At 42.1% G+C, this 72089-nt stretch overlaps 1 long non-coding RNA gene across 3 annotated transcripts; it reads right to left on the bottom strand.

Annotated features, from left to right (window-relative positions):
* Nucleotides 1-22400: 22400 nt before the first annotated feature.
* On the bottom strand, nt 22401-42550 carry LOC125131548 (uncharacterized). 3 transcript variants are annotated; one of them, XR_007135965.1, is made up of 7 exons: nt 42480-42547; nt 42047-42174; nt 41675-41817; nt 37758-38148; nt 28708-28905; nt 24763-24957; nt 22401-24168 (listed from the first exon to the last, which is right to left on the bottom strand). It is a non-coding gene; the product is annotated as an uncharacterized LOC125131548 (long non-coding RNA). The 3 variants fall into 3 exon arrangements; XR_007135964.1 differs by having other exon boundaries at nt 42059-42550; XR_007135963.1 differs by having other exon boundaries at nt 42047-42550.
* Nucleotides 42551-72089: the final 29539 nt, after the last annotated feature.

Below are 72089 nucleotides of genomic sequence, written 5' to 3' on the forward strand. Positions count from 1 at the left end.
CAAATCTCATCACCTGGATGTGGGTCTCCCGCACGTTTCCCACAGGGATGGGAGTGACTCTTATTGGCTTATACTAACGAGGATCCACTCTGTGAATCCAGAAACAGCTTGGAGTGAAGCTTGTGGCTGAGAGGAGGTAGGGTGACCATGGAACCAAATAAGAGGTCAGGTAGGAAGGTCAAAATCCGAAACAGGGGTTGGGAACCAATCGTGTCTACTCTATTGCTTTTCTTCATCTTTCCTTGAAAAGTCATGGACTCCCAAGATTTGAATTCCCTCGATGGAAATTAATCTCATCATTGTCTTTGGCCAGCACTCCTCCTGATTTCTAGTTACACATTCACATTCAATGTTGTTCCTCTAATCCAACTATGTAGTTGAAATTCAGTTTCTCTTTCCTCTTCCTTGCTTCCCTCAAACTCGGTTCTCTTCACCTCCCAGTCTCTGTAGCGGCATCATTCTCCTTATCATGTAGGCTTCCTCTTCGCCTTGTCTCTGTTAAATTATTCATCGAGTCCTGTTGATTTTTCTTTGGGGAGATTCCTCTCCTTCCTCTTTTGTTCCATTCACCAAAGCTAGCTGCTTGACAGGTCTCTCTTCTTTTAGTCTCTTCATCCTGTAAACTGACACCAGTATGTCTTCAAACTAACGCTTCAATCATATCGTCCCTTCACGAAAAAAATCTGTATTCCTGTTCTCTAAGATTTAGCACCAACTCCTTAGCCTCAAGGTGGCCTTCCTCAATCTGATTCCAACCTACTGTTTCAGATATTTCTTCTGCTAATTATAAACCCTTCAGCAACCATAAAGTTCCTCTCATAGTCCCTCCAGACACATCTCCTCCTTAGAAAGAGGTGCGGTAGATTGGATTCCGCAGCTTGCCGCTGGCTACCTGCAAGTCTTTGAGCACATTACCTCGCTGTTTGGAGCCTCAGATTTTTAAACTATAAAATGAAGTTTAGGTGAGGCATGAACAAGAATATTCTTAGGCTGTTTATTACCTTGGCATGTTTAATAGGAATGATTATCTCTGTACTCATCCAGTATTTTGGTCAATGCATTAATTATCTGTTTTGCTGATGCATAACAAATTACCTCGAAAACTTAATGGCTGAAGATAATATTTATCTCATAGTTTCAGTAGGTCAAGAACCTGGATGTGGCTTAGCTGGTAATTTTGGCTTAAGAATTTGTTTTTTCGTCTTTTGTCTTTTTGGGGTCACACCGGTGGCATATGGAGGTTCCCAGGCTAGGGGTCGAATCGGAGCTGGAGCCGCCGGCCTATGCCAGAGCCACAGCAACTCAGGATCTGAGCCACGTCTGCAACCTACACCACAGCTCATGGCAACGCTCCCTAACCCACTGAGTGAAGCCAGGGATCAAACCCACATCCTCATGGATGCTAGTCGGTTTCGTTAACCACTGAGCCACGACGGGAACTCTAGGCTCAAAAATTTTAAATGAGATTTCTCTCAAGTTGTTGGCTGGGACTTGGATCTTATCCAAAATCTCAGCTGAGATGGGGGATCTAATTCCAAGCTCACTCATGTGGTGTTGGCAGTTCTGGGTCCCTCTGCACAGGGCTAGATCATAACATAGCAGTGACTTTCTGCAGGATGACTGATCCAAGAGCGAGCATGAGTACACCCAAGACACAAGCCACATTTTTTATGACCTAATTTCAGAAATGACATTCTTTTTAAAAAATTTTTTAAATTAAAATAAATTACAGTATCTTCTTATTGTTGATTTTTAATTGAGATGAACATCACAGAACCAAAAATTGAACCATTTTAAAGTGTACAATTCACTGGTGTTTTGTACATTCACAGTGTTTGCTACCCCCACCTCTATCTAGTCTTAAATCTTTTCATTACCCTCAAAGAAAACCACTAGGAGACATGCCCTCTTCTCCCTCTTCCCAGTTCCTAGCAGCCACTAATATGTTTTCGTCTTTGTGGATTTAGCTATTATGGATATTTTGGAGTTCCTGTTGTGATGCAGCAGAAACAAATCCGACTGTTATCCAGGAGGATACTACTTAACTTTCCTTTTTTAGTGTCCTTATATTGAGTGTCAGTAAATGCAAGGCATCTGCTAGGGGCTGGGAAATGGTTGAATAAGATATGGGCCCTCCTTGTAGAATTCACAACTGGTTGGGGAAGTGGACCTTTAAAAGTAACGACAGTGTTGGAGTTCCCGTCGTGGCTCAGCAGAAATGAATCCGATTAGTATCCATGAGGTCGCAGGTTCGATCCCTGGCCTCGCTCAGTGGGTTTAGGATCCAGTGTTGCCATGAGCTGTGGTATAGGCCACAGACACAGCTTAGACCTAGTGTGGCTGTGCCTGAGGTGTAGGCTCGCAGCTGTAGCTCCAATTCGACCCCTGGCTTGGAAACTTCCATATGCCATGGGTGAAACCCCAAAAGGCAGACACACACACACACACACACACACACACACACCAGAAAAAAACAAAAATGAAAACAAAACCCAGCTATTATGGATAGTTCACATAAAGGGGATCATACACTGTATGACTTTTTGTGTCTGGCCTCTTTTACTTAGCAGAATGTCTTCAAGATTCGTTCATGGCGTAGCAAGTATGAGTAAGAACCAGTCTACTCATTAGAAGTGAACCAGTAAGTCCAGCCAGTACTCAAAGGGAGGAGATGATAATGGGTGTGAATACCAGTGGGTGAGATCACTGGCGGCCGTCTTAGAGGGCATCTACCACAGTCAAGAACTCCTAGGTGACAGGAAGTTAACACAAATTAATGGGAAATTTATTGGAAGAATATGCAAGCATCATGTAAAAGTAAAAACAAGATGCAGAAACAAAGGGCCTCAGAAATTGCACATGGTACATAAACCACCTTTCTCTGACATGTTCTAGATGTTCTAGAATGATCTACAACATCATAGCCCCCTTGATTTTTCTACTGCTATTGGGATGGTCCTTCTTACATTTCTTTACTAATTTTTCTCTTTTTCCTGATTTTTAAGTGTTGAAGTGCCTCAGGGTAATGGCTTCAGAGCACTTCTCTGCTCTGTTTAAACCCACTCCCTAGGAAATACCATATAACCTCATGTTTTCAATCACATTTATGTGTTAAACCGTTCCTTTACGACTTAAGATAATGCCGGCTGCTATAACAAACAAATCCAGAAACCTGTGCTGATGAAGCCTGGTGGATGCTTATTTTTAACTGACAGAAAATCCAAGTGGGTTTTTTTTTTAATTAAAGTACAGTTGATTTAAAATGTTGTGCCAATTTCTTCTGTACAGCAAAGTGACCCAGTCATACGTATATATGCATTCCCTTTCTTATATTATCTTCCATCATAGTCTATCCCAAGAGATGGGATATAGTTCCCTGTGTTGTACAGTAAGACCTCATTGCTTATACATTCTAAATGTAATAGTTTGCATCTACTAACCCCAGACTCCCAGTCCATCCCATTCCCTCTCCTCTCCTCTTTGGCAACCACAGGTCAGTTCTGTATGTCTGTGAGTCTGTTTGTTTTGTAGGTAGCTTCATTTGTGCCATATTTTAGATTCCACATATAAGTGATATCATATGCTATTTGTCTTTCTCTTTCTGACTTTAGACTTTGTCTTTCTCTTTCTGACTTATTATTTGATGATAATCTCTTCCTCCACATGTTTCTGTGAATGGCAGTATTTCATTATTTTTAATGGCTGAGTACTGTTTCATTGTATATATGTGCCACATCTTCTTAATGCATTCATCTGTCAATGGAAATCTTAGTCCAGATCTGAACTCAGGAAGAAAAACAAATAGGTTTGGGGATGAGTGTCTATTCACACTTACACATTTCTATTTACCTGTTGCTGGAACCTTTCTTTCCCTTCTTCTTCTTCTTCTTTTTAATGGTTGCACCTGCAGCACATGGACGTTCCTGGGCCAGGGAATGAATCCAAGCCCCAGTTTTGACCTAAACCACAGCTGTAGCAATGCTGGATACTTTAACCCACTGCCTCAGTCTGGTGACCAAATCTGTGCCTCTGCAGTGACCTGAGCCGCTGAGGTCAGTTCTTAACCCACTGTGCCGTGACAGAAACTCCCATTTCTTTCTTCTGTTAACTCCTGACTTACTTATGTACTTGCCTAGTTGGCATCAGCCCAGGTAACATTCTACAAACTACGTGACCAGAAAGGAAAAGTCATTTCTTTTGGAATTACAGTTTCAAATAGCCTAGGAAAGACTCTTACCAGCCCTGGGGGGTCACCTGAGTGTTGTTTGGCCCCATAACTCTGGCCAGGAAACTGAGATGTGCTGGTTGATCTGGCCTTCCTCCCAGAGCATCTCTTGTTGATATAATCCACGGGAGTTGAGGTGAATATTGCTTAAGCATAGGCTTTAGCTCACCACGTCCATTGGGCTCGTTTCACATCATGCAGCAAGCACTTTCACTAATTACTTAATGAATAACTCATTAATTTAGTGTTTATTCAGGATCTGAAACGCACAAGGCCCTGTGTGAGGTGCATGGAGCGCTCTCATGTGCCGGGGATACAGTAGACGCTCAGAAACTACACCTAAATCACCGTCGTATTCTTGAGACTCAGAGCTACGTTTCCTCCGGGCAGGAAACCGTCCTGCTTGACCTCACCGTAGCACTAGGGCCTGGTCTAATCCGTGCCATCACCGGAATCTTTGAGGGGTTTCTGCTGGTGATTCTTAGATTCTCCTTCTGGGAAAAGCAACTGAACTAAGTTCTCTGTCAGTGTGGGAGTTACAGTCATTTAGTGCTTCCTGGCTCTTTATCAATGAAGATTGCTGAGGAGAGTCTTATTTCAAGCCTGTTTCCTCCAAAAGAGGGACAAATAAGCTGAACTTATTTATAATCGTTTGAAACCGTCTCTCCTGTATCTCAGCCTTGCCACCCTCCCCTTCAAAAAGTTGATTTGGGAGGTGGGTGGGTTCGGGTTCTGGATCTCGGGTTGCTTGCAAATTGACCCTCCCTCCCCCCGGAAGCATGTCAGCTGCAGGCGTCGAGTGGGTCGGGCGCAGCGCTCCCGTTCTCCTCTCCAGCGCTCTCTGAGGGTGTGTTTCTCAAATGTTCTCCAGACCAAGAGGATCAGCATCACCTCTGAGCTTGTGATCAATACAGATTTGGGGGTCATGCCTCAGACTTGCTGCATCTGAAATTCTGGGATTGAGGCTCAATAGATTTTGTTCATGTATGTATGAACGAAAGCCAAAACCAACTCCACCCTTTCTGAATAAAGGAAAATGAGGCCTTTTCATCCCAGAGCCTCTGGTGATGACTTAAATTTTCAAAAAATCACATCTGACTATGCACATACCTTCATATGGAGAAGAAGAAAGAAAAGGCTATCATCGTCTCAGATAATTGGAAGCTGCTGAAATCATGGAGTGTGACGGGAATTGTGTTACTGCCAGCAGTGGTGCTTTCAAACTGAGCAGGATCTGGATGAAGACTTTGTTTTCAGTATCATTTCAGTGCATTTGTTTCCAGTATCATTTGAGTGCATTTGTTTCCACAAAACTAATGATGCCAGCAGAGTTGCTAAGTGATAGGACTCTAGCACTTGTTCCATTTATGACTATGTTATAACCACGAATAGAAACCTAATGTGTTGGCATTTTGTTTTAAAGTTCCTTGAAAAAAAAAAAAAGTCAGGTACAAAGCTTTAAATTCTCCATTTAAATCATGGTTAATACGCCATGGTGTTTCCGTGATTGCCTTCAAACAATCGCCTCTCTCCGGCAGCCGCATGTCATTGGTGAGACTGATCCAGGAGATTGCTGAATTATAGTGTAGGTTGAATTCACACCTTCATCGCCTCTCTCAAGTAAAAGGAATCAGTAAAATTTATGGATTTATTTTACATTTTTGGTCCTAAGTTTTCCAAGTGTGATGTGTATTTCATATCGCCATCACAGCTCCCTTCAGACAAGCCACATTCCCGTGAGCAGCAGCCACGTGTGACTCATGACTGCCACGTTGGACAGCGCACGGTGGGCCATAAAGCCAAGCACGCCGCCTAACATTGCATCAGCGAGTTGATTTGATCACTGGTATACCCAGAGCTCAGAGTGAATGAGAAGAGGCTCAGGCTCCCAGGGTTCCTCCTCTTCCTTTTCCACCAGCTCTACCTTAACCCACACCTCAGGATTCATCAGGTGCTCTCCATGACAGGTTGCCTGGTGGAGAAGAAGATACTGAATGTACCCAGGATGGGTTAATGGCAGCTGGAAGGAGACTGCTATCGCTGCAGGAATAGCCCTGAAGGAAAAAGAGAAGCCCGTCAGGCAGAACTGCAAGTGACACAGCTGATTTCCTACCTTCCCTGAAAGGAAGCACATCTCGTGAGGAGTATTAACTGGTAAACATTCAATATACCAGTGTGTATTGCCTGCTCTATCGAGAGAGGACCTCAGGCTGGAGGTAGCCAACCTGTGGAAGAGTTAAAAAGAAATTCTGCATCATTCAGGTAGGTCTTCTCCACCTAAAGCCTGCAATTTAGGTCTTTTCAAGTCCAGAAATTTGAAGTGTTGTTGGGGTTGAGGTCAACTACTTCTATATCCCAGGCGAAAGAGGTTTAGGTAGTAGCATCCTGAGCAGGAGATGGCCAAATGCAGGTGGTGGGCCTCCAGCAAGGCGGGATTTAGGTTATTGTCTTCTCACTTGAGTCTTTTGTTCCAAAAGGATTCAAGGTTCCTGCTCCTCTTTTGAGGATTTGGGAATGACAGAGTACAGAGGCTAGTAGGGGAAATGATGTCTCCAAATTAAAAAAAATTATGTCTTTATAAAATATTTGACTGTGATTATCTGCACAGAAACTTACCATCAGCAAATACACAGGCAATCTACCAAGCTTTTAAGAGAACTGTGCAGTCAAGGAAACCATGAGCCTTTGTATTTATAGCTTGTGCCTATAAACCTTCTCAGCAAACGTCTAGGCCCCTGAACCCAGACCACCTGGAAGGGGGCTTCTGAAGCTAGATAACCCCAAGTGTTATAGGCTGCATGTTTGTGTCCTTTCAAAATCTGTATGTTGGACCCCTCACATCCAATGTGATGGTATTTGGAGGTAGGGCCTTTGGAAGGTGACTTGATTTAGATGAGGTCATGATGGTAGGGCCCCCATAAAGAGATTAGTGTCCTTATTCGAAGAGAAAGCACCCCTTCGTCCTCCAGCCCTCTCGTCCCCCACCCTGGGAGAACACACCTAGAAGGGCGTTAGCCAGGATGGGTCCTCACCAGAAACTGACCTTATTGGCACCTTGATCTTGGACTTCTCAGCCTCCAGAAATGTAAGAAATACATGATGTTGTTTAAACCACCCAGTCCATGGTGTTTTGTTATGGCAGCCCAAGCTAAGACAGCAGGGAGAGAAATACCCTACAGTGTCTGCCTCAAACGTCTGTGGTCACGAAAGATAATGGATACAGAACTTCCTCCTGGAGGAACAAGTGTTGGGCTCAGAGGGGACAGTGAGCAAGGGAAACACTCCCAGGGATTATAAACGTGGGCTGTCAGCTGGGCAGCACTAAACCCGCCCTTGCTCTGGTCTGTCCTGGGTGTGCTGTCTCTGCCCTGCTGCACTTGATTGTTGCCAGGGAACTGGAACAGCTGTGTGTTTCCTTTCCCTTCTTCCCCAGAGTTCATTATTACAATTTCCCTGTTCCCTTCACTACCATTTTCTGTTTGGTTTAATAGGAGAAATAATTTTTGGTCTTGTAACAGCCATATCGGAACCCAACCAAGAGGAAAGCACACAGAGGTTCTCGGCTTTGAGCGAGATGGAGTAAACAGATGAAACTCGTTTCATGCATGGGAATGAGTACATAGGTAGATTTGGGCAGCTTAAAGGTTGGAGTCCACTACTTGCTTCCCAATGGCCATTCCTCCTTTTTCCTGAGGAATGGAACCCTGGGCCATGGCCAAGCCGAATGGTATAGGATAGGAATAAACCCTGCAGAAATTAGTTATTCACATACCATTGAGTTCATACTTCATTTTTCTTCTCGGTGTAGTGATTGCTATGAAATGTTTCAAGGGAAAATCGTGGTATTTGTAGAATGGGCTGTTTAATTAATCAGCTGTCACCAAATTTAGTGAAACATCCAGTGAAGCTTCTAAATGTCCAGTAGCATCTGAGCAATTGTTTGTCACATCTGGAAATGCTATTTATAATGAGAATTCCTCAGTTGTGAGATATTTGGCCCCACTGCATTTCCCAGATGGAATCTGGGTATAAATTTGGTAACTCCAGTAATCAGGATTTCAAAATTCTGAAACACTGTCATCTGTTTCAGTGTTAAGATCAGGACTCTGTTAATAATAGTTTTGTTTGTTATTGGTTGTTTTTTTTTCTTCCCCCCAATTCTGTCTTGGGCCCTCAAATCGTACGTATTGATATATTCAGGGAACTTTGTAACATTCTTATCCCCATAATGTTCATGTAATATTGGCATAATTCAGTAGAAAATATATCTCTTTGTCACCCTCTATTCTCAAAAACAAAACGACATCAGACAGAGCACGTTGGCTTAAAGCGCGGTGTTCTCTCCTTTCTATTGCAAGAATCCCCTAGTAACCTCAGGTAAGCGGCTGCTATCATGACCCTGGAGTGTGAAGACAGCCACAGAGAGGGTTTGCTTTGCATTTTCTTAAACATTAGAATTTCAACATAGGGAGCAAAAAGCCAACTTCAGCATAAAAGTAGGATTTCTCTTTTGCTTTTTACATAGCTACCCATTTAAGAAAGATGTTTTTCCAAGGAATTCCTGCGCTGCATAGAGGGGTCAGTCTTACACACTTTCCCACGTGTGATCCTGAATAGGCTGCTGAATGATAAGATGATAAGACGAACAAAAGCAGCACCAGAAGGTTGCTTTTCTTTCTTTCTTTTTTTTTAAGGAACAAAAGGGACATTGTGCAGGGCTCCAGATGACAAAATAGCTTACTAAAAATTCAAGTTTGAAGGTAGCTGATGTTTCACTGCTGTTTAAAAGCTCTTTCCAAGCGTTAGATTAATGTATTGATAATTGAAAACTATCTGGACACGTTATATGTTCCAGATATTAATCTGAGGCTTTCAGGTGTCTCTATACCTTTAGACCTTCACACTTGCTAAGCTGCCTGAAATCCTTTCTGAAAGAAGGAAGGGTGTGAGTAAACCCATTGCTTGAATTAAATAAGTATAGTTCCATACTTGTTGAGACAGCTTTCAGTTGAGAGTATTTGTTCCTCTTATCTAAGGAACCTCATTAAAGATGCAACTGCCCAGAGCAGCTTTATGAGAGTGATATACCCTGAAACAGTCCAAGTTAAATGCTTTCTTAGGGCACTGTGAAAGAGCTTCCAGATAATTTTACAGGGTCATGAACCAAAGGCATGAACTTCATTTTTCTTTTGCCTTTTTCTTTGCAAAACGATGGAATTTGTTTTTTTCTGGAGAGGTGACGATTTGCTTACATTTGTTTTCATGTGAGCATAAATATCTCCCAACTGCAGAATTTCAGGCCCATCTCAAACAAGGGAAGGCCCTACTGTTAAAACTGATATTTGTCATCACATAAACTACCAAAGTAATTGACCCTTGTGAGTGGCAGTGGGTTTTCTGGGACGTGTACCATTTATTGACTGCCGAGTTTGTGTGCTTCAGTACCTGACTAAGCTAGGGATGTACAGCTCTCCCGAACACTTAATTAAGAATGGTGTTTTTCCAGGTAGTTTATTTAAAATGGGTTTCCAAGGCTTGTAATCCCTGGGCCCAGATCTCATATGCATATGAGACCTGTTGTATTTTAGGTGTAACCAAACTCTGGCTTGTCCTTTTCCCTACCCTGTTTTTTTAAAAAAAGCTTCCTTGTGCTGCTTCTTTTAGTCTGTTCCCTTGCTTTAAAATTTATGTGAACCATCGTCCCAGAATATAATTTTAAATTGCAAAGGAAAACTTGGATTTGATTTCCCCTGCATTTGCTCTGGGTAGTGATTGTATTAAATCAGGCTTTTATGGAAACGCTATCATTAAAAACTTGGTCTCTAGGGGCAGGTTTTGGAAACACGACACAGGCCTATCTGATGAGGGGTATGAGAACTCCCACTTGTTAGTCATGGTTTTGTTTTGGTTTGGTTTTGATTTATTATAACTCTCATTAATGGTCCTTCTTTAGAGCTATTTAAAGAAATTCTAAACTAAAATTGTAAAGGAACTAGATGAAAAACATTACCAAAAAAAACCGCTAACACAAAAAATAAATTTGTGTCCCTACCCCCTGCAGTGCACAATCCTTCAAGCCTTTCTTCTTATTTTTCTACCCTTTTCTTTGATTTTACTTGCCGCCCCCCTTTGCCCTCCCTCCTCATCCTCAGGGGGCCTGGCCATTTCTCTGGAATCTAGAATTTTATGTCTGCTGCTTCTCATTCTTTCTCCCATGATCCTCCAGGCCCTCAGTTCTGTTCTGTCCTCCCACTGATTTTTCTAAGTTTTGCATTGCCTGATCTTCCTCTGGGCTGCTCAGCCATCCTTCTCCTCATTCCCCTTTGGCCTGAATCTCAGAAGCTTCTTTTCCTTGCCTTCTTCTTCATTCTCCTCTTAGTCAGAAGCTACCTCTTAACCTTGGAGGGCTTTTTGTTTCTTGTGGGTTTTTTTTTTTTTTTTTTTTGCCCTCTTGAAATTAGTTCAAATTTAGGCAAGTCTTTTCCTGGAACTTTAAGAGCAGGAATTTCCTAGCAGAGCAAACAAGAGAGCATAAGATCCTGTGTTTCAGAAGAAATTGTTTAAGGATATAACTAAATATACCCTTCCCCACTATAAGCCGTGTAAACTAGATAAATAGATACACGTGGCAGATGGGAGATCAAAATATTAGCTATTGCTAAATATTGATGTACATTGATAAAGCTGGACTGGACACCCTGACTCGACCTGTGGTCAGAACCAAGCTTACACCTTCAGTTGTCCCTTCTGGTCTCTGGTGCAACATCCAGACAAACAAATGTTGAGAACCTTCCCCAGGTGTCTCTCAGCATGGAGGTGGCACGGATGTGTGCTGAGAACTTCTGTTTTTCAATCGTGGCTTTGTTCTTCCAATACGGTTCCCTCTGGAAACATTATGGAGAATGCAAGTGCATGGTGAATGCTGACACTCAGTCCCTGATTTTATCCATTAGATCAAATCATGTGTAAGAATCAGTTTAAATTAATCCACCCCATTTACCTAATACATCAGTGTGTTTTCATAGCATTCTGACCGGCTATCTGATAATTTTCTGAGCACCAAGTACACAAAAACGAATTGGACGTGCACAACTTTGGCCAACCAGGTACAGGTGCAGGAAAATTAATTACATGTAATTGTGTATGAGAAATTATTATCTAGGAGTCCTGTATGAAAATTTCTCATGGGCGAGGGCCATCTTTGTTTCATAAGTGCTTTTATAAATCCCTTTAGGCAAAATAGATAGGTAGTGTAAAACTTGAAGCCGATGGAATCTGGAGGGGCCTTTTTGAGAGACTATAACATTATTAATTCAAAATCAGATTCAAAAGTGACTATCTAGAATGAGAATAGAAACTACAGAAAAATTACTAAAGCCTTGGAGATATAGGCCCTTTGCTTCTGAGTTCTTTTGAGGTATTTTCCCAGAAATGTTCCATTTTGCCACCTGGTTTCTTGCTCCACCTAGAGCACTCTATAATTTCTGGTGACCCTCAGAACTCATGGGAAGTGTACAAGTGGGGCCTGAAACTTAATTGTCACTGGCCTCAGGGTAAATCTGTCCTGGGGCAAATTTCTAGAGCTTCCGTGTTGGTTGGATTGTGACTTCAAATGATGGAGGAGTAACTTTGCAGCAAGGGCAGGGTCATGGAAGAGCTTTGGGCCCTGGGGCTGCCTCTCATATCCCCACAGAGTTTTAGGGAAAACTGCAAAAGTCACGTTAGGCCCACTGTGTTTGTGTTTCTTATGCAAATGGGTGAAAAATTCCTTCTGGGTCTTGGTCAAGAAAATTTGAGAAGTGAAGTGACATGTAAGTTATCTGCACTGCCGTGTCTAATCAAACCCTGACAAAGTGTATTATAAGGATGTTTACATTTGTATCTGGTGCTAGATTAATTTATACTATGTTGTCCCTCAGACTGAAAACATCTAACATCACATATATTTGCTCCTGAAGCCTTCTTATGTATTTCTGACCTCAATTAATGGCACTTACATCCATGCCATCTCTCCAAACTAGAATTCAAAGTCACCAAGATTTGCCCACTGCACTAATGATATTTCATGCTTAATTCTTATGCCCCTCCTCCCTGTCTTGACCAGAGAATGCCTTTTTATAGAGCTCTACTGTCTGCTGAGGTGAGAAGTCATTCATTGCTAAGATGATAAAGGCTGCCTACCACAGACCAAACAAGGCATCTCCACCAACATGTCTGTATTCTAGCCCCTGGCCCCTGGGAATAGGCTACCTTGCATGGCAAAAGGCACTTTGCAGATGTGAGGAAGGGTACAGACGTTGAGATGGATACACTATCCTGATCTTCTGGGTGGCGCAGTGTAATCACAAGGGTCCGGAGACCTGAGGCTCAGATTAAAAAGAGAAGGAGATGCGACTCTGGAAACAGGAAGAGGGAGGAAGGTAGGGGTGAGGGAAAGGGAGATTTTGAAGATGCTGCACTACTGGCTTTGAGGATGGAGGAAGGGGCCACCAGGCAAGGAATGTAGGCAGCTTCCAAAACCTGAGAAAGGCAACAAAACAGATTCTCCCCTAGAGTCTCCAAAGCAGCACAGCCAGCTCCAGCAAACTTTAATTTTAGCCCAGTTTGGACTTCTGACTTCCAGAACTGTAGAATAATGGATTTGTATTGCTTTGAGCTACTATGTTTGTGTTTATTTGTTGTAGTAGTAATAAGACATTACTTCGTAATAATTCATTCTTTGCCACTGTGGTGGGAATAGTTTATTCATCACCTGGAGTATTGGGAAAAAGCTAACACTATAAAAAAAAAAAAAAATCACCGAAACCTTCACTCCTCTTTCCCATGAGGCTTTTCTCTTCGTGTAACCCAGAATCTCAGGAACAAATCTAGAATGGAATGCCAGTGCTGCTTAGAACCCCCGGGTGGCGGGAGGGTGGGTGGGGTCTGATCTGTCAGACCTGGGCATGTGGATTTCAGGATATCTCGGCAGCGAACCTGTGAGGCCTGGTACCCAGGTATCTACTGCTGTGATCATGGCCTTCTTGGGCTGGGGCCTTGGCGGTTCGGGTGAGGATGATGGCTCTCTCCCAGCCGTTTATCTCGCACTGTCTTATTTCTATTAGGAGATGCCTCCAGTCTTAGCCACTCCATGCCGGAGCCCCTCAGCCCTGACTTTGAGGTTTTAGCACTAGTCCAAACATCCTTTTCCTAAGAGAGAGCTCCTTTTTTGGTTCCTTTCACTGCCAAGCCATGTTGGTTATCATCCCAATCCTCTAATGATGTAAAAAATCCATTTAATCTTCAAGGAAAGTGGTTGGGGTCCCACCTTCTTTCCTTCTATAGGGAGGTAATTTGGTCCAGTGGAAAAATTCTCCTCCGCTTCCTTGTGACCAGCTGTCTACACTGGGAAGAGACAAAAGAGGCATTTCCACCTTCCCTAGAGAAACAGGTGCTCGTTCCCCTTACCTTACACAATTGCCTCGAAGTAGGAAGTCACCAGAAAACCTCTTTTCAATTTTATGGAAGAAACAGCCTGTCTACTGCTGATTGTCACTGAAAGAGCAAGGCATTGTACGGGTTTAAAAGGTGAGTAGCCTCCTCGTGAAGAGAGACACATCCCACACGACGTTCCAGCCACTGCTGTGACTCAAAGTCTGATCCTTGCCACAGTTCCAGGGAGCTGTCACTGTGCATGTGTCCTCAGGGGCTTTTGCCTTTAGAAATAGTGAGTTGGTGAAATTACCACCCCACAGATACTCCAGTTTCTTGATAGAAAAGAACCACCGAGAGGAGAGCTTGTAGTTGAAATGGTCTTTTGGCGAATCTGAAAACTGACTTTTAAACTGTTATTTTATTTACCGTTACCTTCTGCTTTTAAGGAGCTTCTCAGGCTATTTGAGGTGCCTTGATTCTATTAAACGTTCCCTGTTATTCTGGTTTATTTTTATTTTACAGATATTTTAAGTTTGGGACAAGAGGGAACAAATCTATTTTTATATTTTCACCAACATCTACCCTTTGTCATAAATTTCCATCCTAGGCTTTCATCTAGGCAAACGTAAACAAAGGTACAAATAAACAAAAGCCTTGACAACTTTTAAGAAATTTATTGAAAACATTCTGTCTCCCTGGCATCGGACCAGATACCAAAAAATGGAAAAATGAGTTAAATTTAGTCCCTTTTCTAGAGAAGCTCCCATTTTAATGGTGGAGAAAATCATGTCACCACCATAAAATACAGAACCATTCAATCGATTTTTTTTGTCTTTCTTTTTTTTTTATGGGCAACACAGAGGCACATGGAAGTTCCCAGGCTAGGTGTCTAATCGGAGCCACAGCTGCCGGCCTACACCACAGCCACAGCAATGCGGGATCCGAGCTGCATCTGCAACCTGCACCACAGCTCATGGCAAAACTGAATCCTTTAACCCACTGACTGAGGCCAGGGATGGAACCCATGTCTTCATGGATACTAGTTGAGTTCGTTACCATTGAGCCGCAATGGGAACTCCATTTAATTGATATTTGAGCTCCTACTTTGTGTAAGCCTCTGTAATTTCAAAAATAAGCACAACAGGAGTTCCCAGCATGGCCCAGCAGAAACAAATCTGACTAGGAGCCATGAGGTTGCAGGTTTGATCCCTGGCGTCGATCAGTGGGTTAAGGATCCGGCATTACCATGATCAGTGGTGTAGGTCGCAGATGCGGCTCAGATCTGGCATTGCTGCAGCAGCTATAGATAGCTCCGATTGAACCCCTAGCCTGGGAATCTCCATATGCCGCTAATGTGGCCCTAAAAAGCAAAAAAAAAAAAAAAAAAGAATTATAATAAAACAAGTGTGCATGTTCATAAGCAGTACTTCAGGTACTTGTTCATTCAATAAACAGTTATCAGGAGTTCCTGTTGTGTCTCAACTGGTTAAGAACCCAGCTAGTATCCATGAGGATGCGCGTTTGATCCCTGGCCTCCATGAGCGGCTTAAGGATCTGGTGTTGCCGAAATCTGTGGCAGAGGTTGCAGATGCAGCTCAGATCTGGCATTGCTGTGTCTGTCGTGTGGGCCCTAGTTGATGGCTCCAATTCAACCCCTAGCCTGGGAACTTCCATATGCTTCCGGTGCAGCCATAAAAAATAAACAGTTATCAAATGCTCTTTATGTTATCTCTCTCGTAGGCACTAAGAATAAAAAGATAGATAAGGTAGGGTTTCTGTGTGTACATTAGTCATTTGTATCGTGATGGAGGCAGATACATGATAGGATAAAAACCAAAGATGAGCAAATAATCTTCTGGTCATATGGTACAGTTCTTATTCTGAGATTTCTGGCCCAAATCAAGTCTAAAAATAATCAGGGGTGACGAATGGCTGTAGAACTCCAACCCGGTTACATGTCTGAACCTGGTCAGGCTTTGCTATTACAAGTGCCTGAGTTCCTCCCTCAATCGAGTGGATTTTGATCTGTGGAGGTGAGACCAAGAAGCTAGAGGTTTTTTTTTTTTTTTTTTGGTCTTTTTAGCTATTTCTTGGGCCGCTCCCGCGGCATATGGAGGTTCCCAGGCTAGGGGTTGAATCGGAGCTGTAGCCACCGGCCTACGCCAGAGCCACAGCAATGCGGGATCCGAGCCGCGTCTGCAACCTACACCACAGCTCACGGCAACGCCGGATCGTTAACCCACTGAGCAAGGGCAGGGACCAAACCCGAAACCTCATGGTTCCTAGTCGGATTCGTTAACCACTGCGCCACGACGGGAACTCCAGAAGCTAGAGTTTTGAAAAAGCACCCCCGTGATTCTGTGTATATTCTGCCATTCCCATCTGGGGACAACTGAGGCAGAGCGTGACCTGTGAGGTCACAGTAACTTCCCAAAATTTGTGCAGCAGGCTGTTAAGAGATGACATCTGCAAACAAGGATTGAGTTATGGGTTGAACTGTGTCCCCACCCCTGCTGGAGCCTCAGGATATGACCGTATTTGGAGGTAGTTCTCTGAGGTCATCAGGTTAAACCGAGGTTATGAGGTAGACCCCGATCCAGGATAACTGGTGTCCTTATCAGAAGGGGACGTTGGACGCGGACAGATGCACGGGGAGGGGACCACCTCCTGAGCACAGGGAGAGGTCTGCTTCCCCAACCCCAGCCCTCAGGCAGAAGCAACCTTGCCCCACCTTCATCCAGGCCCGGCCTCCAGAACAGAGGCAAAACATTTCTGTTCTTTAAACGACCCTTGTTGTACTTTCTCATGGGCGCCCTAGCAAACTCATATAAGCGGTTAAATAAAATTTGGGAATTCTGAGTTAGTTAAAATGGTTTTCCTGCTGCAGGACCCTCAGAAGCTCAGACACTCATCTCACAGGCTAATGCATCCCATTCCAAATTTGCCAAGAGTGCTTGTCATTTGTGGCAGAGTATTTCAGGTAAATACTCTTTTGGTAAATAAGAGCAGGGGTGAAAATTTTTGAATGCAGTCACTCAAATCCATCACACCTCCTGGAAAAAAAAAAAAACAGCTCCAAGGGGGCGATCAATACTGTAAGTTATCTGTCACAATCTATGAGTGCTTAGATTCCTGTTATTTTACGTCAGTGATGCCGGAAGCAGCCTTGGAAAGGGAAAATGAGCCAAGAAGTCCTATACCGTCTCCCTTCATGGGAGTAGTTCAGGAAACGTAGGAGAAAAATACACGAGAGTGATTCTCTCGGGTTGAACTCAGCCCTTCGCCTGTCTTGCAAGCCCTCCCTTTATTCCCACTGCTGTCCCCTCACACCTGCCCCACGGGTATCCATCCTTGTTGAAAGGGAACATTGGGAGAGAAATAGACCCTTGTTATTGTTGATGGATAAAACAATAGGACAGCAGCAATTTCACTTGCCCTCTTTGAGTGACTAAACACACAGAAAGAGGGAAATGTGACCTAGGCGAGCCCAGGCTTTTAAACTTTTGCAAAATTGCAGGACGTCCAACTTATTTCTCTGATGTGTTTTTTACATTATGTGAAGCTAGACTTTTTTGAAAGTTTTAGACTCAGTATTTGCTCTGTGATCATGGCAATGGTTTGTGATTCTACCGTGTGAAACACTGAGATCACGTCAACAAAACATTCATCAATCTTTGTTCTCTATTTGTTAGCCATTATTGATAAGGACCTACCCGTCACAGTCCAATTCTGCTCCCCTTTAATCACCCCCCACAGGCTGGGATCTAACGCATTCAGTGTTTGTCTCCAGTCTCAATACTTGGTCATAACCGGTGCTCATCAAGCAAAGCCAGTGCCCGCTTCAAACACAAATGCAGTTTTTTTGGCTCTGATTCCAAAGTTTCTGACTTATTCAGGTCCGGGTAAGTTATAAAATCTGTATTTTTAACAGGCATACCAGGTAAGGCTAATAATCAAATTCTTGATTTGACAATTAGAACTACTCATTTGGCATTTTCCATATACTGCTGCCTCATACTGTTCGGGAGCCTTCTTCATCTGGAATTATCCTCTCTCAACTGCATTAAGTTTTTAAACTTTAAAGACTATATTTTCGATGGCTGGAAAATTAGTTTAATGTTATTTTTCATCTCTGTAAGTTGTGCTTTTTATTCTCTGTTAAAGTGATTTTCCGTGGCCTCGGGAAGTTTTATTTTAGCAGACGAATATTCATCTTGGTGTGTGGATTGTTGTTCCTTGATCTGAGTCCCCTCGGGGTGCTCGTTCCCATCACTGCCGACCCCTGGTTCTAGCTGCCTGGGTTAGCAGTGAGGAACACTGAGTTCAGGAGGGGAGGGAAATACAGCGGTCTTGGTCCTTGTTGGCACATTGTCAAGAGGAAGTCACTTGCCCACAAAGCTGCAGGTTGGTTGACCAGCGTCGAGAGCAGAGGGGACCCAAGCCCACCTGTCCAACTCTGTCCAAACCCCTCCAAAGCCAAGGAGACTAGCAGGTACCCTGAAGATCATCCCTCAAGCTGCCACACTCCCGTTTAAGGGTTCACAGATCCCCCAAGGTTCTCTGCAGGAAGACGGGTGCTCTGACTCTTGCTTCTGGTTCACCATTGCTGGTGCGTGGAAATGAGCTGAGCACCAGCTCTCTCCAGCTGCATTCCCCCAGAGGAGAGGTCTTGCATATATCTGTCCCCCAGACCCCACCTCTCGCCAGTCCCTGAAGATGCTCTGCTGAAGATAGGTGGCTGGAAGTTGATTAGAATTAGAATAAGGGGGCGGGTGGATAGGAGAGAGGGTTGAGGGTGGAGTGGATGCTCTGGCCACCATTTACCTAGAATTATTGAACTTTCCATCTGTGTTACGTCTGATTTCTCCAGCTAAAGGGCTTTGGATATGTATTTTGAAAAGAGAGATAATAACCTCCACATAAAGTTGGCATTGAAATCACAGCGACCCCCATTGTCCACTCTCTGTGCCAGGCACCTGGCTGAGTGCTTTAGCTGTGTTAATGCCAAGTGAGGTAATACAGCTGATGCACTTAGCACGTTGCCAGGCACAGGTGGGTACCCCATATCTGCCCGCTGTCCTCCTCGGTTCTTGCTTTTAGCTGCCGACCTCAGTGAGGGCAGATGCTGCCTCGAACATTTTTACAGCCCCCCCTTCCCTTTGCACTTTACACCCTGCTCTGCTTAGAGGCATTCAGCTTATTTGTTGGTTGACTAACTGAATAGACCATGTGCTTCCAAGGGGCAATTGATTATTTTCCCTGCCCTTGGTCAACTAGATTAATTTTACGTGATTCTAAAAACCCAAGCTCTAAGTTCACTCCTTCTGCAACACTGCACGCATTCTCTCTCCTCTGATACAATCCCATCTACACATTTTAGAGATTGTATATCCCCAGCTCTACCTTGTACTCAGGTTATTTATGCATCTGATCTATATCCTTTACTAGAGTCCACACCTTTTTTTTTTTTTTTTCCTCCAAGGTCTGTTCTGTATCAGAAATTCTTTCTTTTGAAACATGCCCTGAAACCTAAGAGAATCTTCATAGGAAATAAGAATTAGAGGAATCCTTTCTTCATTTCTTTAATAGAAAAAGCTGTCAAATTGAAAATGGATCCTGTGACGCAAAGCAACTTGGCAAGTTAGGGGTGGGTGGACCTGCAGGGAGAATGTGGTAGAACATCCTGGTTAAAGTGCTGTGTTGACCTCTGATGGGCCTCTTGCTTTCTCATGAGTACTTTTTTCTTTTTCTTTTTGTGGCTGCGCCTGCAGCATATGGAAGTTCCCAGGCTAGGGGGTGGAATCAGGGCTGCAGCTTCAGCCTATACCACAGCCACAGCAACACTGGATCTGAGCCACATCTGCAACCTGTGCTGTAGCCTGTGGCAACCCTGGATCCTTAACCAACTGAGCAAGGCCAGGGATCAAACCCACATCCTTACAGAGACATCAGGTCCTTAACCTGCTGAGCCACAGTGGGAACTCTGTGTGAGTACTAAAATGAGTTTTTCCTCCACTAATTCTCATATGCTTTCCTCTAAATAAATAAACATATCCATCTGATTGACTCAGCTTTTCTTTTCAAATGATTCATCAATATTTTAGTATAGGCATCCTATATTTTACAAAACCTTTCTTTTCTAGGTTATCATATTTTGGAGTACAGCTTTGGAGAGTTGGAATCCGGCCCTAATGTATGACCAGTAGCTGCGCAGCAGTAGGTGCTGGGGTTCTGTTTGGTATAATACATGTGCATCCCCTGTCTGGTGTGGGCTCTGCTTTGAGATAGGAACTTTTTAGGAGAACCAGGCTTGAGTCCCTGCCTCAAGTGATTAGAAAACCACAGAGGTCAGAAGGTAAGAACCTAGATATGGACACCTACGCATCAGTGTTCGAGTCCGGAAATACCATTTGTATATCCTCTGGATCCATGATAATGATCTTAGTGTACAAGCTTTTAGTGCATTTTAACTTTATTGATAAGGAAATAGGATACTTGGAAAAATTTGCTAAAGTGCATGCTACTGGAAGACAAGGTCCCTGTTTGATTTATTTTCGAAAATTCCACAATGCCCAGCACAGACCCTATTATGGGTGTGGTGGGTGAACTTTTGCAGAGTATGAAGCTGTCGCTGGAGCATGGCTGTCCCAGTGAGAAATATGTTTCTCGACCATCTTGCGTCTAGGTGTGGCTCTGTGATTTGTTTATCCCAATGGTGCGTGAGCAGAAGGTGTTACACATGGGGAGCCTTTGCAGGCTTCCTTTCTCTTGGATCAATGTAGATCAAATGAAGGGATTCTGGCTCCCTGAATCTAAGTCGCTCTGACTGCACTGGTTCTATCAGTGGTAATGAAATGTTCAGGGCGTTAAAACTTGGCCATTGAAATTTGTGGGTTTACCTACGACATTAACTTGCATCGCCGTAGCTAATACTGCTGTCCAACAGATTCGTTGAAGGGATAATGGGCTGTAGAACTAAATCAGTTCTAGTACAATGCCGTTTAGTACCTGTGTATGGCTGTGTGACAAACCCATCGATCTTATGTCATCAATCTGCCGTGGGCTCAAACAGAAACAGAAATAAGCGGAATTTGAAGTGGGGCAGCCAGATGGGTAGATTTGAGGCAATACAGTGGCTTTTCCTTTTCATATTAAAAAAAAAATACATTAGACCCATACTGTAAAAAAGAAGGAAGCAAGAGAACTACCAAGTTAAGCAGGGGTGGGGAAGCTCTTACACACTCACTGTTGGAGTGTTTCCTCTTAGTAGTCAACTAATGAATGAATGAAATTTAAAAAAGCATTTTTCTCTTCAATCTATCATGTATTTATGTATTTTTGTCTTTTTATATAGAAAACATAGTCAGTAATTCCTTTACTGAACTAAAAGCGAATTAGAAAAAGCTTCTAATAGCTTTCATGTTTAGAAATGTAATGTCTTCCCGTGAATTATTTTATGGGTGACATGTCTGGAATTGCTTATGAATACTGGGTTATAGATTTTTTTTCCTCTCCTTTTTATTTTCTTCTTCTTTTTTTTTAACTGAGAGAACTTAAACATGATATTAAAAAAAAAAAGAAAAAGAAAAAACCTTTTATCTGGTGGTAGAAATGTCAGCCACATTCAATTCACTCTTAGGCTTCCCTGAAAAGGAATGAACTTTTACACGTAACAATAGTCTTGTTTTTATAAGTGGTTGGTAATACTGCAAATGTGTAAGGCATTCATTTTCCAGGAGCTCTTTTCTCCCTGGTAACACACCAGGAAATACAGTGTGTTGTTATTTGAATTCTTTCTTATGCTCTGACTCCCAGATGAATTGAAATTCAACTTCACAGTCAAATGAGTAGCCATTTAAAGCTCAGGTGTGTATTTCCTAAGACCCTCTCAAAGGGTATATAACTGTTTATGTCTTTCCTAAAGACAGCAAACTGAATTTTTAATTGGACCTTGCCTCTCCCAAGAGTTCATTATACCTCTATTCCAAGGCCATATATTACAAAGCTTCAGTATGAATGGGAACATGGAGCCCGTGTTTCAGTTGAACAGCTGAAGTTATAGCAGCTGACACTTGAGTCATTTCAACGACTCCCCAACCAAAATTTTATTTGAGTCCTTCAAAAAGTGAACACACACACACACACACACACACAAACACATAACTTTGCATGTCAAAATTCCACAAACTTTCAGATTATGATAAACAGTTTGTTTACTCAGGAAATAAGTCTCAAGTGGGACTAGTTCCAAATTGTTCTTATCTCAATCAAGATAAGAACAAGGTCAAGGTGGGTTTTTAAAAATGAAGCAGTGGAAAAGTCTATATATATATGCTAAAGACCTACTAGGTCAGAACCGGGGCACAGAATGACTTCATCAGAGGGGTAGGGATGGAAGCAAAGGCCTCCCTGACACATGAGCACGTCTAAAGCTAGTCTCACTCTGATCTTATTATTATTATTATTTTCTGTCTTTTTGCCTTTTCTGGGGCCTCTTCCCACAGCATGCGGAGGTTCCCACCTAGGGGTCTAATCAGAGCTGTAGCCGCTGGCCTACGCCACAGCCACAGCAACACCAGGTCTGAGCCGCGTCTGCGACCTACACCACAGCTCATGGCAATGCCGGATCCTTAGTCCCCTGAGCAAGGCCAGGGACCGAACCTGCAACCTCGTGATTCCTACTCGGATTCGTTAACCACTGAGCCACGACGGGAACTTCCCTCCCTATGATGTTAAAAACAGAAAAACAACATCTAACCCCCTGCCCCCCACCCCAAGACTTGTGTGGCTAATTGACTAACACTGAATGGCACAGCCATGTGCTTCTCTGTTCTTTATAGTTTAAGAACCATGTAATTTTCCTGAGGTAAATCAGACTATGAAGACTAAGGTTAAAAATACTATGGAAACATCACAGAGCATGCTGAAGCGTGTAATTCATACTTAAAACTCTTTTAACTCTTACGGGGCAGTGGCAGTGTTGTGGTCTTACCTTATACCATAACAGAGTGGACCTTTGTGTATCATATGTGGTTAACCTTCCCTGGAAATTTTAAGTGGTATCTTTATTCCAGATTTGAATATTTTACAAATCTGGATTTTTTTCCCCCTGAAATTTGTAAATGTGAACTTGGATGGGCATCCAGGGTGCCATGATAGAGGGTACGTTTCTTAGTTTTTCTGAGATGTGGTTTCTGCAGTTATAACATTAAAGGTTTGAAATAAGTGATCTCTAGACTAGTTTGAGTTACAGTATTTCATCGTTCCAAATTTCAAGTAGCTTCTTCTCTATTTGTACATCTCTAGCTTTCAGCATTTTTCTACCATGAAGTAAAAGAATTTTTGGACTACGCGCTTAGTATGCTTAGTACTAGAATCTTAGGCTTCAGTCTGTCCATTTATTTCTACTTATTATCTTCCCCTGATAATGGACTTCTTGCTTCACCTTCCTTTTATTTATCTCTCAATGGTATCAATAGCTTCTCAGTAACTAGGCTCAAAACCTTAAAAGTTTTCCCCAATTGTTCATTCTCCTTTGTGCCTAACATTAAATCAATCACATAATTCTGTTGGGAGCACCTCTGTGAACGGTGAGGCTAGTTTTGCAAAACAGAATAATAGCATTGCAGAATTGGAAGCGATTCCATTTTTTGGTTCACAGGTTTTATAGAACTACTTTGAGCATCTGAAGAGATATATGCACCATCTCCCAGGGGAGGGGGCACTTCATATATAGACATCTGATATGTGTGTGTGTGTGTGTGTGTGTGTATTTGCATATAATTTTTAAGGATTCAAAGACTTCATGACATTCACCTATGGACCTCAAATTAAAAATTCCTCAATTTGGGGAGTTCCTTGGTGGCCTAGCTGATGTTGACACTACTGGGGTAGAAGGTTTGAACCCTGGCCCGAGAACTTGTGCATAGCACTGGCGTAGCTAAAACAGAAAGAAAAGAAAGAAAAAAAAAATCCCTCAACTAGGCCAGATGTCTTCAAAAGCAGAATTTCACTCAGGAACAACCCTCGTGGATGGCTGACTGCATCTGCTTGAGTTCTTCTCATGAGGAAAGAGCTCAGTCCTTCGGAGCTTTCTCTTCCTTTCTTTGTCATGAAACTTCTATTGTTGGGAAATTTGTTTAGGATTAAAATCTGTTTGCTTATAGCTTCCAGTTCATGCTAGGTCTTTATTTAAAGACATCTCCCCTATCTACGCAAATCTTCTATTTTTCATGTTAAGTACTTACCACTTAGTCAACTGTGCCTTTTATTGCTTGGCTTCCAGCCCCTCTACTCTCCTGATCATCTTTCTCCGGACCCTTTCTCTAGACCCTCTTCAACGTTTTTATTTAATTTTGTTTCCTTAAAATGAATGACATTCTTCATATGTGATATGAATAACCAATGCAAAATTCTTAGGAAGCTTTTTTTTTAGCAATGACATCCAGCCTTGACTGAGGTCTTGGGTCTGCTAATAGCTCGTCATTTTGACCTATTGACGGTTCCTTTTATCTTCTCCAGTTTCTCACCTGTAAAATGGGAATAGTCACACCATCATTGTAAGTTTGTTATTTTAGCACATATAAGGTACTCAATAAATGACAGATGTTATTTTTATTGTTAATTAAGTTTAAGATGATTTGGGGGAGTTCCCATTGTGGCTCAGTGCGTTAAGAACCCATGAGGATACGGGTTCAATCCATGGCCTCACTCAGTGGGTTAATGATCTGGCGTTGCCACAGGCTTAAGCAAAGGTTGCAGTCATGGCTTGGATCTGGCGTTGCTGTGGCTGTGGCATAGGCCTGCTGCTGCAGCTCCAATTCAGTTCCCTAGCCTGGGAACTTCCATATGCCGAGGGTGCAGCCCTAAAAAGAAAAGGAAAAAGATTCGGGGTATTTTGGAGAATATATCACATCTTATGATGGACAATAAAAATCTCCAAAATATTTTTAAGCAGTATTAAACTAAGCCCCTCCTACTCCAAAGCTATATTATTTTTTTATAACCTAAATGCAAATTTCTTAACTACTTAGTATTACTAAATTCTGTCATATTGAGTTTGGTCCACATGCTGGGCTCCTAAGATGACTACCGAATCCTGGTTCTGTCCTTCCGTGTATTACCTGTCCTCCTCGGTTTTGTGATCCCTTGTCAGGTATGGGACCAAGGACCAAGTCCGTCAGCATCCATTAGCCACTTCTCTCCAAGTGGACTTTAATTCACTCAGCAGTTCTCTCTCAGGACTGTCAAGGCCAGAGTTTGTCATAACCTCGCTCCCAATATAAATGCACTGTGCATTTGGGATTCCCCTGATATAACTACCAAAAAAGAAAAAAACAGAAAATGAAGTTAGTGTGAAATGAGGTGTCCTGTCTGAACTCACCATGACTCAGTTGTTTAACTGAGTTTTCCCCCGCGTCCCCTGAGTCATAACAACACTACGTAAAGAAGGCAGGGAATGCACCTTGTTTGTACAGAGCCTACCAGATTTTGCAGTACTTCCCTAAATGTCTAACAGACTGCTTCTTTGACTCTCAGATCAGAGTGAAGACAATTTCAAGGGCAAATAAAGGGAGAAAGACTGGGTCTTTCGACTATGGCCCAGTTCTCTTGCAAATATGGGGCCTCTGGGTTCTTGCAAAGACTCTCCTTGGAGCACAGCAATAGAGCTCATCAGAATCGCTAAGGAGTCTGTGTGAGTAGCCAGCTATAGGCCTGTAGGTCTTTTCTCCTTGCCCAGACTCTATAATCCTCGCCAAGCTCAGGGACAGGAGAAGGAGAAATAATAAACTGAGCATTCATACCTTTCAAAAGTTCTGCTAAACTGAGACTCTCTGAGAAATCTTTCAACAATATTTATGAATGAAATTTTTTAAAAAGTTTCTTAGATGAATGTTCCAAACATCTTTAAGTGCTGAAAAAAAAAAAAAAAAAAAGGACTCTGCTAATACCCTTTGCATGAGCTCAGTTTATTTTGCTCTTGCCTCCAGCTGTTGCATGAGTTAGGGTCATACTTGGAAGGACAGCTCATTGGGTTGGGAAGGTCCTGGAAGGGAGTGCGGAAGAGGAGGGGTGCAGAGATGCCAGACGGTCAGGAGAGCCAGCAGACGTGTGTGGACAGACTCAGCAAGCTCTGCTTACTGCTGGAGTGTGGCTGCCTGAAATGGAATCTAAGGATCCGGTCTCAGGAGTGCAGGAGGACCATGGCCTGTCTGTGAACCTGGCAGTGAACTCTCCTAGAAAGTGCTTTTTCTCAAGGTCCTTGACTCTCAGGGGGACCTTCGCTTTGAATTTAAATTAATTGAGAGCTCTGTTAATATAATCGAGTGCACCTTCCCATCCCTGCCATCCACAAAGAAAAGGACATTCAAAAAGTTTTCCTTTTATTAAGGCCTGTCCTGAAGTTTTAAGGTATGATGAAATGTGAGACTGGAAGTTTCACTTTCTCCAGAGGAAGATGCAATAGCCAATCAATATCTCTCTCTTATCTTAACCTAAGCTTTGACTTAAAGCAAATAACAAATGTCCAAAAACATCTGGCTCTCATTTCCTGGATGAAACGCGGGCATGAACTAACCACCCCTCCATACGTAAACTTCTCTCCACAAATTAGCACATGGAATAAGGCAGTGATCCTTTCAAATAAGTATTTAGTGGATAAAATGAATGATCCTCAGAAAAACACATCAAAAGTATCCTGGGACATAGCAAAGAGTTAATTTAGCTCTCCTCATTTTCAGTAATGTATTCAACTATGGATGAAATTGGGACTCCAAGTCTATACGACACCTTTGAAAAGGTGGTCCTTATATATCATCCATGCTACTTTTTAAAAAAGTGACGTCTATCATATTCTTATGACTCAAGTTCCTAATCTGAGAAAAACTTACCTAGTTCCTCCCTCGCACACTTGTGAGTATTAATGATGCCACATGTAAGCACGATTCCTGGCACAGAGGATGCCCTTAGCAAATGGCAGCTGACCATTCTTCTAAGTAAGAGACAGTGAGAAGCAGTGACCTGGAGCCCAGGCCTATGGATGCCTGTACTTCTGTTGCAAAGGCCCACTGGAGTCCCACCTTGGATAGACTGTTGTGCAGAGAGCGCTGCTGGTACTTTAGCCATAAATTGCCCTCGCGTTGATCCCATGCTAAACCGGTCATATGCGTTTCATTAATTTTAAGAAATAATGTTTATCTGAATTTTGGAGCTCATGGAAATCATCTCTTCTGAGTGGTTTTCCTCCCAGTCTGTCTGGGATTTATAAGGACGTCCGCCCTTCCTGAACACCACAAGACGGTCTGACCGTGAGTGATGACAGAGAGATCTTTGGCTCGGGAAAGGCTTCCAGGGTCCAGGAGAGGGTTGGAAGGATGGGCCTGTGGGAGACGCATGTGTTTGTTTTCCCTGGAGGTGCATGGGACCTCAGGGCAGTGAGTCATTACTGACCAAACCCAGTTTACTGAAGAGAAGAGAGCTGAATTTAGAGCCCAGACTATTTGAGGAAGGCTGTCTCCTGTCCCCCTCAACGGCACAGTCGCAACAGCAAAAGGTGAGAATAGCACAGGGGGTGGAGTAAGAGACCTACGACCCAAAACTCCTTACCTGGGTTTTCATTTGTAGACATGAGAAAAACGAAGACGAAGAAGGAAATAGTGCACATTTTATCTTCTTCCTTTAACTCCTGTCTCTGCCTCTTTGAAATTATAAAAATCAGCAGATTCCACTGGGGGGAAAATGTTTTGAAGAAGTAATCCATTGATCACCTCTTCTGACGTGACATGTTTAACTAGACAAAATCAATACTTCTTAGAGTGACAATGGCTTTGTAAAAAAACTAACACTAATGGGTGACATGAAGCATAAGAGGATAAAGGACTCTTGTAGACAAAGCCCTTCCTTATTCCTCACCCTATTTGTGAGTATCTTTGATTCAAAATCATATGTGTATGCATGTATTGGGTATGTTGTTGCCGAATTTATGGAGGTCAGGGCACAAAGGAATTCTTTTTTTTTTTTTTTTTTTCATTTTCTGGTGCATTCACTTATCAGTCAGGCCGCATAAAGTGACACACAGGAAAACAAAGAATCTTAGTTTTAAACCAAGCAGAAGAGATTGAAAAATATAACTCTTTTAAACGTCAAAAGTCCTATCCATTTTTAAAAGAACTTGCTTAATTTTGGAGTATTTAGGAAATAGTGCCCCTGCTTTACACATTTACCCCACATCAGCCTACAGGCTTTATTCTTTGCCATTCAGTGAGCACCGTATTTCAGCAGAAGAACTTGAAACAAACAAACACAAACAAAGGCTTTTAAAAATGCCTAATCCCTTCAGAAAGAGCATTAAGGGACAATCACTGTTTCATTTTGATTGTCACCTGGATTCAAAACTGTGCAACCAGAGACGGTTTCAGATGGACAGATGGCCCTGGCAGTTAAGAGGGATGGGGGTGGGAAAAGAAATAAATGAATACTCTGTTTTTTGTGTAAGCGAATAAAAGGGAAGAGGAAACAAAAGAAATGAGCCAGTCACTGTTGAATCGGCAGTTCCTCTAAACATACCTTGCCTCTCCTACAAGAGATTACTGTCCTGTGAGTCTGTTTAGCACAGATGCAGATAATCCTGCTGCAGAACCAGGGAATGCTTGCCTCTCAGAGCTGAACACTGCCTGTTTGCCTGGTGCCCACAGAGGTTGCTGAAACTTGACAAGACTAACTGTGATCGCCCATAATGGGATGCTGATGGAGTCAGGGGACTTGAATGACACTGATTTTATTGGGGTGAATCGCACATTTTGGGCAGTGTCTGGCCAAGTGAACAGGGCATGCAAAGACCTTGCCTCCCCACCGCTCTGTGGGGAACTGAGCCTGGGGGGGTTAGTGTGACATCAGCGGTGGCGGGGGGGGGGGGGGGGGGCAGGGCACGGGGGGGAACCCATTTGATGCTGGAATGCTGGCTGCTGAATGGTGCTGGCCATCATCAGCTTTTGTTTACTTCATCCTCCGTGTGAAGATAGCAGCTGTTTCTTTCAGTAAAAAAGAAGTAAAAGAATGTAGCGACCTACCTCACATTTCCCCCTCCTCCTCCAAATGTTTGTGGAGCCCAACAGCTGTCTTTGCAAATCCTGCCACTCAGGATTGCAATGGCTGTACATAATCAAGCATGGAGTGCTGAAGCTGAGATTGTTGGCTGGCTCCAGGAGGCAGGTGGGACTGAACTGTTCTCTTAATGGGCTCGCATGGTCGGCTCCTGCGGGGATTGACTCAAAAAGGGGGAAAAGAAAGCATTTAAAGGAGGCAATGAAGGAGAGTTGAATACACGGATCTCGTATTTCATACGTATAGATCTGAATGGCTGTGAAGCATGAATTCACTGGTTGTTAGAGCTGGAAGGGATTTGAACGGTCCTCTTGTCTAGGGCTTTTAAAATTATTTTTAGCAACAGACTTTGCTTTTAGTCCGAATACATCTTAGACCAGGAGTATCATGTCATAACTGAAAATACCTACCTAGGACAAGCAGGAGCATCAACGGGTAAAGTGGTGCAGCATAAGAAAAGCAACTCTAACAACAAATGGACTCAGCACTGGGGACACAATAGGACTGGTGGGGACTGTGGCAACTGGATGCCTTTGGTGGGTGGAGGGCAACTGATGTTCCTTTCTAGCATATTGTCGCCTTTGCCAGGTGGGGATTCGTTCATCCATTCATTCATTGAATAAATATTTACTAAGTGTTTACTGCATACCAGGTACTGTCTTAAGCACATATGAAAATAGACAAGACCCCTGTTATCATAGTGCTTATTTTCTAGGGAAGGAGACAGCTAGCAAAAAAAAAAGAGAATGCATAAAATTGTATATATTTGTAGGTAGGGATGGATGCCAAAAACAGTGAAGCAGTGTAAAGGATAGAGAGTCATTGGGAAAGGAACTGTTAGAGAGAACTGTCTGGAAGGGACTGTTAAAGGAGTACGTAGTAGCAGAGAATTAGATGATGGGAAGGAATGAGCTATGTGCAGATCTGGGGTTGGGGTGGGAGTGGGGGTGAAGTTGGGGTGTGTGAACATCCAGAGGCAGGCCTTGCTCTACTAAGCACACCTTGGAATCCTATCCCAGTTTCATCTCCTCTGTTTACCCTAAATAGACCAGAGAGGTGAAGATGCTTGCCCACGGTCACACAGGAGTATGCTGGGACTAGAACCTAGATCTTGCAACTCCCTTCTAGTCCTGTGCCCTTTGTGTTACGCCGCATTTTCTTCCACTCCCCAAAAAGGTGTAGTCTTAAGAGAATCTACATGACCACGGCTGGAATGACTAATGAATAGCAACACATATAGTAGCAGTTTCCATTAGAAATTCGAGGAAAACGTTTAAATTTTCATAGAGTTCTGTCCCAATTCGCCTAGCCAGTTTCTACCCCAGGGTGTAATTCTGTGTTGTTTACTGCCCTAACATATTTTCCGTGCTGTTTGTAAATATGATTACAGCTTAAGTTGTTTATTCTTATCCAAAAGATTAAATCTCACAGCAACAGAGGCGTCTGGAATACAGGGGGAAAAAATGCAAGTCACTAATAAAGAGAGCAAAAATATCAGCTAGGTTTGACCAATTGCAAGAGGCGTACTGATGTTTTAAAATGTGCTCAAATGATCCAGTTATCTCACATTCTTAGTTCATTTTCCACTCAAATGTTAGGTCAGCCAGGAGATGAAATCACAGTCTTTGATTATCTCTGGGCTCAAAGAACAGAAGACAGCAGATTGCTTCTGCTCAGTCAACCAGGTTCTTGCATCCAGTCACCCTGATGTCAGCTTCATGTAGGGAAAGAACAGTTACACATCGAAATGAAGAAAACCTGATGCCGGGTCTAGACGTCTCCCCTCTCCTTTTTCCTTATTCTTTCCTTCTCCACATCGGCTGCAGCCCAAACCCAGGCTAGTCTTTGCCTCTTTGGAAGAAACTTGACTTAAAAACTGGCTCAATACATATTCAGAATACATATTCATCTTATGGGACAAGTGCAAAGTATCCCCTGACAGTAACAACCTACAACTCCTTGCTTCTTATTTCTTAAATAGAAATAAAATTGTCTTTCATTCATACCATAGTTTTAAAACACACCAGGGTTGAAGAATCACAGAGAGAATTTTACTCAAAAGAATCTTTTTTTTTTTCTTTTTGGTATTTAGTTTTTCTTTCTGGTGAGTGGAATGAAAGGCAGAATTATGCTCTACTCACTGAAATCTTTTGAAATGCCACTATGCTTTCCCCAATCTTCTGGATAACACTAAAGGAAATCAATAGAGATCTTCCTAGGTGAAGGGAGTTTGACTGGCTAATGTATCACTCATTTTGTTTTAACTGGTTAGGAGGTAGAACATTGTTAAATATTTGCTATAATTCTTTCTTGGGTATTTAAAGTTGCTTCAGTGGCATATTTTATTATATATATCAACAACAATGGTCATACTCGAGGAAAAATAAACTGAAATTATAATTTAGATGTCTCTTTTTTTAAAAATATAGTAGAAGATTACCCTGAGATAAGCGTGGACTATGGGTTGGACATATCTCAGAAATATGTTTTCTGTACCTGTGCTTTGGGCTGATTTCAATTTAGTTGAATCTATGAATTATTAAGAATTTGCTCTAATTTAGTGGATATTACAGTGGGGAGGGGAGGGAAATGTGGGTGCAATTTCCATGGTGGCCCGTAACCTCCACAGAGATCAAGTCCAATCTCTATGAAGACTACCGGCCACCATGTGCTACACGACATCAAGTACTACAGCGCTGTCCTGTGAACATTCTAAAGGCTAAAACTACTGGAGAAGGAAGAGTTTACGAAAAATTAATGTCGGATTGAGTCTGAAATCCTGGGTAGGCTTTAGATCAGTGGAGAGAAATGAAAACTAGCAGACAGACAAGCAATGACCAGGACACAAAGCAGCAGTGAGCATGCCCCGTATATGAAGTACTGTGGAGAAGATGCTTGCTAGGTACTAATAAGGAAAAATCTGTATCATGGAGGAGCTTGACTCTCAGGAAGAGAATCTTGCCTTGTTTTGAGAGGCGCTGGAGAAACTTTGCTGGAGACTTTGAGAAGATTACACTGACAGGGATGTGCAGGGAAAAAAAATGGAGGGAGGTAGGATCAACATTTCAAATATCACTTGGAAACTTACTACAACATTCCTGCTTACATGGCCCCCAAATAGTGGTTGCTAAAAAGAAAAGAGAGCTAAAGAAAAACAAGATGGTAGAACAGTGCTTGACTTCATTGTACGTTTATTCACAGGTACCATTTGGAGACCTCCCTGGGCCGTAGGTATCAGTATCCAATACTGGCCCTGCCCTTACGGGGTGTAAATTGTAGGAGACCAGAACCGGGACTGAGGTTGAGACCTATGTGTGGATTTTTTTAGCAAAGCTTTAAGTCAAATGACTCTTGCAGAATGTGAAACAGAGTCCAGAGGAATACATGCAAGCGCGTTACAAAGTGTTTAGGTTGCTCTTTTATCCTTAAAGAGCCTGGAGACCATGTAGGAAAAACAGCAGGGAGTAAAATGTGCTTGGTGAGACTCCATGTCCATCAGCCTCAGCAGTGGCCAAAGATTGACCTCTGAATCCTCAAAGCTCCACCCCCCATCCTAGCAATCTTCTGGTATCAAAACTGCTGGAAAAGCTCTGGAGCAGTCATCATAAGTCTCCTGATTTGAATCTTGACTCTGTTCCTTGCTTAGTATTATGATCTTGGGATGTCATTGATACTCGGAGTCTCAGTCAGCTTCATTTGTAAAATGAGACTAATATCACCCATTTGGCAAACTCAGGGGATTATCAGGAAGATCAAGTAGAAAATATATATCAAGGCCACCAGGGCCTAATGATGGTGACGGAGAGAGGAGGAAAAATGAAGAACTCTTATTTGGTAATTCTTTGTTTTTCCTAGTTATCAGATTGTGAATTTTTAAAGGATACATGAGAATCATTCTCATGCTCAGAATTTCAAGCCTTAGTCTAAAAAATGCCTTAATATAAAGAAGCAGTTCTGGTCTAGTTAAATGTTAGTTAAATGCTTTTTGTTGGGGAATGCCTTTTTTAGCTCCAAATGAAAACTTATATGGTATAACTTGAATACATTAAAAAAAAAAAGTGAATCATTTTTAGTGTAAAGAGGTTTTTTTTAAAAAAACAAATTTATGAAGTTCCCATTGTGGCATAGTGAAAATGAATCTGGCTAGTATCCGTGGGGATGCAGGTTTGCTCCCTGGCTTCCCTCAGTGGGTCAGGGATCTAGTGTTGCTGTGAGTGGTGTAGGTCGCATATGCGACTCGAATCCTGTGCATTGCTGTGGCTGTGGCGTAGGCAGGCAGCTGTAGCTCCAATTCAACCCCTAGCCTGGGATCTTACATATGCCATGAGTGTGGTCCTAAAAAGCAAAAAAAAAAAAAAAAGGTAATTACTATAGAATCAGTCATTGAGAATAATGAAGTTTTTCTGATTAACACTAAATTAGAAATGAGGATTTTATATCTATATCAACCTCTTATTTTGTATTTTTTTTCCTTCGGTTTCACAGTGTCAAAACAATTCCGACTCACATGGATAAGTCGTTAAAATGATCATAACTGTATTTATCAGCTTGAATTCTCCGTAGAATCTTTAACTAGGAAGAACAAGAAAAGCTTTGCTTTAATGTCTGAGCACAAAAAAAAAAGTTAACTGACAACACAAACTCACACATAGAGGAAGAAATAGGTTAAATATGGCATGCATTGCATAAGTGTAAGTTTTTTTTTTTATCAAAGTGTTTAAAATAGTGGAAAAAACAGCATTGCTTGGGTCAAATATTTGTGGAACCTTTGAAAGAACTCTCTGGAACCTTCAGTGTCTACAGAATTGTGTCAGTAGCTGGCCACATGCATTGAGCACAGGATATTCTTCTGAGCACAATTTGTGGTTTATTTCCTAATCCTTATGACCACTGCTTGAGGCAGGTGAAGATCCTGAGACGCAAAAAGTTCAAATAATTTTCCATAAAGCACACAGTTGATAAATAGCTGTGGCAAGATTCAAACGTAGGATGTTTAATTCCCTGATCTTAAGTCCTGGAGGAGGAAAACAGGTTCATGGTCTCTCTACACAACTTAATAGCCCGGTAATTTCAGTTTTCACATCTACCAAATACAGATCAGTTGTGAAGTTTAGTCATGACACAATCTGAAAACCTTGGCATTTACTGAATGTTTAATAGATGTTTGATAACGCTGAATTTTCCCTATGGTAAATTTTTATAAACACTATAAAGAAAATGAAGAAGGCGAAGTAATAGAGGGAAAATGAAAATGGTAGGAACCAATTCAAACCACTGTGTGGTTGCGGAGGGTGGGCAGGAAGAATGATCTGCATGTGCAAAGGCCCTGAGGTACACTGAATAAGCTTGGGGTGGTCAATGAACTGAGAGTGTAGTTGGAGAAAGTGGAAGTATTTGAGGTTGGAGAATGCACAAAGGACCTCCAGCGCCACGTCAAAAGGGATGGAGAAGTTAAGATTTCATTTATTTATTTTTTTAAATGAAAACGTATAGCTTCATTGACTAAAAGAGAGACCAGTGCAAGGGGGAGCTTGTCTGGATGAATTTTGGCTGTCTCTTTTGATCAACATCATTTCTCATCTATTTATCTTCAAAATCTCCAGCTAAGAGAAGGGGAGTGATTGTGTAATGTGACACACCCTTTTGTGGATAATTATGTAATACTACTAGGGTAAAAGCGTTTAGAGAGAGGAGGTAATTTTACTCGTTCAGCCTAGAATTTTTAGTAGATAAAGATAAAACTTTTCAAGCTGTCTCCACTACATTGCCATTTCTGTAAAGAATCAAATTACTCTCCTTTATCCCTTTTACAAAAGATTCGTGTCTTAATTTATCACATGAAATAAAAACATTTACGTAAACTCTGCAAATTGCATCCCTGAGAAACCACAAAAGTCAAAAGAAAGTAATTAGAGCAGGATTAATCATATATATGTTATATTTATAACTTTCTAAAAGGTCACAGCTTGATGATTTATGTTGCTACAATAGTGAACCTGAGAGGGAATTACAACTTCTGAGATATTAGTGTTTAGCAGATGGCAATTTATGACACTAATCACTTAGTACCTATAAGAAAATTATCTCAGTAAATATTCCAGACCACATTGGAACTTAGGAGATTCTTAATAAACCGATGAAATAATCACGATGGTAATTATTACAGCGAAAGCCCATTCTTTTAAGCAGCTGGACAGAAAAGAAAGGTCAAGATTAATGACCCTTTAGAGCCAAGAAGGGACCTTAGCACTTTCTGTGTTGTGGGTTACTCTGCCTTGAAGGGCTTGGTTGTGAAACACTAGCTGTAGGATGTATCCCCTCATATCACTAACCATCAAAGAGGATCAATACAGAAATGTGGAAGGTAGAGTTTCAGGTTCTATAGTTTCCACTTGCAATGTCACTGGTAAGTGAAAAGCCTGGGTTGATTACTTAGAAGATTAAATTGCTATTACTGTTCACCTGGGGAGCAGATTACATGTCCTTTGTGAGTGTGCTCAGTTGGGGGAACTTGTGTGGTGTCTTGGAAAAAGAGCAGAATTAAGAGGCAGAAGACTTAATTTTGTTCACAGCAGACTAAATATAACCCTGGCTACGTCACTTAATGTCTTTAGCTCTCAGCTTCCTCAGAAGTAAAATGAACACCAGAAAATAGTGTCTCTTTTGCCTCCTTCACTAGATTTTCGAGGTTAAAAAATAACAACAAAACTCTTAGTTACCTGTCAAGCATTATACTTTTGCATTCATCGCTATATTTTGTTTCACAGTAGAGATCAGGAGGCTACTGTGTGGTCACTCTAGTGGGGTCAATGTTTATGCCAGGTCACACTGAGTCACCCACCCACATTTTGGGACCCAAGGGCTTGGCTGCCTCACCTTAGGAGAGGCTGCATTCTGGGAGAGGGGTTGTGGAGACACAGCTGTATCTTTTTGGTCTCTTATAAAAGCAACTCTAGCACTTTTCCTTTTTCTTCGGAGTCCATGGTGTGGTTAGAAGAGTGGAACTCCTGCAAGGAGAGCAAGGCAGCTAGGTAGGCCTCCGCCAACCGAGACTTTCCATACCCAGCTACACACTCTCACTGCTGCTTACAGAAATTATAAATGCAGCTAAGAGACATCTCTTCCAGAGATTTCACTCCACATGTCTGCAATTCAGTTGGTTTCTCTTCCTTCGCATGATGAAAAACAGCATCATCTCTTTCATTGCCAAATGCAGAAAGCTGGGAGTTGTTCTAGATTTTTCTTCCTGTTCAACTCCCATGTCTTCACCCAACACCAACCCTGTAGATCCCACTTCCTTAACTTGCAGCCACACGTCCCATTCCATTTGTGTTGCCTCTGACTTGATGCTGGTTCTTTCGTTTTCACAGCACATTTACTTCAGTAACTTCCTAACTGGGCTTCTCGGTCCAGAACCAGCTCTTAGAAGTCGCCCTCTTCTGCGATGGCTACCTTCCTAACTTAGAGAGCTGACCAGCTTATTTCCTTGCTAAGAATTTGTTACTGCTCTCCAGAGCTTTCAAGTTTATGGTATGATTTTGATTCTTTGGCCCCATCTCAGTCAAGCCTGATCATCTCACACCTCTCAGCATGTCCATGCTTCTGCAATTTCACCCATGATGCTAACACAGCCTAGAAAACTCTCTTCTCCATTGTATGCCTGGCTAACTCGTATTTATTTTTAAAACTTCAGCTCTATTGGCATCTCTTTCCAAAAGCCTTCCTGATACCTAGTCATTTAGATGTTGCTCCTCTGGGCTCTGTTAGTGCTCTGAGTATACTGCTGCCGAATTTGTTACTCCTCCTTAATCCTAACCTTAAGGTTTTCCCGTGTATTCCTAGACACTAGCAGTGACTGGCTCGTAACCTGGTATCCACTGTACTTCTCTGGATTGGATAAGTCAACACAATCTATATAGGGGGGACATGCCACAGTGACAATGAAAATCACCCATGTGATTAGCTTGATTGCCGCAAGGGAAGTCAAACCCTAACGACAATACCTGTGAAGGCAGTAGAGTGAAGACTTAAGGAGGCAAAGGGGAACAGATTGAAAAAGTGAGAAACTAGGAGACCAAAAGAAACTTAGGATAAATCTTACAGTGTCCTAGCCAAGGGTTGAAATGTCTGTTAGGTTGCAGGCGCATCCTTAAAGAGTGGGGCAGACTTTATTGGATTTGCAGTGTGTGAGAGGTAAGGAATAGATGGCGTAAAGGCAAGGGGTATGTTTGAATAATTTGCGGAAAGTCAGGTTGGCTGCAGCAGAATGATTGAGGGTGCCATGGGCTGAATCCTGTCCCCTCCGATTTCATGTGTTGGAGTCTTAACCCCTGGTATGTGAGAATATGACTGTGTTTGAAGATAGATCCTTTTAAAGAGATGACTATGTTAAAATGAAGGCGTGAGCCCTAATCCTGTCTGACTGGTGTCCTTATTAAAAGAGGATATTTGGACACAGAGAGACACCAGAGGAAAGACCATGTGAGGACACAGTGAAAAGATGGCCATGTTCAAGCTAAGGAGAGACATTTCAGAAGAAACTAAATCCGGTGACACTGTGAGAGTCCATGACTGTGGGAAAATAAATTTCTGTTGTTTCCGTCACCCATTCTGGAGTATTTTGTTATGGCAGCCCTAGCAAACTGGTCTAGAGAGGATGAGTAATGCACAAAGCCAGCAAAATAACAGCAGTTTGGGTGGAGGGAACAGGGGAGAATTATGTTGTGGGACCTTACAGGTCATTGTAAAGATTTAGGGTTTTATTCTAGTGAAATGGGAAGCCACTGGAGGATTGGAGCCGGTGAATAGGATGAGCTGGCTTTTACTTTCATGCAGATGGGGAGCTGATAATCAGGAGTCATGCTGATAAGACAGTCAGCAGTTGGCCACTGTGTAGGAGAGAAGAGGTAGAAAACCCTCAAGGCCGAGAGGACCTTGAGATGCTTCCTCCCTTCCATTAAGCAAGTGAAAACACTAAAGGAAAAAGAAGAAAACTGAGGGTTCCAAAGTGACTTACCCAGGGTGACAGAGTAATTGCATACGCTCCCAGGAATAGGAACCAGGCATCCAGGGCTCTTTACTACTTTGTGCTTGGGGAGAGATGCCTTTGGCTTCTCATGGGAAGAACACAGTTGGATCGCCTCATGTTTGGGGGAGGCTGGTTGTGTATCCTTGTGAGCAGTTAACACTTGAGTGAACTGTGGTGTCCACGGAATACTCGGTGATGCTTTCAGCTGCCCAGCCATGTCTCTGTGACTCAAGGACATGCAGCTTAAAAGACTGGCAGGAGCACGTGGAAATTATTCATGGGCTCTCGTCACAGACTGTTTCCACAGATGTCCTTCATGGTAGATCATTTCATTGACAGAACAATTTTCAGAGACGAGGATAATGGTGATGGCTGATCTCTGTGAGAATTGATAAAGGTTGGTAAAGAATTCGTGTGTTTATACAGATATATGCATTGTATATACACGTGTTGTATATCTAAATTACTATATATACATGTATACAAGATATACATATATGTGTGCACATAATATATACATATGTATACATATACGTATAGTATATTATGTATGTACTGTATCATATATGTATATGTAATAGAAATATCAAATTTGAAGATAATGAAATAGGCTTAAGAGTATAAATATACTTAATTAAGTATATGCAGTATGTTGCACAGAGATCTGAGTTTAAAACACAATTCTGGCTCTTAACTGACAGTATGAACTTGGAAAAGATATTGACCCTTAACCAGTTTCCTCATCCATAAAATAGAATAATAATCCTGACTGTCATGGGCCATGACCAGGCAAGAAGAGATACTTAAGATAATGCACTTAAGACTATACCTGGGTCATAGTAAGTGCTCAATTAGGGTAGCTTTTATTTTTATTATTTTTTTCCTTCTGATTACTCTGGATTTAATTTCCTCCTCTTTTTCTAGTTTCCTAAGGTGATTTATCTTTCTTCTTTTCTAATGCAAACATTTAATGCTATAAACTTCTGTTTAAGCACTGGTTTTATTGAGTTCCACAAATTTTGATATATTATGTTTTAATTTTCATTCAGATCAAAATATTTTCTAGTATCTTTTATGATTTTCTCTTTGATGCATGGGTTAATCTCCAAATATTTAGAGAGTTTTGCACAGATATATTTCTGTTATTGAGTTCTAAATTATATTATGATCAGAGAACATACTTTGTATAAAATGAATCCCCTTAAATTTATTGAGAACTGTTTTATAGCTCATAATAGCCTTTCTAATTTTACTGAATGCTTTGAGTGCCCTTCAAAAGAATGCATATTCTGCTGTTGCTCGATGGAGCATTCTGTATATTTAATTAGGTCAAGTTGGTTGACAGTTTCGTTCTAGAATTTAAGGAGTCTCTAGCCTCACTGATTTACTGTCTACTTTTGCTGTTAGTTACTGAGAGCAGAGTGTCAGAATTTCTAACTATAATTATTGGAACCATAAAAAGTCAGATATTAATAGAGTCAGTCTAGCTTTCCTTCGATTGGGTTTCACATGGCATTCTTTTGCCGTCCTTTTATTTTCAATTCATACAATCTATTTTGGGAGTTCCCGTCATGGCTCGGTGGAAACAAATCTGACTAGGAACCATGAGGTTGTGGGTTCGATCCCTGCCCTTGCTCAGTGGGTTAAGGATCCGGTGTTGCTGTGAGCTGTGGTGTAGGTTGCAGACGTGGCTCGGATCCCGCGTTGCGTAGCTCTGGCTTAGGCTGGCGGCTACAGTTCTGATTAGACCCCTAGCCTGGGAACCTCCATATGCTGTGGGTGCGGCCCTAAAAAAGACAAAAAATAAAGTCTATTTAAGCGTATCTTTCAAGCAGCACATTATCTGTCATTTAATTAAAGTGTGTAGGCTTTTTACACTTACTGAGGTCATGGATATTATTAGTTTCAAATCTTCTAGATTGCTGTTTATTATTTATCTATCTTCCTTTGTTTATTCCTCTCCATCTTTTTTTTGTAACAGGTATTTTTAATCTTTTATTTTCATTATTGTCTTACTAGCTATAACTTTTTTTATTTTTCTAGTGGTTACTGTAGGGTTTACAGTATATATTTTTAACTTTTCACAGTTTCCCATCAAGTATTGTTATAAAAACTCAAACTATGTAAGAATTTTACATTATGTATCTATTTCCCCTTCAATTGTTGTGCTTTGTTGCCATAACTTTTACTTGTACTTATGACATAAAGTCCAGAAATCACTGCTTTTTTTTTTTTCTTTTTGACTTTGACAAGTTTCCCATATCTTAAAGAGATGGGAAAATGGCAGGAAAAAAAATCTGTTCTTATTTACCTATGAATTCTCTACTTCTGGTGCTCATCATTCCTTTGTAAAGACCCACATTTCTACCTGTTACCATTTTTCATCTGTGTAGAGAATTCCCTTTAATGTCTGTTGAAGTGAATCATCTTTTCTTTGCTTAAAAAAATCTCTATTTGGCTTAATTTTGGAAAGATACATGCCCTGCATAGAGAATTCTTAGTAGATAGTTTTTGCCTTTCAGTACTTTCAGGATGTCTCTCTAGTCTCTTTTGGCCTGAATAGAGTCTATTGAGAAGTACATCTTCATTCTTATCTTTGTTCTTCTTTTTCCCCTGGTTGCTTTTAAGTTTTTTTTTTTTTAAGGCCACACCCACAGTATATGGAAGTTCCCAGGCTAGGGGTCTAATCAGAGCTGTGGCCGCCGGCCGACACCACAACCATAGCAACACCAGATCCGAGCCACGTCTGCGACCTACACCACAGCTCACGGCAACACTGGATCCTTAACCCACTGAGTGAGGCCAGTGATCGAACCCGCAACCTCATGGTTCCTAGTTGGATTCATTAACCATGGAGCCACGAGGGGAACTCTGCTTTTAAGATTTTTGTCTTTATCACTATGCTGGGTTTCTTTTTCCAATCTCATGATTTTTCTTGACTTTTTTTTTTTTTTTGAAGTTTTTTCTGTGATTCATTGTATTTCTTGGGTTTAATCATTTTTGGTTTTCATCAAATGTTGGAATTTTTGCCATTATAATTTCAAATATTTTATTCCCCATTTTTCATGGAACTCCATTTTCATGTATCCTATATCAGTGATATTGTCCTGTATTTCACTGATTTTTGTTCATTTTCAGTCTTTTTTTTTTTATTGGCTGTGCCTGTGGTGCATGGAAGTTCCTAGGCCAGGTATCAAATCTATGCCACAGAAGCAACCCAATCCACTGCAGTGACAACACTGAATCCTTAACCTGCTGCACTACAAAGGAACTCCTCAATCTTTTTATATGTTTATTTTTGATCATTTCTTTTGTTCTTTATTCAAATTCCCAGATATTTTCTTTTCCAGTGTCTAATCTGCTGTAAATCCATGTAATGTATTTTTATATCATATATTACAATTTTCTTCTCTAGAAGTTCGAATTGGATTTGATAGAGTTAATTTTCCTCTTTTTCATGCTCGTCTTCTCCTCTGCTTTATTGAACAGATGAAAAATATTTACAGTTGATAATTTTACATTCTTGTCTACTGGCTCTAGCATCTCTGTCTTTGGGCCTTTTTATATTTATTGATTTGTTTCTAGATTTATGATTTTTGTTCTACTGTTAAAGTAATGTTAGATTCTTTTTTTTTTTTTTTTCTGGCACATGACTAAGTTATTTGGATGCCATTGGATTCTATCCTGTCAGCTTCATTAGGTTGGGTCCAGAGCAGCTTTTAGTTTAGGGCTAATTTAGCCCATTATTAAGCTTGGACCTCTCTGAGGATTCTAACCAATATCACTGAATTATGGGGTATTTTCATGCTTGCTTTTAGAGCAACAAACTGATCCCAGCGTGTATCTTGGTGTCTCACCCACAAGGATTCATGAATGAGATCTTTAGGTCCAGGACCCATACTCACGGCGCAGAGAGTCTGGTAGTTGGCGAGCAACTTGGAAGGAAGAATTCAGCAACTCAGAGAGGTTGCGGAGCCAGAGGTTGCATTTCATGGCATAGTGGCTAGGGTATTTGATTCTTTTTCTGTAGTGGAAATTCCCACCAAGCCTGTGGTGACCAAAAGGGAAGAGAAAGTTACTTACATGTCTGGGCCCACTGGGCCATCTCCTTTGACCCCTGATATGTGCACAAGTACTCAGGTACCACGAGAGTTCCAGCTCTCCAGCAGAAAGCTGGGCGTCGTTAAGCTTTACCCAGGATCCAGAGATAATTTTCTTCCTTGCATCCTCCATGTTTCCCTTCACACCATTTGTCAAGATTCAGATGCCATCGTTACCTGGATGCAGACCTGTTTCTTGGGCGTAGAGGAGAGCCACAGCACAGGCAACACCCGGGTGAGAATCACCTTTGGAACGCCACGCGGTAAAGGAATTCATGTCGCTCAACACAGACCGCTTAATTCACCTGCAAGGACAACAGAACCTTGGATTTTGCCCTACTTTAAGAGGAGGTCTCTGTGTATTTGTGTGTGTACATGCCTGTGTGTGCATGTTGGTTATGCTGCTGAAAAAGAAGAAAGTTTGTTGCCGGAAAGTGTCCAGAGTTACAGGAATTCATGTCACTTAACATTTTGCCCTACTTAAGAGAAGGGAGGTGTGTGTGTGTGTGTGAATGCATGCCTGTGTGTTCATGTGTGTTATGCTGGTGAAAAAGAAGAAAACTCATTGCCAGAAACTGTCCAGAAATCTTCACCAGCATAAAACTAAAACCTTGGTGGAAACGGCTCACAGGCAGTCCAGACAAAGTGCTGGTGTCGGATCTCTTCTGAGTGAGCAGAGAAAGAGACGTGTGGGGCTGTGACGTCTGAGACAGAGGGAGGAGTCAGGCCCAGGGGAGAGGAAGAGAAAGGAGCTGGATGGCTGTGTGACTTTATCAGGGGTTTCCATCCACAGCCAAAACGGACCAAGAAGAGAAGAGAAAAGGAGACCGAAACCTTTGAGTCCTGCTCAGTCGTGATTGAATGTTTTATAAAAACACATCTCTCTTGTTTACAAGGCAACTGCTTTCTCAGGCGATTTGTATGTTTGTGTTAACAAATAGCTTTTCAGTGGCAGCAATCTAGAAACATGGCATAGAGCAAACCTCTTCTAAGAGAATTCCACACAGCAAGAGACTGCGCCAAGCAACCCATTAGAATAGAAGGTCTTTCAGGGGAGGGATGTATCTGGTGTACTGAGTTAATCCAGTCCCTCATGCCTACACATTGGAGGTCTTCAGGGAACTTTAATGAAATCCTGATGTTTGGAGAGTAAAAACATTCAATGGATAAGTGAGTATGAAACAGCTGTATCCAACACCCCCTTTTATAGACTCACAATGCATATTAAAGACTCTTAGAATACCTATAGTTATCAAACCTACTTTTTTTTAGGGTCACACCCATGGCATATGGAGGTTCCCAGGCTAGGGGTCACATCAGAGCTGTAGCCCTGGCTTACACCACAGCCACAGCAACACCAGATCCGAGCCATGTCTGCAAGCCTACACCACAGCTCACGGCAACACTGGATCCTTAACCCACTGAGCAAGGCCAGGAATTGAACCCACAACCTCGTGGTTCCTAGTTGGATTTGTTTCTGCTAAGCCATGGCGGGAACTCCTCGAGCCTATTTATTTTTTGAGTAAACTAGCTTTTTGCCAATATCTTTGACCATGGCACTCTTTTTTGGGGGATGCCTGTTAGCATTCTGCAGAAATGCTGTCATAACCCAATATATCTTTGAAGTAGCAAAGCTGATCGTAAAGATGAAAATTTGCAAAGATGTTATCACACCTCACCCTTGTTAAATTGAATCTGCACCACAAAAATATCTTAAGTGTTCATGTTAAACTTGTTTATTGCATGAGATGGACTGGGTAGGTTACTCATAAAAAGCAATCTTAATTTTGCCCCAGTCCCTTCAAACCTACTATTTTGACTATTCATCCCTAACTCCCAGGTTCCACTAACCATTACAACTCTGGGCAGTTCTCCATTGGCTTTTCTTATTACCAACAGGTAATGCCTAAAAAACAAATCTTTTTCTCAAAGCAGGAAAACATCTAGCGCTGTGCAAAGTCCAATCCATGTCACTTTTAGCTCTGCCTCCCTTCACAGCTGTGATCAGTCAGGCCGGAAATTTGGGACTAGGAGGAGGGGCCAGATGGATTTCCTCACTTTCCCCCCTCTGCAGCTTCTCCCCTGTTTCTGGCTGTGATTTCTGGCCTCTTCAGAGATGGGGGGCAAGCAAGGCGAAGGTGGAAAGGCGGAGTAATCTCGACGGGTGATACGGGGAGCTGTCACTGCGATCCTCTGAGTGCGTGGACATCCCAGTTGACTTTTCTCTCCTGGAGCATTGTGATGAGTTTTTTGGGTTTTTGTTTGTTTGTTTGTTTGTTTTGTTTGTTTGTTTGTTTTAAGATACCTCCCTTTGCCTACACTACAGGACACCTTTTCAATAACTGTTCTGCTGACTCGGGCAGTGCCTCTCAGGCCAGCCACGTGTGGCTCTTCATTCTCTTGGCTTCTAGTGGTACCTCCTCACTGATGAAGTCATGGCACCATTCTAGGCAGTCTCTCCCAAGATAATCTAGTCCGCCTTTCTTGGGCAGATCCTTATTTGCCCGCCCCCCCCCCCCCAAATTCTGGAAGTGCTACTTATTCCCAATATAACTCGGTCTTACATACCAGGAAAGAGTAATTTGGGCCACAGTCCCATGTTTCCAAGTATGAGTCAGACATCAGTCCCAGTGTGTCTTAAAGTCCAGAAGACCTGACGTAAGCTCTCCAGTGGTTCCATCGATGTGTCTCTTTTTTGGATTGTGTTAAAGAAGTAACGCTTCTGTCCAGGGTGGAGGTTGAGGATGGGGACGCTTACTAAGTTGATAACACCCTGCAAAGAAATCCCCAGTACCAACTTCTTTAAAGTCATTCTTGATAGATTGGAGGTTGTCAGTGTTTACGTGGGTGGAACCACCCCCATAACCTCTTACCAGGTCCCTTCAGCTACCACCTCGATTTAGAATGTGGGGCTCCTTGGCACCAATTATATGGGGCCTCCTCTGAATCCTGTACAGAAGAGGAAATGCCCCCATTTAACTGCGCATTACACATGCCTTAATATATTCAACCCACACTAAGTATCTTATGAGAAATACAGCAAGAGAAACCAAAGCTGAAATGAGGACCAGCCAGAGGTATCGCCCCGAGGCTCTGTCATGTTTTTTTTATAATGCATAAGGCCCACAAAAATGCATAGGGAAGAAAAAAAATGGAAAATATTAATTTTATGTACCAATTCTTAGCTTCATAGGGTGAGTCTTACAGCCATTAGAATGTAGACACAGATTAAATTTCACTTGTAAAAGGCTCACTTTGCTCTAGCCCCTCGTTCACGGCCATCCTACACCAAATTAATTTCCCCTATAAATACTTATCTGTGCTTAGGCTTGCACTTGTCCTTTGGTTTTTGTTGTGTTTGACCTTTATAACAATACCCTTATTTGCCCAGAGATCCCCTGTTGGCAGCACTGTTTCCGAATGAGCTCAAAGACATTAAGGCCACCAGCAATGATGCTAGAGCTAAGAGTCCCAGTTAAAAAAAGAAAAAGCAGTTCAGATTGAATATCAGTTCCCTGACCCATGTCAGCTAGGGATTAGCTGTGCATTTTATCAAGTTGAAAACTCACAAATTTCTGCAACTCTTTTACTTTTTTATAATACACTATAACAGTGCTTCTCAATCAAGATTGCCTATTAGAGTCACTCGGGGAGTATTTGGAAATTCCAATACTCAGACAGCAGCCCACTCTAATTAAATCAGAATCTTTGTGTTGGGAGCCAGGTATCATTGTCTTTAATGGTATTCCCACGTGCAGCCAAGTTTGAGTGCCACTGCTAACAGCTTTTGTCTGGTGTATAATTTCTACCCATTCATAGCAGAGCACATAATTAAAATCCTTAAGGAACTCCATCCCATCTTTAGATAGGAGAGACAGAGAGTGCATTGCCTAGGCTTTGCTAAGTTCAGTTTGCCTGCTCAGTGACTCTAAATGTTGATTAGGCTCCGTCATTTAAAATGAAGTTCTAAGGAAAAAATTTTAATTGTTTAGTTTTTCTTGAAAGCTCAGCTGTGTAGGCAGCAGTGGCTTCTCCCCATGACAAGCAGCTGGTGCTGGGTAGCAGCAGATGGCTTTAGAGGGGGCCAGTGCTTCCACCTTTGCCCACAAGCCTCACTCACTAGCATCTCCTGTCTGCCCTATAGGAAGAGTTCTGGACACCTGGCATTGTTTAAATTTGGAGAAGTCTTTCAAACCTTAGCCTCTTCCATGTTAGAATGCAGGCAACTCCAACTTACTCCGGAGAGGCTTCTTTGATTGAAATGGCTCGAACAGTCCCTTAACCCCTGGATTGTTTAAAAGGTGATTGGGTTTCTCTCTTAGGTTCTCTGCCAGCTCGTTTTTCACCTGCCCTCTCTCTCCCCCACCCCAAGAGAGTTTGTTCTGTTCTTTTGCTTTAAAAAGAAAACAAAGTGTGACTACACATCTATTCTCCAAAGACCACAGCTTCTCAAGGCTGAGAGCCAGATGCCTGTTTTGTTTTCCATCTAGAGCTGTACATGCAGAGAAAGTCAGCGGTGCAAGGCCCTTCTGCTTTGACCTTCCAAGGGCTGAATGCACAGCTAGTCAACAGTGGAGCTGAAAATAGAACCCAGGACTTTCAAATCATTGTTCTGCTCACTGGGCTGTGCTTCCTCCCATAAGAACTTGGTTAAACAACGTCCTGTTTTGCAAAAGTAGAAATCATATACTTGTGAGAAATTGGATGCCGAAGAAATACGGGCCCCACCCTCAGGAGAGATGGCACTGTGGCATCAAAGAAGCACGAATTCATCCCTAGCCCTGCAGCATATAGACTGGATGCACTCAGAAATGTGTGTTGAATCATCATCTTTGTAGAGTGTTCCATGTCGAACAAGGAGTTCTCACTGAGGGCCAAGCGTGTATTCACCTAACAACCCACGGAAAGGAAATGTAGAATATTGGAAAGAGTATCATGAAGGTGACAGGACGCGTGATAGAGATGGTCAGGGACCTGGAATCTGAGTCGGGGTGGCAAGTGCTGTGGGAGGGACCAGAGGTTAGGTAACCGGTGATTCTCAGCTTAGGTTTGTGTGTGGCCCACAGAGAAGGGAGCAAGCAGATCTAAACAACAGGAGGATTAGGGATAACCGACCCTTTCCAAAGCTCCTAGGAAGAGTTCAGAGCTCTCTCTTTCGTCCCACCATTTTGCAGAGAGCTCCCCTCTCTTTTAGGGAGATTGCATTGGCTTTCAGGAAGGCAGGAACCATGTGGTTCTCACTGCTGTCGCCCCCGCAGGCCTAGCACACAGCCTGTTCTGGGAAACAGAGCGAGCCAAGGACCCGACCTTCTGAGTTCAAGTCCTGGCTCTACAATCTCCCACCTGCGAGACTTTGGGCAAGTGACTTTGTCTGCGTGTCTCAATTTCCTCATTTGCAAAACAGACATAGTAATCATCGTTCTCACCTCCAACAGTCACTGTGAAAACTGAGTTACTGCCTGTGAGGTTCTTAGAATATAGTACTTGGTATATAGTAGGCATTCATTAAGTGTTAGTTATTGGAGGCTATCCATACCTAATTTATAAATAGTCTAGCTAATAGTATTGGAGAGACTATGCCACGTGACTTGATCAACATTTTGCATGGATTGTCTTCATTCTAAAAACAAGTACACAAGACAGCTTCTCTTATTGCTTCATACTACGGATGAGGCACTGAAGCACTCAAGGATGAAGTAACTTACTCAGGGCCACACAGCTGGTGACAGGAGAAGGATTTGAAACTCTAATGGTCTGAAACCACATCTTTCACCACTCTTCTGCCAGTGAAGCTTGTATTTCCTAGGAGGTGATAGCTGCTTTATGATATTCTTTTGAGGCTCAAACATAATTTATTGACACTCTGAAAGTATTAAAAATATATCTACATATGTGAGGTGATGGTGATGACTAATAAACACACAAGAAATCCGCTCTCATTAGCCTCACTTAGCATCTCCAAAGGTGTTAAAGAGAATAATTGGCTTTAGGAACCAAAGAACAAGGAAAACTAGTCATTGCAATAGACCAAAATGCAATTTGATATGTGGCTGTCACCTATTCAAGATAACAGCCGTTGAATAAATTAACAAAAGAGCTTGTTGAGAACTGAAGTGCCATGATCTTTCCCTTGTTTCTTGGCTGAAATGTACCCAGTTATGATACATTTTATTTACTTAGGTGCCTTGATCACTGAGTGGTTTTCTCAGCCATAAATATGAGGGGAAATGGTGAGATTATTTTTGTTGCAGAAATTATTTGGAGTATTCTAGTGTTCTGGAAAGCAAACCAACCCTGAGGTTGGGAAATGAGGTTTCTGGCTGTGGCTTCATTATCAAGTAATTCCCTCTAGAACTTGAAGCAAATTTCTTAGCCTTTTAGAACCTCAAATTTCTCTGTCTGAAAACAGAGCTTTGGATGATGCCACTGATTTATAAAATTCCTAGTTCCCGTGGAAATCTTTGATTTCCTCCCTCCTGGAAATTTTTATGATAAAGCATACCTTTTCATATCCCCACCCCCATATATATATTTAAACCTTTTTGAAATCAGATTATTTCAAAATTAAACCATACATTAAACTTACATCTCTTTCATATTCTTCCCCTAAAATATTGTCACTAAATTGATAGCGTATCTTAGAATTAAGCCAAAGAAGTAGACCCAAGCATAAACAAACAACATAATAACCACTGCCACAAACAATAGCTAAAGCTGTTCCCAAGGCTTGGTTGATGTGTGAATGGACTTGTGTGCTGAAAATTAGATAAAAAGCGCTTAAAACATCGCTGCTGCATAATTTCTTTAAAGCTCAATCTATCATCCAAGGAATGAATTGTATTTTCTCCGTAGGACCTAAGATCCCAGGATTTCCTGGCCAAGGTTGACAGCACTCTACCAGAGACAAATACTTATAAAAACTAAGATGCCTCAGTACACTGACTCTGCAGTCTGCTGTATGTACCTGTGACTAATCTCTGTCTGAAGCCAAGTCATTTCTTTGTAGTCAGCTAAGAACACCAAGGGGCCCTTCTTTCCTCCAGGCACATCCAAGTGGGAGAACAGCTGTTCTTTGTTTCAGGAAAGGACAGGGCAAAGGTTAGTTCATGGGTAGAGTTTCCTGTTTGTAATGTCTGAGACCAAGGGAGGTGCCTGCAGTTTTGCTGGCTTTGTTAAAGGGGAGCTGGTTCGTGTTGGGGTGGAGTTATGACCAAAGTACGGCTTCCTCCCCAGCGGATGGCTTGGTCCTTCAGATGCGCCTAAGACTGCTCACACCATTGCCCTGCTAACAGTCCCTTCTTGGCTCCCCTTTGCCTGCGAGATGAAGTCCAAGCCCGTTCTCTCTACACTCTCTACACTCTCTACACTCTCTCCAGAATCGCTTGCAGTTCTGCGACCCCTCCTCGCTCTTTTCTGCCCGGAATGGTTTTTCTGTGCCTTCACCTGGATGACTTGCCTGTTAATATTCAGCACAGGTGTCCTCTCCGCTTGGTTGTTTTTGGTAGCTCATTGGTTAGGATAGGAACCTCTTCTTTGTGGTCTCAAAGCGCCCCATGCCTCCCTTTGAAGGATTCTCAAACCTTACTGCACAATGGAATCGCCTGGAAATCTATCCAAATGCACAATACCAGACCCTACTCAAGAGATTTTGATGACACCAGTCTGGATTGGGGTCAGGCCTCTCTATTGATGTATTCAGGCAATTTCAATGTGCAGTCAGTGTTGAGACCCACTGATGTTTTATAGACCTTATGTTAAAAGCTTATGTTAAAAGCTTTGTATTTCTCTTCCCCCAGATTAAGTCTCTGGAGGGCTGGAATTATTTTATATTGATATGCATGCTCTCTGAGATTTAAAAATGCCAAGTACTAAGAGGTACTTAATAAGTAGTTTATGAAGAATGAATGAATGAAAGATTAGTACATACACATCCCAAACACCCTCCCACTTGTGTTCGAAGCTCACTTGTGTGCATGCAGTTGTTCAGTGTAAAAAAAATTGTGGAAAGTAGAAGAATCAATGTGGATCCCACCGTGGGTCTTTTGCTTGGAGACAAAAGATGCAGGCTAAGAGAAGTGTCTGAGGAAACAAAATCAAGCCTGAAAGAAAAGCTGGGAAATTTTGGATTAATTAAGACCAGGTGTGGAAAAAACAAAACTTCATGAAATCTGACCTGGATAGGAATACTGAGAGGGAGGAGTTCCCATCATGGCTCAGGGGTTAACGAATCGGACCGGCATCCATGAGGACACAGATTCGATCCCTGGCCTCCATCAGTGGGTTAAGGATCCAGCATTGCCATGAGCTGTGGTGTAGGTCACAGACACGGCTCGGATCCCGTGTTGCTGTGGCTATGGTGTAGGCTGGTGGTTACAGTTCTGATTCGACCCCTAGCCTAAGAACTTCCATATGCCACGGGTGCAGCACTAAAGAGAGAAAGACAAAAAATATATATATTTTGGGAGGGAGATGAATGCAAGAGATTCTAGGGCTGGAAATCAGGAGAAGGGAACAACCGGCTTAAACACTAGGAGATTGGAAAGAGGTTAAATTCTGCCTAAGCAGGATAGAAATATAAGTCACATGGAGTCTCTCTACAAGAAACTTTGCTTTCCCTTAAGACCTAGGGCCCAGATGCTGCAGTCAAGTTGTCTCAGGAGCCTGAAGGAGATCTGCGGAACAAGATTCAAGGCTGAGCATCACTGGGGACTACTGTATTCTAACTGTTCTGTGAATCCGTGGTTTGGGGGTCATAGTATGTGCCGAGTGCTTGGTGTGCTATCCCTCATAATATACAGGATCAGTCTTATGAAGGAGGCTTTATCATAACAAATTTTACAGATAAGGACACTGAAGTTTAGGAGAGTTGAGTAAGAGTCCCAAGCCACCTATACCACAAAAGGCAAATGTCACCTTTTACATGGCCGAAACACATGACTGACCTGATGACCCCCTGTGGAGGGAAGATGTTGGGAAAGAGGCAGGGGTGGGCTGGAGTTCCAGGGTCTCCATTCAAGCAGAAGAGTTTACTCCTCAAGTCCTGCCCGTGGACCAGGAGAGAGCAGGTGAAGGAGTCTTTGTTCATGGTTGCCTGGAATGTTTTAATTTAATTTAATTTAGTTTTTTTTCTTTGTAAGTCCGTACCAGTGGCATATGAAAGTTCCCAGCCTGGGGTCGAATCAGAGCTACAGCTGCCAGCCTACACCATAGCCACAGCAACACCAGATCCGAGCCATATCTGCAAGCTACACTGCAGCTCCTGCCAAGGCCAGATCCTTAACCCACTGAGCGAGGCCAGGAATTGAACCCTCTTCCTCAAGGACACTAGTTGAGTTCCTAACCCACTGAGCCACAGAGGAAACTCTTGGAGTGTTTTAATTTTGAAAAGTTCCTACTGTGTGTATCCAGCATCACTAAGTAGCCTTGGACAGTACGAACAACAGCGCTGTCCATGTCTGCACTGGTGGTGATTGTGTTTGTGAAAGCCTGTGCCCTTTCTCAGAGGAGGAAAGAAGGATTCAAACACTTAGAATTCAGGGAGTCTACAAAATGGAAGATTGCTTGGGTATAAAGTTTAGACTGCCTTTTTTTTTTTTCTTTTTTTCTTTTTTTCTTTGAAGTATGGGCTAGGAATTCACTACTTTCACAATGGGAGATTTGGTTATACTTTCTATGATGTGTTATCAAAATTTTAGTCTTGAAATATTTGGTTTCCCGGGAGTTCCCGTCATGGCTCAGCGGTTAAGGAACCCGACTAGGATCCCTGAGGATGTGGGTTCGATCCCTGGCCTCAATCAGTGGGTTAAGGATCCAGCGTTGCTGTGAGCTATGGTGCAGGTTGCACACGCAGCTCTGATCTGGTGTGGCTGTGGCTATGGCATAGGCCAGAAGCTACAGCTCTGATTCAACCCCTATCCTGGGAGCCACCATTTGCCGTGGGTGGACAAAAAAAAAGAAAAGAAATATTTGGTTTCCCAGGTGGGGGAATTCCATCTCCCTGGATTTCCCTCTTGACTGTTGACGGTGTATGTTCCAGCAAGCCTCTGCTTCCTCTTATCTTGATACCCATTTAGGTTCCAAGACAAGGTCTGATTTTAACTATTCATTTAACCAGTCAGGTTAGTATGTCTACATAAGGTGTGCTAAAGATGCCTACAGATATTGGTTCACTAAAGTCAGCTTCCCTTATCCATCAGCTGTGATGACTAGTGTCTGGAAGAGCTCCTGCCGTCCCAGCCTTCCTGCCAAGCACGTTGGAGCTGCTGGCCTTTCCCCCAGCCCTGCACACAGGGCGGGAAACTATAAGCACCTGCTGGAGGAGATGCCTGCTTGTCCTCATGCCGGAAGGACGCTAGAGTTGGCACATTTCTTTGGCTTGTTCGGAAATAACCTGGGTTCAAATCCTGACCTTGCCATTTGTAAGCACTTCTAGGGCCAAGGAAAGCTCAACAAATTTTGGGTTCCTCCCTCATCTCTCTCTCTCTGGGAAACAGTGCCCATTTCTTTCCATTGGATTATTTCTGTGATCCAGTCATGTGTGCGTTCAGTCCAACACATCCATGCAAAGAACACACAGTTGTGAGTTTTACTCTCTGCTGCCTTGGTTATTGGGGTTTTTGTTTTTGTTTTTTTTCCTTCATGAAGCCAGGCTTTTAAACACAGTTCATGAACAGTCTGTATCTCATGGCGATTTATTATCTTACCTTCCTCCAGAACGTGGATGTTCTTTTACCCCCGGGTTCCTGACACATGAAAAAATATACTCCTTCTCTCTCAGTCTGTGTCTCCTAATAACAAGCACAGGCAAGCATTTTCTAAAGCATAAAAGAGAAGGTGCCTGCCACAGGCACTTGTAACTGACCTTATTTCAGAATTTGGTTGGGCAACTCTTACCTCACTTTCCAGAGAGAGGCAGTGTATGTCTTGTGAAGATCTCTCCAGAGGTAGTCCCGACGAAGGCCGCGCCTGCCCTTGGGTGTGCTCTCTGGCCCTCTCTGCTTCTGGATTTGTGCCTCTTTGTGAAAGACGGATCACGCGTGCCCCATGGCATCTAAGGTCCATTCCTCCCCTCAAATACCTGAGTCTACTTCCTGCTGATTTATAAGAAAGTGCATTGACCTTCCTGAAACTAGTAAATGGTGAATATCTGAGAAGAGAACTGGTTCTTCTCTCCTTCTCTTTTATGTCCAGGTAGTAAAATTATTGTCTTTACTTTTTCATCGTCCAAATAAACCCATAAAATACTGCTCACTATATAAATGCACATAACCTGTTTCTCAGCAACAGTTACTCATTGTGTTCATGGGAATCAGATCTTCGCTAAAGGCCAGAAAGAGAGGGTGCCAGCTTTCTGCTAGCAGACTTTATTTTTGTCTCTGAGAAAAACGTTTTCTGTGGCTGAGACCAATGCAGCATCACCAAATTGTCTTATTCAAAGGGAGAATTACCAGCTCTTTTTTAAGTGCTCCAAATGCTGACATGTGCCATGAGGTTGGGGAAGAAGAGAAGGAACCTTTATGAGTAGGAATAAATGAGACATAGTAGGTTCTCCTTGCTGTGTCTTTTGCTGCTACATTGCGTGGTGTTACACTAAAGCATTTTATATAGCAATCTCATTTCTCCTCTTACACACTCCTGACCACCCTTCAAAGCAAGTCTTCTGGAATTTTTTATAGCTGAAATCACAGCGGCTCAGAGATGTTAATGCATTTCCCAAGGTCACCCAGGTCTCTGGCTACAAAACCTGTGTTTATTTCATGTTGTTAGCATGGCCCCTACCAGGGACTCTTAAATGTGTCTAAAATAGATTTTAAAAAAAATTGTTCTGGAACGTGGAGAAATCCTGAAATGATGCATAGCACTGAGGCAAGCCTGCCAAAGTGTCGTATGCTGCATTTGCAAAGCCTCAAGGAGGGACCCCGTGAACTTGGAAGCAAATAATGAGATATTTCACACCCCTGTGCTAAGAGGGTTTTGAATCCTTTTCCCCAGTAGACTCACAGAAACCAGACATTATTTGAGATATCATAGTAATGAATACCATCGGTTGCACCTATTATGTTCCTGGCTCAGTGCTAAACACTTCGCAAGCATCGTCTTATCTACGCAGACAACATTCTCTGAGATAGTTGCCACCGTCTAATATATATTTGGGCACGGAGACTTATAAAGAAGTGTCACTTACCCAAGTGGCATGGGTTGGGAGATTGGGGATCCAGATTTACCTGAATCAAAAGCTCATTACTTCTATTGAGTACTCACTTAGGCCTCAGCACTTCAGGACAGAACTCATGCCATCCTGTTCCCTCTCTCCATTGGGTCTGAAAACTCGTGGGAATTACTAGGGCGAATATAGCATGTCCACAGCTAGCAATAACAATTATAGGGGCAATCAGCCCTGTAAGTTCCCACTGTAGTTCTATTCTTTAAAAATAGAAATTAAAGGAGAAGAAGGCAGAGGGGAAAAATCCCTGTCTCAAATGAGGTCATTTGAACAATAGAACAATCTCAGTAATTATTTAGAGGGAATAGAACTGATTAGTTATCAGAAATAGAACTTTAAAGAGGCCATCTCTAGAAACTGCCTCCCTTGTAGAATTTCTCAAAAAGATTACTTATTGTTTAGTTTAATAGTTTCAAAGATAATAAGGAATAGCAAGAACTGGCCAAGTGAGATTGACTAAAAGATCAAAGATTCCCAATAATGGAATGTTTTCAGTTGACTGTAGAGTAATGAAGCCAAAGCTAGCAAGTCATCCTTAAGGAAAAGCATGTCAATTCTGACCTTGGATTTTGTAGTAACAACACTTAAGCAGTTGTAGCCTAATCCAAGTTTGTCTTGGGAAACCAGACTTTCATATCATGGCTTTTACTCCTTAGCTGATAGCTGTTTACGACAGCAGATCTTTTCCTGGAAATTGAATGAGTGTAAAATGTATAGTGACCTGATATCAGGGGATTGGAGAGATAAGGTTAGGGATGGGAAATGAGTCAGGATTGGTAAACGACCATGGCTACTCATGTTGCAGCTGTGTGGGATGAAGTGCTGCACCCCTCCCCACCCCCCCTGTGCCCCAGAGTCCTGTAGACTGGACTGACCTCGAGGCATCTGCCAGCCCCTTCTCATCTGATTGCCAGCACTCCCAGAACTCTCAAGAGGACAGAAACAAGACCTTCTGCGTTTGTATCCAGTTTAGAAACATCCTCATCTCCCACTTCTAACTCTGGTCTGGTATTTATAGGAAAGCAAATTTATTCCTTTTTCAAACATTTATTGAGTACCAGCGGATAGGCCAGGTGTGGCAGAGCATGTGGTGTAGGTGCAGAAGCAGGACAAAGCCACTAAACAACAAAGAGCCCTGCAAAATGGTCCACCCTGAGTGCAGGAAGAGGCGTCGGCAGAAAGTGCAAACCCATGAAGCCACCACTGATGGCCAAGGCCTGCTGCTCTCAAAGAATTACAGACCAGGTACTTCCACTCAGAGAAATGAAAACCTCCTCAGAAGTGGGACATGCCAGACAGCACTGTATTTTCCCTGTTTTGATTTCATCGTGACAGGAGTAGGGTTGACTTACAGTGTTGTATTAATTTCAGGTGTACCGCAAAATGAATCCGTTCTATACACCCACATCCATGGTTTTTTTTTCCCGTATGCGCTCCTACAGAACATTGAGTAGAGTTCCCTATGCTATACAGTAGCTCCTTGTAAGTTATCTCTTTCGTGTGTGGTGGTGTGGAGACGTGGATCTCATCCTCCTGATTTACCCCTCCCCTACGCGATTTCCTCCTTTAATCCAGATATTTTAAGAAAAACCCTCCAGGAAGAGATGGCTTCATCGGAAACCAGTTATCTGACACCAATTTCTGCTTGATTAAATGTCCAAATCTGAAGAAAGAGCTCTTGGTTTCTTAGCTAAAAAAAGTCATGTGTTCCCCCATTATATTGAATATTTTTCTTTGAGACTATGAGTAAATTTAGCATCCCAAAGGCAGAGTGACTTGACCCAATTAAAAGTATTTTTCCCCCACATCTTCAGATAATCCAAGCAACTGTTAGCAAGGTAGTTATGTCATCGTACCCACCAAAATGACTTCGTATCGTGGGGGTGGGGATTTCAAAAATTGACCCAAGTGGCCGGATTAACTGTTTCTGTTCTGAGAGGTGACACAGTTACACCATGATCGCTTGGGGGGATTATGAGAAGCTGATTCTAGGAGAGAGATGTCAGGGGCATCTACTTTCTTTATTCTTGTTGCTGGGGAGCTTATTTCTGTGCTGGCTGCCCTGGGTGTGAGAGCTGTGGCGTCAGAGCTTAGCTCAGCCCCCGGGTGATGCAGGTCAGCTTTGCAGGTGTTGATGGTGGGTCTGTCTAGGTAGAGGTGACAAGCAGAAGTGTAGGAGAGACTCTGCGAGGGGAGTTGGGGCTGGTCACACATAGGGGTATGAGATGGACGGAGCTGACTGCTGGGGCCCTGATAAGGTGGGTTGAGTGGGAACTGGCTGACACCACCTTCAAACTGCTGTGCGGATTCTGGTTTTATTAACTCGAGTTTCTTTTCTTTCCCTGTTTTCACTTGTCACACCCATAAAGAGCAGTGAATTGCCAACCTGACCCACCTGAAAGGTCTGAAGATAGGAACCTGTAAAAGAAGATAATGATTAGACACATGTGGAGGTGACCAGGGATCCTTGACAACATATTTTGTGTTCTTGGTTACTTTTAACCTAGAAAAACATTCATTTAATAAACAGACTCCATGGAAGGAAGGAACGAAGGAATGAAGAAAGGAGAAACATTAAAATAGACATAATTTTTCTCAAACCATCACATTTGTAGTATTGTACCATTCCAGCACATTGGTTCATTAAATAAGTCACAGAACTTAAAGGTAGAAAGTTCCATCCAAGTCACTTTGTCCAAATCTGAAGTTGCATGCGTAACTCCTTAGTGTAACTACCAATGTAGAGGCATTTATTCATTTAGTGCTGTGTTTTGAGCTTGATCTCTACCAGGTATTGATCTAGGCAAAAGGCCTGAATGAAAGAGACGAATATTCTTTTCTTTGTGAAGTCAGCTTAAATTCCAAGAGCCGCTTGAGTATTTCCAGTGACCAAGAGCTGTCAGTTTAGATGGGAGTGAATTGGTTCTTGAGATTTTTTTTTTTTTTAATCAACAAACTCTTATGGAGCAATGTTTTAAATTAAGCTCTTTACAAATATAAACTCGTTTAAAGCTCTTAATAAGGTGGATGCTATTATTATCATCATCCCTCTTCTACAGATGAGCAAATTAAGTCACAAAAAGTTTGAGGAATGTCCCAATATTATGCAGCTCGTAAGCCACAGGGCCAGAATTTGAACCCAGTATTTTGGGTTTGAAGTCTGGGTTCCTAAATACTAGGCTACACTGCCAGCATTTGGCAAGGTTATATTTATGACTCGATTCTATTTTTCCTGGTGTTGGTATCCCTTACCCTAAATTGTTTACCCATTTATCTCTGACCCTTGGGGGATTCTACTATATATTCTTATCCGCTGGCTATAATCAAGCAAACAATGCCTGAGTCTCTTGAATTATGTGATTTTATAGGATGAGACAGCACGTCTTTAAGAAGAGTGGGCCCTACTTGTCCCACCACTCTCCCTACCTGCACATAATAAGTGGTCAATAAGTGATAACTCTTAATGGTAATTCATAAGGTTCTGGCTCACTGATGCCTAAAAGTTCCCAGTTCAGCTTCCTTTTTCCAATGTTAGATTGTTCTCTGGGAGAGGAAGCCAATCAGGCTTTTTTGGACACATTTAAAAAATTTTCCCTGGGAGTTCCCATTGTGGCACAGCAGTAATGAACCCAGCTAGTAACCATGAGGACTCAGGTTCGATCCCCAGCTTCACTCAATGGGTTAAGGACCTGGCGTTGCCATGAGCTGTGGTGTAGGTGGCACAGGCAGCTCAAATTCCATGTCGCTGTGGCTGTGGTGTAGGCTGGCAGCTGCAGCTCTGATTCGACCCCTACCCTGAGAACTTCACGTGCTGTGGGGGCGGCCCTAAAAAGACAAAAAAAATTTCCCTGAAAGCAGGTTTTAATAATGGGAAAGAACCTCATGGGGCTGAGAGGGGAGACATTGTCATCACCAAGAAAAAAAAAGACAGAGGGAACACTGAAAAACTCGTTCATGTGGGGCCATCTTGAAAGCTGCCTTCCCCAGGAGCTATGCAATTAACCAGTCCTTCGCTACAACATGTAGAAATAAAACACTCATGCAGAGGCAGGTTTATTACCTTGGGTCTGAAAAAAGAATCATCCTTGGTGTTCCATCACAGAACAGGAAGTAAGAAGAAACTAGACAGAAGTTTGAATATGGCTACAGTACTTTTGAAGTTTTTCTGAGCCACATCATCAGTTGGCTTAATCATTTCTTTGAAAGGAAAAAAGGAAAGTCAGATGCCTTATTCTTTCAAATGGAATAGTCTCAAAAGACCTTCTAACATCAAACCCCAGTGGTGTCTGGATTATCACTTTTGAGTGCTCTTCCCGACACTGATGAGATTAATCTTGCCAACTCTTTTTCCCAGTGTACTGTTTTCAGAGTGCTCTGCCAATGAAGCTTGGCCAAGATGACTTCCTTTCTCTTTCCCAATTCTCCTACCCACAGATTCGGTCTATGGAAAGTATCAGTGCTGCTGCATCCCCTCTTCTGCTGTCATTCCAAACAAGAGGTTCTGCCCTACATAGAATTACTCACCTCTTCTGCTTTTGCAAACCCTACCTTAGTTTGTCTTCTCTTGCACATACTTTCTGGGTGCTCTTCTGAATACAACTTGCCTCCCATCTGCTGCTCCCCACTTCAGTTCTGCCTGTAAAACCATTACTTGAACTACTAAACCAGTGGGGACTCGGTGGCTATTTCCATGTAGAATGGTGATCATAACTGTTTTAAAGCCCGTCTCTTTATAATAGCCAATATGGGGAGTTCCCTTTCTGGCTCAGCGCTTAACGCAGCTGACGAGGATCTGTGAGAATGTAGGTTCAATCCCTGGCCTCTCTCAGTGGGTTAAGGATCTGGCATTGCCCCAAGCTGTGGTGTAGGTCACAGACATGGCTCGGATCCACCATAGCTGTGGCTGTGGCATAGGCCAGTGGCTGTAGCTCTGATTCCAGCCCCCAGACTGGGAACTTCCGTATGCCTCAGGTGCAGCCCTAAAAAGCAGTAAATAAATAAATAAGTAAATACATACATACATACATAAAAACATACTAGCCAATGTGTAGGTATCTAGAAAGCAAAACCAAAAGCTACTTAATGTAGACATTCCAAAGACTATTTGCCTTTGTGAAAGACAGTGTCCTTTTGTTACCTACATGTTACCTAATTTTGGCTCAACAAGAAAGGTTTTGAAATTGATACATTTTAGATTCCATGACACCCATCCATGAAACATTACTTTATCTAAGTAAAGAATAGGTGGCAAAAATAAATTGGGACATTTGCCACCATCTCTCAAAGAATCTGGCTCAGAATCTGAGCCTTGGGACCAAACACAGATACTGACAACCCAGGTGGGTTCCTCTTTCAGCCAAACAAGTTTGTTTTTCTTTTTCCTGGATGGATATTTTTAAGTGCCTGCTGGTTATTAGTCAGGGAAGAAGGGGGTTATAGGCTATTATCTTAAAAAAAAAAAAAAGACATTTCTCCTCTTGAATTTTCCCCAAATGCTTTGGATGGATTTCTCTTGCATTATTGGTTGTGTATATTCTTGCTATGATAATCCCCTTTTAGTAGCTTCATTTACATTAGCTGTCACTCTGGAGAGCCATAGTAACAGGCCGCTGAATTACCCGAGAGGAATTGCTCTTGAAAGTAATCATTGCGAATGAATTTTCATCACTTGGTCTCATCATTTCATGCTGTTTTGTCTCTTTCTTTTTTGTCCCTGACGAAAGTTATGCACAAAGAGGCCTTTTGTTATTACCTCATTTTCTTTAGAAAATTTAGTCTTATTCATCATAGAAGTCAATTTATACAGACAACTAGAATATCACACATGCACGCGCACACACACACACCCACACACCTGCAGTTTTTTTGAAATGTTTCATTTTCTTGTGGTGAACACTCTTCTATTTTACTTTACAATATCTCATGTAAATTTGGTTTTCATGTAATCTAATTGGTACAAGTTTTATGTTTTAAGTACAGGGGCTTGTTTTAAGCAGGAGTATTATGTTGGATTTATTTCAAGTTACCGACAAACAAAAAGTTGAAATTTTCAATGCTTGGGGGAAAATACAAGTTTAAATAAATAAAGAAGTAGTAGTAGTAAAAATATTTAGCAAACACTTAATGTCAGGCCCTATTTTTAAAGATTCTTCAAAGGGATTTTTGTTGTCGTTTGTGAGTTTTACATTTTTTCATCTGTTATTTTACTCATTTTTCAGGTGGGGAAACAGGATACTCACACGTTATCAATAGTGGATCCAGAATTATAACCCCCTCAAATCTTTCTACTTCATTTTCTTCTATGATCTTTGCTAAGGAATACTACAGTGAATGGAGAAAAGACATGAAAATCCTAGTTAGTTGTGAAATTATATGAGATTATAAAGCAACAGATAATGACTGACCTAGTTGTTAAACTGTTGAAACAGTTTTTTCCAAAATATAAGTTGCCATGTAATCAAAATGAAATTGGGTTTTCACATGGTGCCTGAAAATTGGAAAGCTTAGACTTTTTTTGTTTGTTTTTTGTTTTTCTTTTAAAGTTTCTGATAGATGGGCCAACAAGGAGAAAAGCATTGGGGGAAAACAGACACCAACAGCTGTTTTCTTTACCAAAACACACTTGTGCTCAGGGGCAGATCCAGCTGCATGAAGTCAGTGTTTTGTAGGTTGAAAAGCTGGAACAAATTTCAGCCAGACTCTCTTTTTTAAGTATAAACTTAAAAGTAATAAAAAGTGACTACAAATGTTATCTTTTTTTTTTTTGAGTTGTTAAATTTGGTTATCAGCGCTATTTCCAGTTTTCCTTTCTACATTCAGTCCTTTCACAGATGGCTCTTGACATCTGGTCTGCGTCCAGCTCCGCTGGGGCCCCAGGAATATAGGGGTGAACAGATCAGACAATGACTTTTAGAGATTTTCCTCTACTGAGAAAAACAGTAATTGAACACATTAAAAAATAAACATGTAATGTAACATCATGAAGCAGTAAATGCAATGAAGAAAAGCATTCCGCTGGGTAAAGCAATGGAGACCACGTAATCAGTGCCGGCTTCTCAAATACAGTAGCAATTGAAGGCCTTCTCTGAGGAGATCACAGAATCAGAGCAGAAGGGTGCTGGACACTTGGCAAGGTGAGGCATGGGAGAGGCCTTTCTGCACATTTTTAACATTTAATTGTGAGAAGATTGCACTTTTAACTCTCAACCACGACCAGCCCCTCTCCCTAAATATTTGTTTTTTTTACATCTCTATTCAGAGGGTAAGTTAATGGTTGCCTTGAAAAGAGTTGGCCCTTTTTCTCTTTTTAATGTTTGGTTGTTTTATTTTCCACATCTGGAAAAAGAAGCGCAATTTAACCAAATATTTGTGAATTCTTTTTAATTTCACAAATATTGTTAAAATCCAGTGTGCTTTGATGCAACATTTGATATTTTTGCTTTTCTAAGCATTTGCAAATAATAATCCATTCTCTGAGAAGAGACGAGGTTTTTCTTTCATTGTTTTCAAGAATAGGTTGCTTTGACAAATGTCTTGCTATTCCGTACAAATAAACTTAGTTTGAACTCAGAATGATAAAATATTTTCTGGGAGTTCCCATTGTGACACAGCGGAAAAGAATCTGACTAGTATCCATGAGACGCAGGTTCGATCCCTGGCCTCATTCAGTGGATCAGGGATCTGGTGTTGCTGGGAGTTGTGGTGTGGGTCACAGACGTGTCTTGGATCCTGAGTTGCAGTTGCTGTGGTGTAGGCTGGCAGCGGCAGCTCCAATTCAACTGTGCTAGCCTGGGAACTTCCATATGCCACAACTGTGGTCCTAAAAAGCAAAAAAAAAAAAAAAAAAAAAATTCTCTAGCCTGTATTTATAAACACACACCATAAAAACTAGTCATTTGTAGAGATGGGTAAAAGAGTCCCAAACTTGATCTTCCACTCTGACCTCTTTTCTTAAGCCCTTATTGAGTCAGCTGCTCTTGCTTCCTTGGGATTTTTGACTCTGAATTCATTGCTCTTCACTCTAACCACACTGGGAGAACTCATAAAGCAGCAGTGTACTATGTCATAGATTCCACAGAGCTTCTGCAGCCTTCTCTCCCCAATGAAAACGGTTGTGGCAGCTCTGAGGTCTTTGTAGGTCTGTTTGTCAAAGATTCTCCCGTGTGTCACACAGTGGCACCACGCACAAGGGATGGGTGCAGAGTTGGGACCAGGGCACCTAGGAGTTGAAAGGTAAGCTTGAGGATTAGGAATTGTAGCCCCACTGGGCCAGTAACCCCAGTGGACTCATGGAAATCAAGTACACCACCTATCTGAGTAGCCTTTGCAAGGAAGTCTTGCTTTTGTCTGTTTGGTATCCATTTCCTTTCTGCTGCTGATTCCTTGAGTTTCCTTCTGGGAACGTCCCTCCTCCTCTCTGACTTTGCAAATCGAGTGGGGCTGACATCCTTCCCCGGACCTCTTCCCCTGCCCCAAGCCAGAACTGGTCAGTTTCGAGCGTTTTAGCCTCCAGCATCAGGATGGACCTCTGACCCAGGTCAGTGCAGTGAAACATAACACCAGGCCTTTGGCTGGGCCACGGGGAGAGAGAAGTCCTCCTTTCTGGGAACGCTAAGATGGTATGATACGTGTCTGGGGCTGCCAGCAGCTCCTCTGCCACCTCCTTGTGGAGACCCTCTCTGAAGAAGAACCCAACAGAATGGAAAGCGTGTCAGAGGTTGGGGATGAGAGACCACATTCCATTCCATTGCCTGGTGCTTGAATCCAGCTCCTTCGGAAGCCAGTTTTACTCATGGACCTCTCTGGTCTCTGAGGTCATAATTCTTTGCAGTTTGAGCTGGCTTTGTGCCACTTACAGCTGAAAGGCTCCTGATCAGACACGAAGGGAGGACCATGAGACGGGTAAGCAAGAAATCTCTCAGCGCAGAATAAAACAAGAAGATCTAGGTACCCGGTGGCTTGAGATCCACACGACTGCATGTTTTAAGATAATCGTATCAGGCAACAAAAATGCCAACCCGATCCTGATCCTAGGGCAGGCCTACTTGCCCTCTGCCCCTCTAGTTTTTGCATGGTGGCTCTGAGGTTCCAGATATCTAGGACTCAACTGTAGCTGGAGAGAGAATCTACCGAGGTACATGTAGTCTAGTCCTGGCTAGACCAAGATAAGAAAAATTAGAATTATGTGTTGATTCTTCCCATCCCAAATAGTAAAAAGATTTTGCGACAAGGCTGGAGGTCCTGCTACTTACTACCTGTGATCGTCAGTAAAGTGGTTCATGCTTTCTGGGCTTATTTTCTGAGCTTTATTTCCGAGCTTATTTTCCTCCTTGATGAAATGAGGAAGGTTCTAGTACTCACAGAACTTCCAGTGTTATCCAAACGAGGATGCGTCTGAGCGCAAAAGGAGTATTCAACATGAGAGGATGGACTCGCCAGCCCCACCTAGGATTGGCCCGGCAGATCAGGACATGTGGCACCCCCTTCCTGAGTCATTCCTCCTTGTTCTTTCCTGTCTGGATTTTTGACACCTACCTCCTGCCTTTGGTCATCTTTTTAGAAAAAGAAGAATATTCTAGATGGCTTCTGTCCTTTCTGCTGTGGATACAGCTGGCTACATCATGGTGTTCCTATGAGCCAGGCCCTGTTTTTTATTCACTTTGTCTTACTGCATCTTCCCAGTGTTCCTGGGAGAGGCAGGGAACAGTCTTAGAGCCATTGAATACTTGCCCTTTGCACAGCCGGGCAGCAGTGGGCCTGCCATGCAGAGCACAGGATCAGAAGCCAGAACCTCTGCTTTACTCACAGCACTTGGCTTCTTTGTCTTTCAAATACGCAGGTGCAGACAGCCAGCCTTATTTAAAGTCTGGGCTTAAAAAAAAAAGAATGGGAGTTCCCACTGTGGGGCAGCAGAAACGAATCCGACTAGGAACCATAAGGTTGCAAGTTCGATCCCTGGCCTTGTTCGGTGGGTTAAGGATCTGGCGTTGCCGTGAGCTGTGGTGTAGGTTGCAGCTCGGCTCGGATCTGTCATTGCTGTGGCTGAGGTGTAGACTGGTAGCTACAGCTCTGATTAGACGTCTAGCCTGGGAGCCTCCATATGCCACAGGTGCGGCCCTAGAAAGACCAAAAAAAAGGAAAAAAAAAAAAAAAGAAGAATGAAGTCTTGCTATCGGCAACAGCAACGTGGATGGCCCTAGAGGGTATTAGCCTGAGTGAAATAAGTAGGAGAAAGACAAACACTGTATAATTTCACTTACATGTGGACTCTAAAAAGCAAAACAAGTGAACAAAACTAAACAGAAACAGTCGTAGGTAACAGAGAACAAACAGGCGGTTGCCAGAGGGGAGGGGGTGTGGGGAGGAGAGAAACAGGTGAAGGGGACTGAGAGGTACAAACCTCCAAAAGCAAACTAAATGAGTCACGAGTTTGAAATGTCCAGTGTGGGGCATATAGACGATAATCATGTCATATTTTGTATAGTGGCAGACAGTTGACGAGAGCTGTCATGGTGATCCTTTTGAAACAGATAGACATGTCAAACCTGTTATGTGGTGTAACAGGAACTAAGATCGTGTTGTAGGTCAGTCATACTTCAAGCAAACTCAGAAAATGAGATCAGGTTGGTGGTTACCAGAGGTGAGCAGTAGGGAGGGGAATAGGACGAAGGCAGTCGCAAGGTGTAAACTTCTGTTAAAAGATCCATCAGGGATGTAATATAAAACATGATTAATATAGCCAGCGCTGTTGTCTGTTTTACATGAAAGCGGATGGAGAGTAAGCCCTAGGAGTTCTCCTTCAAGGAAAACATACTTTTTCCTGTTTCATTCATTTTGTTTCTGTATGAGATAAGGTTCACTGAACTTACTGTGCTAATCGTTTCATGACATAGGTAAGTCAAATCAACTTGCTGTGTACCTTACACTTATTCTGTCATATATGTCAATTGTATCTCAATAAAACTGGAAGAAAAAAAAAAGTCGGGGGGCTTAGAAGTTCCAAAGAGAAAATGGAGTTTTTTAAATAACAGATCTGCCTTAAATCTTTCTGCCGGGGCTTCTGAAGGCTGTGCAAATAACAAATGAAGGGCATTCCTCTTGAAATGTCGATGGAGCCTGGTTCTCTGGGCTTCCAGTGGAGATTTCTTTCCCATCTCCTGTGGCCCAAGCTCTGCCACCTGTCACAGAGACTCCTAGGAGGGTGACAGTGACCGAGAGCTCCCAGCTCTATCTTAAGTGGTCCCCAGAAGCAGGGACATGCTGGTGTGTTTGACACCCAGCGTGGAACACTTTCTCTCTCTGCTATTCCACAAATTTATTTTCAGTAATAATCCGGTAGTGATCAGTAAACATGATTCTTTTCTTGATTTGTTCTTTCGTTGTAAAGCAAACATCAGTCTTAGAAAGAAGACAGTTTATACTTTTAATAATACTACTGAAGGTTAGAAAAATACTTCATGTATTAAAAATTTGTCCTTAAAAAACAGCATATTACAATTTGCAGTTTGTGCTGCTTTAGTCTTTAAAGTTGTAAACACAAATAAAAATTCCAAGCCATCTCTCAGAATGATACAGTTGAAGTAACTCTAGTTCCGTGTCTTTGTCTTTACAGTGACTATACTATTCTCACTGGTTTCAAATCTGTGATTTGAAAGCTGGGCTGCATGGTCCCACACAGATAGGTCATGAACTTGCTCCAAGCATTAACTGAAGTTGGGGGCTGACTCTATACCTGGACACTTTCCACAATAATTTTGATGTCAGACTCAATGTTTATTAAGGGATAAATAATGAAAATGTGCTAATTTGAAGCTAGCCCGTATATTACACAACTCAGTTGTAACCACAATAATTACTTGAAATATAGACCAGGAAAAGATTTTTTTCAGAGAGGAGTATTTAACTGCTGACATGGTTTGGAATTGTGATACATGGCAGTAATGATACCAGACCGGGTTATTTTTGCTTTCAGATTCTCTACAGACAGTGTGGTCTCATATTGCCTAGAAGCGAGCTTCCCATGGCCTCGAACTTGGAGCCTGACTGCCTAGAAGCAATGGAGGTCAGTGTTCAAAAGTATGTAAATAATCCTGCTCCCTCCAGTTTTATCCATCAGGTGTCATCTGTCCTAAAGAAATGGGTATTGGAAATTTTTTTCAGAACTTCTGAGAGGTCTCGAGAGTGCTTTGTCATAAAGTACTCTGGTCGGGCCTTTGACATTCAGAGGCTGATGACCGGGCTTGTCCCAAATGATGCCCTGTCCCCACCAGCAGGACAGTGATCCCCATTCACATTCCCTTGGCCATCTTCACATGTGTTTAATCAAAACCCTGAATTTTGAACTGGCGTCAGTACGAATGGATAACGTATAGACTAACCGATGATGTGATTCCTGGTGTAATTGGCGGCAGAGACGCGCGGGTCTTCTGTCTGCTTGATGTTGTAGCCACCCAGAGGGTTTCATTAGCACTCAGAATCTGATTTTGAACACCCCAGCTCACCCCAAAGTTTAAACCTGAACTTCAGTTAAAAGTGATGAGGCAAAGCATTATGGATGGACTTCAAGGGCGTTATACTAAGTGAAATAAGTCATACAGAGAAAGACAAATAGTGTATGATATCACTTACCTGTGGAATCTAAAAACATACGACAAACTAGTGACTCTAATCAAAAAGAAGCAGACTCACAGATGTAGAGAACAAATGAGTAGTTACCGGGAGGAGGGAGAGGCAAGGGTACCTCCTATACACGTACAAACTATTGGGTATGAGGCAGGCTCAAGGATGTATTATACAGCATGGGAATATAGCAAATATTTTGTAGTAACTGTAAATGGAAACTATTAAAAATTACATCAAAATTCAAAAAAAAAAAAACCTAAAAGAAAAAAAGTGATGAGGGAGTGAGTTCTTTGGATCTTGTTCCTGGGAACTAGGAAATAAGAGATGCAGTGGCTTTTTCTCATAAGGGGAATTCTCTTCTCAGTGGCCTTGCTGACATTTTTGCCTCCCACATGATGAGATTTCAAGGGGGAAACAAAGAGCCATCTCTGTGTACATGAAAGCAGGCAAAGGAAATGTGCAGACAAGGAGATGTGCTCAGGCAGGGTGTCCAGGATGCTGGCAGCACAGGAGAAAAAGTGAAATGTGCAGGTGGGGGACAGGAGAAGAAAGATGCGCTGTGTGCAAAGCCGCCAGGCGAATAACAGCATCAGTACGACTCTGGGAACTCAAACCAGTGTGCAAAGTATACAGATAAAGCCAGTGAAGCTCCAAGAATGAAAACCACCCAACAAGAGAAAGTGGAGTCAGCAGGTGTTTCACGTGACAACTCAGATGGGGAGGACTGACCAAGGCAGCAGAATGAGTGCGACGTGGGGAAACAGTTCATCTCTGGACCTTTTGGTGGGAGTCCTGAACTAGCATCCACAGCTTGTATCAGAAGCATTAGTGACCAAAGGAAACTATCTTTGGTTTATGTATAGAAGGAGGCATCTACCTAATTTTATATTTAGCTGCATATGTTTAAGATCCTAATATTTAGGGAGTCAAATCCATAGTGTATTAGATTCAATCACTTGAAATTGCCAGTAGGCACTTTTACCTATAAAAACTACAGTTTCATGTGGTTCAGGCCATAGATATGAAAGTATTCTCAGGCTGTTTTGGTTTTAAAGTCCACGTTGGAGACCCAAGGAGAACTTTGGCCTTTACTAAGATTCCTACCTTCTCCTAGTGTTTGTGATTTATTCCTTGGTGCCATCTGGGGAAGTGGCAATCCCTGAAGCGTTCAGCCTGCCTTTGCCCCAGATATGAGGTAACGCTGGGGAGAAAGAAAAGCTTCAGAACTGCATTGGCTGAGGGAGGTGGTTGTAACTTCTGTATATGGTTAGTTCTTTTTATTGCTCTGCTTTTTTATTTCCAGTTCCACTTTGGGTTCCAGATTTGTTTTTCTCTTTGTAAACTAGATTTTGGAATTATTATCTGGCCCATCTGTTTGCTTCTCTTAAATGAAACATAAATTGGCTTGTTTTAAATTTCAGGTACTTTAGTTTTGATTCTACTCCTCATCTCTGTTTGGCCATGGCAGTAAATTTTTTGGCTGCCAAGAACAGAGAAGTCTTGCTGTTTAGAAACTTTTTCTTTATTTTTTTAATTTTTTAATTTATTTTATTTATTTATTTATTTATTTTTTGCTTTTTAGGGCCACACCTGCAACATATGGAAGTTTCCAGGCTAGTGGTCAAATCAGAGCTTTAGCTGCCAGCCTTTGCCACAGCCACAGCAACTCAGGATCTAAGCCGCGTCTGTGACCTACACCACAGCTCATGTCAGTGCTGGATCCTTAATCCCCTGAGCGAGACCAGGGATGAAATCCGAATCCTCATGGATACTGGTTGGGTTTGTTACCACTAGGCCACGACAGGGATTCCATCTTTTTTTTTTTTTAAATGAATGTGCATTTTAGTATTAAAAATCATTCTTGATTTTTAGTAGATTTGATTTGCTTGCTTCTGATCTCATGTTTTCTTTATTCTCTCATTCTTTCCTGTCCTATAGCCCCATATTTATGCTACCTTTATGTTTCTTTTCATATCTTCTGCTTCCACAAGGAACCCAAGATAAGCCATTATCTGTTCCTTTCTCAAATTAAAAAAAAAAAAAAAAAAAGATGCCTCTGGGATCAGACTAATTCCTTTGGGCCTTTGCATAAATGATCATGGTGCATTAGATAATGACCTTTCATTGGCCAATCAATAATTATCGAGTGCCTCACTGGTGGAAAATACTGTACACACAGTGGTGTGGGTAATGATGGGAACACATTTCATGGGAGACCTTGAAATATTCATGGACATGGACTTTCTTGCCATAATTGCTTTTGAGATCCATTTATAATGGACTCATATTTGGAATGAAAGGAAGCTTGAGACTCTCATAGAGGTTAAGCAATGCCTTTTTTATGAATCTAACTCTTATGAAGCTTGGCATTTATCTGTATATCCATCCACTGCGTGCCACTGGCAATGCTGTGCTATGTAAGGTATGCAGGTAACAGGTAGACGGTTGTTCTAGAGGTGGTGAAAGTTCCGCCTTACAGAATATTCTCTCCTCCCTCTGCCGCTGTCACACTATTAAAATGCATTCTTCTTGAGAATTACCTTAAGGTAAGGAAAAAGGTACCTTTTTTCCATGTGCTGTTTTATTCCTTAGGAGAGGTGCTTCTTACCTAGCCACACGTTGGACAGGGCAGCTGATGCTGTCTTCCCACACAAGAAACAAGGCCATGAGCAACTGTGACCCAGGACTGTTTTACATGGATGTGTAATAGATGTTGTTGGGGAAAGAGCTAAAAGAAAGGCCACTTTGAACAGCTCTGGGGAAGAGAAACAAAACAAAACAAAACAAAACTTCGGGTCTCTCAACAAACAAGGGTACTGAGGAGGAGGGAACAGGTGCCAAAGAAGGGAACTGAAGAAATACCAATGAAGCATCCACTCTTGCTGCAACTTAGCTTTGGGCCAACCTGAGCAAGGAAGTTGCAGTGAACAGTGGAGCCGCTTGGAGAGCTCGGGAAGCTTTATCAGCCATCTCGATGGGGAGGTTCACAGGGGGAGGCCCACTCATTTGGATTTGCCTGGAACTTTGCTGATTTTAACATGGGGCCTCCCACAGCCCCAGAACCCCCTCCGTTCCAGGCACACTGGGTCGCCCTGCCTCATACCCCATAGACTGAGAGCACTGCCATCTTTTTCACAAACGATTCTTCTAGGAAATCTGCATGAAAGTCAGTTATATGAGCTGTGTCAAATAATGTGATTCAAACTCAAATCTTTTATTTCTCCCTGCATTTCTCTGAGCTTCTGTACCACACTGGTAGGCTATCTGTTCTTTGTTTGGGGATAGCATTAGCCTTTTCTCCTGGTAGGACAGTTACCTCACCTTCCCCTACTCCCCGCCATTGTTTTCCTTTTTAATTTTAGAAACAGATTCATTCTAGGAATATCACCTTCTACAGCTATTGTTTGGTGCTATGTGAGCAGATTCTCTAAGGGCCCTAATAGGGGTTGTGAAGCTGAGAGCTTTCAGAGGTGTCATTCTCACTAGAATCCACCAGTGGCCACCTATTTCCACATGGAGATAAGTGTGAAGCGTGGTGTGACTTCAGGAGCATCAGGTCCTTGGTCCTAGGAGATAAGCAGTTACTGACTTTCTTACAAGAGGCCTAGAATATTCTAGGATACACCGCATTTATAAAACATGTGCCTGCCTTTGTCCTGACAGGTCTTTGCGTAAACTATAGTTTACAGAAAGATAGTAAGTCTTGGTTATAATTCTTTGTTTGCTTGAATCTGGGGCAATATCATAAAATCATTTATAAACTTTATAACTGGAGAAATGTTTTTAAATTTTTTAAGTCAAGTGAAATAATCCACTAAAAATAAACAGCTAGGTGAAAACTAATACATTTTGTTACCTAAAAATATTCCTAATAAAATCTCATCCCATGCTAATCTTTTTTTGTACAAGACAGTCAAGTACTAGTGTCTTTGGCAATAAAAAAAATGAAAAAAATCATAAATTAAGATTTTATTCATAAAGTGAAATTTATTAATTTGAGTAACAGTGGAAAGAAAATGCATGGGTTTTTTTGTTGTTGTTTTAAGCTGAATTATAATTAAAGTGGACATTGGCAATAAGTGGTACAAAGCTACAAAGCTCAGTTAAAAATGCATCCCAGGAGTTCCCGTCATGGCTCAGTGGTTAACGAATCTGACTAGGAACCATGAGGTTGTGGGTTCGATCCCTGGCCTTGCTCAGTGGGTTAAGGATCTGGCGTTGCCGTGAGCTGTGGTGTAGGTCGCAGATGTGGCTCGAATCCTGTGTTGCTGTGGCTCTGGCGTAGACCGGTGGCTACAGCTCCAATTGGACCCCTAGCCTGGGAACCCCCATATGCTGTGGGTGCGGCCCTAGAAAAGACAAAAAAAAAGAAAAATAAGTAAATAAATAAAAATGCATCCCGTATTTAAAAACACAACTACTATTGAATAGAGGTCATTCCCAAAGTGGAAAATTAATATAAGACATTAGTTTAGGAACATTAAACAGTATGTATACTCTTGGTGATGGATATGTGTAGGGGTGAGGGGGGCAGCCATAAGGCTTTGAACTGTCAAAACAGTCCGCTATTATTGGGGTTTCTTAGCTGAGCATTCTTATTCAAATATTCAAATAGTAAGAATCATAATAACTAAAGTTTACTGATGTCTGTGTGAAATATATAAAGTTGACTCTTTCTTATAAAAAAAAAAAACATGTAAAATCTCATTTAAATCACCAACAATCATTTGAGATAGGTATAGCTATAAATCCCTTATATTTACATCTTGAAATCCAGATGGTCCATATAGGTACATATGACATGGCCCCCACTTATCGAATTAGTGTCTCTGGAAGCAGACCCAGGAATTCTCATTTGTGACAAGTTCCTGGATAATCTAGGAATTATCACATTTCCTCAAAAATGAAATGCACATCTAATAATTAAAGATCTGTTATTAATATTAATGGTTTTATTGGTCTCTAGTAACTTTCTAGAATTAGGCAGAACCTTGCTCTCATTTTTAGCCAGGGCAGATACTTTAATTTCCCAAATTAGTTTATGGTTTCTGAACATGAATGGAAATTTATCTTGAATAGAACTCATATAAAATTTGAATGTATGAAGTAAGCAAGTTGAATCTCCCTGTACTAATACAAGTACCTTGCAAAGTCTAGTGACCATTATGGGAACAAAATGTTTTGTCCACGATCTTCACACATTTTATATTATTAATGTGTGAAAGTTTAATGTGTAAAGTTAGAGTGGCCACAATCAGGAGACAGTAGGAAACAGAGAGAGGTCACTTTTGATTCACAGTCTCCTCCTAGAAATGCCATTCCTGGTGAAGTTTATGAAGAAGTAGACACTGAATTGCATGAATATCTTCATCAGAA

The sequence above is a fragment of the Phacochoerus africanus genome, chromosome 7 (assembly GCF_016906955.1).
Source record: "Phacochoerus africanus isolate WHEZ1 chromosome 7, ROS_Pafr_v1, whole genome shotgun sequence".
In the NCBI taxonomy this organism is placed as follows: domain Eukaryota; kingdom Metazoa; phylum Chordata; class Mammalia; order Artiodactyla; family Suidae; genus Phacochoerus; species Phacochoerus africanus.